This window comes from Pogona vitticeps, chromosome 2 (genome assembly GCF_051106095.1).
Source record: "Pogona vitticeps strain Pit_001003342236 chromosome 2, PviZW2.1, whole genome shotgun sequence".
Lineage (NCBI taxonomy): Eukaryota > Metazoa > Chordata > Lepidosauria > Squamata > Agamidae > Pogona > Pogona vitticeps.
In genome coordinates this window covers 104136663-104197610 of record NC_135784.1, presented here as the reverse complement: position 1 = coordinate 104197610, position 60948 = coordinate 104136663, and the positions used below count along the sequence as shown (strand labels likewise).

General features: G+C 41.9%; 2 protein-coding genes and 2 long non-coding RNA genes across 6 annotated transcripts in view; 1 reads left to right on the top strand and 3 right to left on the bottom strand.

Annotated features, from left to right (window-relative positions):
- Window positions 1-928: 928 nt before the first annotated feature.
- Window positions 929-26363, bottom strand: LOC144586834 (uncharacterized). The gene is made up of 5 exons (XM_078385752.1): window positions 8232-26363; window positions 8097-8126; window positions 7588-7614; window positions 3842-4003; window positions 929-2101 (listed from the first exon to the last, which is right to left on the bottom strand). The coding sequence occupies exons 1-5, from the start codon at window positions 8379-8381 to the stop codon at window positions 1988-1990; spliced, it is 483 nt and encodes a 160-aa protein (XP_078241878.1). The 5' UTR covers window positions 8382-26363; the 3' UTR covers window positions 929-1987.
- Window positions 26364-52266: 25903 nt separating this feature from the next.
- LOC144586833 (uncharacterized) lies at window positions 52267-54565 on the bottom strand. The gene is made up of 2 exons (XR_013541887.1): window positions 54395-54565; window positions 52267-53160 (listed from the first exon to the last, which is right to left on the bottom strand). It is a non-coding gene; the product is annotated as an uncharacterized LOC144586833 (long non-coding RNA).
- Window positions 54566-55396: 831 nt separating this feature from the next.
- Window positions 55397-58993, bottom strand: LOC140704491 (uncharacterized). Its single transcript, XR_012083705.2, has 2 exons — window positions 58908-58993; window positions 55397-56421 (listed from the first exon to the last, which is right to left on the bottom strand). It is a non-coding gene; the product is annotated as an uncharacterized LOC140704491 (long non-coding RNA).
- ACSL6 (acyl-CoA synthetase long chain family member 6) overlaps window positions 58699-60948 on the top strand; it is a 110160-nt gene continuing 107910 nt past the window's right edge. For 2 of the 3 annotated variants that reach the window (XM_072990179.2, XM_072990180.2), the window contains exon 1: window positions 58801-58948. In XM_072990179.2, coding sequence (XP_072846280.2) covers window positions 58876-58948 — 73 coding nt within the window. In that variant the 5' untranslated portion in view covers window positions 58801-58875. Of the gene's footprint in view, window positions 58949-60948 lie in introns of all 3 variants that reach the window. The other variant, XM_072990177.2, reaches the window with a different exon arrangement.

Below are 60948 nucleotides of genomic sequence, written 5' to 3'. Positions count from 1 at the left end.
CTGACAGCCAAAGAATTGATGCTTTTGAACTGTGGTGCTGGGGGAGGCTCTTGAGAGTCCCCTGGACTGCACAGAGAACAAACCTATCCATTCTGAAGGACATCAACCCTGAGTGTTCACTGGAAGGACAGATCCTGAAGCTGAGGCTCCAATACTTTGGCCATCTCATGAGAAGATAAATCTCCCTGGCAAAGACTCTGATGTTAGGAAAGTGTGAAGGCAAGAGGAGAAGGGGACGACAGAGGATGAAATGGTTGGACAGTGTCATTGAAGCAACCGACATGAATTTGACCCCACTCCGGGAAACAGTGGAAGACAGGAGGGCCTGGTGTGCTGTGGTCCATGGGGTCAGAAAGAGTTGGACACGACTTAATGACTAAACAACAACAAACCTCCAAATGTCAGATGCAGGGGAGTGGGATCAGGAGACAGGTATCTAGTTGTCTAGTGTACTCCCAGAGGCATCTGATGGGGCCACTGTGAGATACAGGAACCTGGACTAGATGGTCCCTTGGCCTGATCCAGCAGGGCTCTTATGTTCTTACTTTATGCATGGACCTCGCCAAGTAATTGTGACCTTCTTTGCAGGTGTGGCAGCTATGCGTTCATCAAATTCCAGCAATACTGAATGGAGGTCCTTTTCTCTTTGGTTTAGAAATGTTGTTGGTAATAAATAAATAATCTTAGAAGCAGGAAAGGGTCTCAAAGGTGACCTGATCCAATATGCTGCCGAAGGTCATATAAGGTGAAAACATTTTTTTCCCACATGCCAGCACAATTTACATACAAATATGTTTGGCGGTTGTGCGGATCTTGAAGGAGGTACAGAGGGAGAAAGTAAACTACGATGCTGAAGTACATTCAAAGAAGGCATATTCTTAAAAATCATCCTAAAGATCCATCTCACAATAAGTATAAAACTCCAGAATTGTACAAAATAATTTATTCAATTAAAAATGTATGCAATTGGCTCTTGTGAAATATTTATAAATACATTCTTTGTTGGCTTTGCAAATATCAAATACTACTTTATAAATAAAATTAATATTATTAATCATATAAATATTACATTATACTGTATATATAACTTATTTTCATTCTCATCTCAATTTTTCAAGGATTCATCTGTTCAGGAGGGTATGGTTGAAATACAAATAAGTAGAGAGCTAAAGTAGAGAGCTAAGAGTTCATCATTTAAAAATCTGAATGGTGAGACTGAGAGTACCGTGTTACTCCCCATAACACGCTCCCCACAAGCTATTTATTTTTGTAAGTCATGTTGAAATCTTAATTCATGAATGGCCCAAGAAAATCCTGCAGTTTGGGCCACATGAGTGCTTTCCACCAGCCTCCCGCCCACAGCCTCCCTCATGCTGTCCTGTCTAGAGAAGAAGGGGGGGAAAAAAACCAATATATATATATTTCACCAGCCTCTAGGTGAGAGAGAACTGCACATGAACCCAGACTCTGAACCCATTCTCTTCTGAAAGAGGTGACAGTTGTATACTGAGTGTTAATTTTCGAATGAGGTTGTGTGGCCGTCAATGGCAACAAAGGAGCAGGTTGAGAAGACTTGAATAGTAAATTGCCAGAATGGCCAAATTTACTAATGAACACCTCAGCCACCCCAGCAGAAATAAATAGTTACTACAACAACAACAAAATTATAGTTAAATATTCTGTTAAATAAATAAATAAATAATAAATAGTCCCATTGATACACACTGTTAAAAAACACATAGCTTGATCCTATGCATGTTTACTCAGACCCATGCCTTCCTTTACCGCATCCAAATAAACATGCATAGGATTACGAACTTAACTCACTTGAAGACCATAGTATTGTACTATTATAAGTTACAGAAATATATGTATGATATATATATAAATCCATGTTGAGAGCCCATAAACATTCAGGTTTCTTCAGAGAACTCATTCAAGCAAAATACGCAGATTCTCTTGTACAATGAAGCAAGAAGTCCTTGGTTCACTGTGTTTGTGTCTTTTCCAAAAGCAGATACAATTCCTTCAGGAAGCGTTCAAACTCTTTTAGGAGTTCTTTGATGTCTTCACTTGATGTCTCACAGTCTTGTTTTTCCTTCTAGAAAAGAAAAGAAATGCCTGCATTGGACACACCACCTCATTGCATTCCTTTGCATCCTCTCTGTCGTAACAAATAAACAGGCAAAGATGTTTCTCCTCAGGCATTTTTTCCCTTAGTGACAGGTTGTCTAAGAGAAGTTTCAGAATGAGATGGTTTGTGTTTTGTTGCTTCTGAATCTGTGTCAGTAACACTTTACCTCACATTCTTAACACAATGTTATTAATTCATTCAATATTTAAATAATTCACTGTTTTTAGCTTTAATATTGTATCTTAATTATGTAAATTGCCTTAGGTCCTTACTTAGGAGACAGAGTAACAATATTTTAAACAAACAAAATTGGTTTGATTAATCCTTTTATATAACAGATGTTGAGTGTGGGGCTGCTTTGGGATCTTTGCTTAGCTTAGGGCATCTGATATCGCCAACCGTTTCAAACTTATTACTTGCCTTTGTTTTGAACAGCATGACACATTCAGCCATGTAAAACAGATGGGGATTTGATGACCTGCTAGATGGTTGATGTTTCTTCAGTCAGGGCTTAAGATCACATGACTCTCCAGAAATTGTTGGATTGCAATTCTCCAAAGCTTTCACCACTAGCAATGATTACTGGTATTGCTGGGAGTTGCATTTCCACAACCTCTGAAGCACCACCATGTCCCCAAGCCCTTGCTTTAAAGGAAGATTTACAAGATATGTCATGATCTGTAATAAAATGTTTGTTCCTCTCCGGAGCACTCTGAACAGATATTCCTATGGCCTCCAAAATTTAACTACTACCAGTGGAATATAACTGGTGTTGATTCCAAAATGGCTTATTTTAAAAAATGGAAATGAAAATCTTGTCAAGTTTTAAGCATGTCATCAAAGCTAAATGTATCTTCCTCATTATTATCTCCTTGCATATAGGTAAGTATGTTGTGGCTTTATGGCTCACTAAGGGGAAAGTTCTGCTCCATAGAAAGATATGTGTAAGGGAACTATATATGCAGAGGTAACATGCATATACATCTGATGTGAATGTAGATCTGGATCTAGAACCCAGGATGCACATCTATACAGTATAGTTGTTGTGTGGGTCATCCAGACAAATTGAAAGGCACTGCTTCACTGACCCAGCTAGATCCCAGGATGGCACAAGTACGCAATTCATCCACAGCTTCATTGAAGATTAGATGTAACTTGCATGGAACCCGGCCATGAAAATGACTGCATCACCACTCCACATGCCTTCTCCTCTAGCCACTGTGTATTCTGCATGTTCAATTGAGGGATGGTGGTGGTGGGTATGTGCGTTTGTGCTTGAAGAGCACTGGATCTATAGCTTTCTCAGGAGTTCAAGATTGACTGGAATGATTACAGATCCCTTAAATTAGTGCAAATCTACACCTTAAATAAGTGCAAATCTACACCCAATTTCAAAAATTACAGTGGGATTTCAGAAATGCTGGGTAATAATAAGCCTGAAGTAGCCGGATGTAACAGATTTGCCTTGGACCAAAAGACATGGCCAATTTCCTACATTTGGAGTGAAAGGGCAATATGGGTGTAAGCACTTCACCTCTCTGGCAGGTCCCCCGGTGCATGACGGACCATGCAATTGGCTGCACAACAAATGTCATAAGCAGTGCAAGGCTGGGCATGCAATGGGGAGCCTGCTGGAGAGGAAGGAATTCATATGCTTTCATCACTCTTCCACAACCACAAAAGGCAATATGGCCTATGTATACTTACAGTCTGCGGAGGCAAGTATTCAGTAAGATCTTGGTTCATAGAAAACGCATTAAGACCTGCCACCATGTTGGCATATGCTTCAGTTGCTTTTTTTGGACCTTTGATGTCCAGTGAATTAAACAAATTTCTATATCTCTCCAAATTAATGACAAAACATTTTTTCTGAAATGAGAAAAAAATTTCAAGGTCACAGTTAGATTGAAACCACATTTACATTTACGGACTAGTAAACTGCTTCTAAGTATTTTGCATCTAGAAACCTGAGAAAGGTCACTGTAAGAATCAACTTGACAGTACACTATTAATTAATGTTACACAATACATCACAGGTATGGCATTCAAAAGCTCCTGCAGAGTAGCATGGCCTAGGTCACAGCTATTTAATAAAAAGGCACGATAAGGCTTCCACAGAAGAACTTACAGGGAAGTCATAAATACTGTTATCATGAGTCATGTCCCCTCCCCATGGTAACTAAATTTCTAAAAACCAGGTTGTGTATGTAGGTTTTTTTTCTTTCCAAGGGAGTATATAAGACAAATTTAAATCCTTGTTGGTTTTGGCAGATTGGACAGAATGTGTATAACCTAATGAAATGTCACTGATGAATTAATCACACCAATGGATCACGTGGAGGACAAAAGTTATTACTGTGTATACAGAAAGTAGACCATAGCATCACATGAAACTGTTGGACTAAAACTTTCAGATGTCTTCACCACGAGGTTGGGAACCACTGCTTGGGGTGGAGGGGGGGGACTATGCCAAGCTTTGAGGGGTCCAGACCACTGCTGGGGTTCTCACACCCTCCCATAGAAAAATTAAACACATCTGCCACTAAATGGTGCATGGAGACTTTTCATTTAAAAACCATGTTTTCTTAAAAGGAAAAAAGTTTGAAACAGGTGTTGACATTCAAGATTCAGGGATGCATGAGTGCAGTGGAGACTGCCAGTCTATGTCCTAAGCCCAGCCAGTACTTGCCAGCCATGGCAGGTAGAAGGATGGTGGTGGCTTTACTAAGCCTTTTTAAGCCTAGTGGATCATTCCTGGACTATATTCTCAGATTCCCATCTACAGGCCAGTGTAGCTGATCCAGGTAAAGCAGAGGGATCAAAAGGATTTCAGATTTGGGCAGCTGCATTCTACCCATGCTCTGCCCCTGGAAATCCCACTGACCTAGCACTACTAGGAGGATCACCGATGGTATGAGACATAGGCTCAAAGACCTTTCGCAGATGTTGACTGCAATCTCCACTGTTTTCCTTCCTCTTTTCTGTCTGCCATTTGATTTTGGCGTTAGGTTCATGCTGATAGTTCCCCTCCCCCACATATTTATACCACCAAAGGTAGGATCTGGCAACTCTGTTTAATTCCTGCCACTCTTAAATAAAACTTGACATAGAGAAAGATGGCCAATTTCTCCTTGTGGGGAAACCTTTTCAAGGCCACTCCTTTTTAAATTTGCAACAGATATATGCTAATCTGGATTAATTTAAAGCATCCTCTATCATCCACCACAAAGTTTACATAGTTTACTTGCTGGATGATGACTCTCAGAATCCTGCAGCCAACATGACCAAATTCAAACGCCAATTTAATTGTAATGTTACTGTGTCTTAAAGATGAGCAGTTTTAAGTGAGGTGAAGGTAAGAGTTTATTTATTTATTTATTTATTTATTTATTTATTTATTTATTTATTCATTCATTCATTCATTCATTCATTCATTCATTCATTCATTCAATTTTTTACCCCGCCCCTCTAGACAGTATCTACTCAGGGCGGCTTACAGAGGTTAAAACACATCAAAATAACATATATAAAAATACAATTCTTACAATTAATTCTAAACAACACATTTCCAAGATGGCAAGACTCAAGAAGGGGGGGGGGGAAATCACTTAATTGGCTGGAGGGAAGGCCTGTTTGAATTACCAAGATTTTAACTGGCTTTTGAGTGTGAAATACTGGGTGATCCATCATGGCACATTTGCCATGTGGGAGCTTTACAAATCCTTTTAAGACTGGTTGATCATTCTTTTTCTACCTCTACTGAAATCAGAGGAGGGAGAGTCTCCAATCTGAAGCAACTAAGGGGTCCAGAGGAACTCCCCTTGCTTTGGCAGAACTCCATCCTTCAACTGAAATAATACTTGGGCACCTTATGCTAAAATTTCTCTCTCATTATCTCTTTGTCTGTCTCTCTCTCTCTCTCTCTCTCTCTCTCTCTCTCTCTCTCTCACACACACACACACACACACACACACACACACACACAGAGAGAGAGAGAGAGAGAGAGAGAGACAAACAGACAGACACACACACACACACACACACTTTCATATGGAACATTGCAGATGGGGGCATCTTTACTAAGACACATAAAAGGTAAAGGTTCCCCTTGACATTTTTAGTCCAGTCGAGTCTTATTCTAGGGGGCAGTGCTCATCCTGTTTTTCAAGCCATAGAGTCAGTGCTTGTCCAAAATCAGTTTCCATTGTCACGTGACCTTCCCACCGTATCTATTTATCTACTCCTATTTACATGCTTTCGAACTGCTAGGTTGGCGAGTAGCTGGGACAAAGTGACAGGAGCTCACTCCGTCATGTGGATTTGATCTTACAACTGCTGGTCTTCTGACCCTGCAGCACAGGCTTCTGTGCTTTAGCCCGCAGCATCACTACATCCCTACTAAGACACACACCTTACCAAAAAAGGAGGGTATCTACCTTTAAAAAAAAGGACAAAGGAAGATGCTGATTTGCATAACTTATGCTAGTTTTTATCTACAGATTCCAAAATTAAAAGTGATTTTTTAATTATTTAAATAGAATGACCATGCACTGTGCTTGAATGGGCAACATTGGGGCCTGGTGACCAGTATGTCTGCTGGCTGGCTGTTGCAGATGGGCAACTTCCAGATCTTTAATCTATCTCTTTGTAGCTCTTTATCTTTAAGTCAGAATTTGGCTGGACCCTTACTGCAAATGGAGGACATCACTGAAAGGAAGGTTGTCCTTTCCTTTAAGAAAAAACTTCTTAACTGTTAGAGCAGTATGACAATGGAACCAATTGCCTTGGGAGGTGGTGAGCGCTCTGATGTCAGAAACATTCAAGAGAAAATTGGAGAACCATCTGTCAGATCTGCTTAGATTTGGATTCCTGCATGGAGCAAGGGGTTGAACTAGATTAATATACAATGGAGGACATATGTCTGCATTGGGCAGCTTTGGTGGGGGCCTTGAACTGAACTCAGAGGCCTGGCAGGCCAGACTAAGCTTATGAGGTGGAGGCTCCCCATTCAGACATTTTAGATAAATTTTTTGCATGAAACAGTATAGGAAGCACAAAAACTTCATCCAGATAATGCTTAATGTCTCAGCTAAACCCAGACAAAGATTTGTAAGCTCTTTTAAGATGACGAGATCAAGGAGACATTCCTTTGACTGATTTATATCTTTGATATATCTTTGATAACCTTTTGAAGGGTTAAAAGCTATTTTTTTAAAAAAAATCATTTTAAAGGAATACATTTCAAGAGAAAATTTCCTACTTCAGAGCAGCCTGCTTCTTTAAAAGATATTTCCACTCCTGCTAGTGGCATACCAGTGCTTTTCCTTCCCCATCTTCCAATTCCCCACCAAAGTTAAAAGCAATTCCCTAGCAGGTCAAACCCAGTGCTTGATATTATTAAATCTTTTCATTAAGAAAACATGGTGGTTTTTGTTTGTTTGTTTGTCTCTTACCTCCATCTCTGGAATCTCTGCATGTGTCTGCAAAGGAGGGGGGGGAGAGAAAATGTGGTTAGGTGGTGAACTTACAAAGTTTAGACCAAAGGATTGTTCTGTCATCTTGAAAGTTTACAAGAACACATTGGGTACAGGGGTCCCAGGTCATTCACCAGTTGCATGTTAACTGTAAGCATTCCTTATTGATAATTAAGCTGGAGACTTCTTTGCAAGTGTTTAGATACTAAGCTTTATTTTGCCCAGGTAATATTGTCCCCCCGCATTTTAGAATGGATGCCCTCTAGCCACTTTATTTCAGAACCTAGCAGCTAAAGTTACTCTCTTTTTTTTTGGTAGAAAATTTGGTTGAATTGTTGTAAATCAGGTATTCAGTAGGTTTATCTGAATGATTTTCACCATGCCTCAACATTACATTTGATTCAAGAGAGACCACCATTGAATATTAATGAAAAATAAGTTATGCGGAATTGTTAAGTGTTTGAAGGACTGTAGTTTGAGATTCTTACCATGCTTGTGTTTCGGGGTATCATTGTGGGCTGCAAATTATAAAAGAAAGAATGAAGTTAGTGGCAAACATTAAATTGTTGAAATAAGACAATTTGGACAAAAGAGTCAGCTTTTCATTTTTGATTATAACATACCTTTTGGTCCTTTACATTTCTAAAATGCTCAAAAATCTCATTAAAGCCATCGAGTAGTAATGCGGATGTTGAGCTGCTTGTGGCTTTGTGTGTTGGCATACAACTGCCATAGATTCCAATACAGAGGACAATCAAACTGTGGAATAGCATTGTGTGGCAATAGTCAGGCACTTCAACTGTCTTGTTCTGAACCTTGTTAAGACTTTGAGGCTCTTATATATACACATGATGCTAAAGGAAATGATTAATATCTCACCACAAAGTCAAGCAAACCCAACAGAGGTGGAGAGGTGGGGAAATTACCTTGAATAATGGAATCTCCTATTTGCTTATCTGATGTTGAGATGCATATTATCTGATATGAAGCCTTTAAAAACCAGAGTGGGTGGGTGGGAACAATATATGCATATATGGGCACAATCCAGGTAAAGATACATCTCTGAAATGATGTGGATTTAAACATTCTCCTGAAACTGAGACTTACATTCATATTGTTTTAGCTAATAAAGGGGAAAAACCAAAACAAAGTGGAAGGATTTGACCCTATAATACTGTTTCTGGACATATAAATGTTTGAACTGGGGCTCTGACACTTAGGTGTGGGCCTCTCATTCTGTGCTCTTATATATAGGTTTGGGTCCAGACATAGCCATGTTTAGTGTGAACCCAATGAAGCGGAGGGAAGCCCAATTGATTTCAACAGGTGTACTCCTTGTCTGAATCCCACCCATGCCTTTCACACATGGATTGGCCACTAAGATGCCATGTGGTGCTGTTGTCTCATTTATGTGTTTAAGAGTCTTGTGTTACTTTGATTATACAGTAGGTAAATGCAATATTAGCATTCAGGCCTCCTCACTGGGCCGGAATGGTTCACAAAATCCCAACAATTTTATTCAAGGAAGACCTCAGCTGACCTTCACTGCCTGTGTGCTTCCAATTGCGAGCAGAATGCAGCTCCTTTTTCAGGAGTACAGCATCACAGAAATAATTCCTCTGAGTACAAGACTTCGAAAAGTCACCTGTGAGAGAAGCCCTTGTCTTTAATGAAATGTCTGATGCCTGAAATAAAAGATGGTATAAAGTCTGAGGATAGGGGAAGAAGGAATCAATTAAAACAAATTTTAGCTAGATGTGATGCTCTTGAAGGCATACTGCTGGCAAGATCATATGCAGCTTGCCATTTTTAGTTGTGACACACAGCCCCAGATGCCAGTTCACAATCTCTCTTCTCTGTGCAGATGCCTAGGATCCCTGCAGATCTGTTCTATTCGTTAACTGGCGACACACAGGCCTCTTTGGTGGCTTCGGACAGACATACATGGTGCAAGAAACCAGTTATTTTGTCAACAAAAGAGGGAATCAAATTTAGATGTCACACTAGATTAAAAGCGTAATTAAAGGTGGTCAGTCATTTGGTGGTCAGGCTGGCATCCAGAGAAGATGGAATCCTCACTGAAGTGCAATCAAAGGAAATAGTTGAGATGCTTGCTTTCCGTGTCATTCGCCGAAGTCATGTTTTAGCATGGATCAACCTCTGATAAACTCTTCCACTTAATCGACGACTAAGAAGCTTGTCAGCAGGCAAATATCTCTATTCTATATGATTGTTTATTTATTTATTTTCAACCTGCCTGGTGGAATTAGCCTGACATCCTTCAAGCTTCATCCCAAACAGAATAGCACAGAGCAACATTTCCCAATCCATTTGTTTCCTTGCAGGAGTTTCCTTGTGGTTGTTCTTGTTATATGTTGTCAAGTCATCGCTGATCCATGGTGAACCTATGAATGAGCGGTCTCCAAAATGTCCTGTCCTCAATTACCCTGCTCATGTCTTGTAAATTCAAGCCTGTGGTTTCCTTTAGGGAGTCAAGCCATCTCCCATTTGTTCTTTTTTTCTGGCAGTCCAGCATATCTGTAGAGCCACCCTCCAGCACTGCATTTCACACAAATTAATTTTTTTCCCTGTCAGCTTTCTTGTCTGTCCAGCTTTCACAGCCACACATGATGATCGGGAATACAAAAGCATCAATACTCTTAGTTTTCAGTGACACATCCTTACATTTGATGGTCTTCTCTAATTCCTTCATGGCTGCCCTTTCTAAGCTCAGTCTTCTGATTTCTTTGCTAAGTCTCCATAGTTACGATTTTTGTCTTCTTAACATTCAATTGCCATTCTGCTTTGACACTTGCTTTTTTCACCTTCTCTAAAAGTAATTAAAAGTCATTGCTACTTTTTGCCAGTGAGAAGGTGTCACCTGTATATCTCAATATATTGATGTTTCGTCCACCAGTTTTCACTCCTCCTTCATCTGAATCTAGTCTGGCTTTCTGTATGATATGTTCTGTGTACAGACTGAACAGATAAGGGGATAAAATGCACCCTTGTCTGATACCTTTCCCTATAGGACACCAGTCCATCTCTCCATATTCTGTTCTAATGGTAGCTTCTTGTCCATGATACAAGTTATGCATCAGGGAGATCAAATGCTAAGGCACACCCATTTCCTTCAGAACAACCCAAAGGTTTTCTTTTGTTCTCCTGCTTCATTTCTGTTCCCAGGCCAAATTTTCCAACAACATTTGGTTCTACTTTGTTACCTCCTTTTGCATTCCCATTACCTATGATAAGCATGTGTTGTTTTGGTGTGTTATTAATTTCCTCTTGGACACTTGCGTAAAACTGTTGGAGTTTCCTTAGACTTCAATATCCAGCATATTGTAACCAGACAATATGTGCTTGGGGAATGGAGGGATGTTATCCTATTATATATGTACAGAATATCATAGCCTTCTTCCTCCACCCCTGCATATGTTATCTGGCACCATGTGAAGCCAGATAATATGCTGTGGTGAAAATTATTATCTCATACATATGTAATCAGATTTTTTTCCATGTATAGGACCAAACTAGACAATATCACTGTTAATCACTAGGACTGCCGATTCATCAGAATCCCATTTCCTGAGATTTCACAACCCAAAAAGGAGGTGAGAGGACCAGCCCTTGTAATGTCACAGAGGCTGGAAAAACAAGGGTTGGGAGAAGCTTAGTGCCCAACTTCCACCCCCACCCCAACCTCCTGCACAGCTACTGCTGCCCATGCTGGCGCAACAAGAAAGCTCATGAGTTGTGACATTGGTGCTCCTCTGTTCACCTTGCTGCAAATGGCATGATGGGTCTGACGTGAGCCTGGCAAAAAGCAAGGAGGGCTGGGAGGGACCTTCCCGGACTGAGCTAATTGTCAATCAATCAATCCAGCAATAATCAATTGTTCCCTTTCTGCCTCTGATTTTGAAGAGATGCCTCTTTACTTATGAGTCTTTTCCCATTGTTTTTTAGTTGGTAGTCAGTAGTCACTTAGTGTGTTAGAGTTACATGGAGGAGGCAGCACACATGAAGAAAACACAAGTCATGGGCCAGGGCATGGACTCACCTCCCTCTATTACCATCTCCACACAAGAATTGGAGGTTGTTCATTATTCTGTGTACCTTGGCTCAACGATCTCAGACACTCTCTCCCTAGATGTCGAGCTGGATAAATGCATTGGCAAAACAGCTACCATGTTCTATAGACTCACAAAGAGAGTATGGCTCAATAAGAAGCTGATGACATATACCAAGATCCAGGTCTATAGAGCCTGTGTCCGGAGAACACTCATGTACTGCAGTGAGTCCTCGACCCTTTGTGCAAGGCAAGAGAGGAAGCTGAACATGTTCCATATGCGTTGTCTCCAATGTATTTTTGGTATCACCTGGCAGGACAAAGTTCCAAATAGAGTAGTCCTGGAACAAGCTGGAATTGTTAGCATGTATACATTACTGAAACAATGATGGCTACGTTGGCTTGGGCATGCGATGAGAATGGCTGATGGTCAGATTCCAAAAGATCTTCTGTATGGAGAATTGGTGCAGGGAAAGTGTCCCAGAGCTACAATACAAGGACATCTGCAAGCGGGATCTGAAGGCCTTAGGAATGGACCTCAACAGAAGGGAAACCTTGACATCTGAGCGTTCAGCCTGGAGGCAGGCAGTGCATCATGGCCTCTCCCATTTTGAAGAGACACTTGTTCAGCAGGCCGAGGCAAAGAGGCAGTCCCGAAACCAGCCTAATCAGGGAGCTGGACAGGGGACAGACTGTATTTGTCTTCAGTGTGGAAGGGATTGTCACTCTCAGATTGGCCTTCTCAGCCACACTAGACACTGTTCCAAGACCTCTGTTCAGACCACATTACCATAGTCTCTCAAGACTGAAGGATGCCTACATGCATGTATGTATGGCTGCAGACTGAATGAAATATTATTTTAATATTCACTAATCTTAATTATATATATATTTGTGCAATACTTTAAATAAGAGCATCATTAATTAACAGATGAATACAGTAAAAATGTTATGAATAACTAGCATGAAACATATGGTCTGATGATGCACATACAGTCTGCCAGAGAGTAACTATCCTCTCTGCATTTCAAGACTCATGGATCTATATTATGCCATCCTTTCTCCCCATTGTCCAGTCAAGTTTAATCAAAGTGCACATGACATCTAGAAAGACTCCTTCTCATAGAATTTACCTGTCCCTTTAGGGAGCCCCCAGGAATTTAGAGGCCAACATCACTCTGCCAAGAATCTCATTTCCAGAGTCTGCTGAGAAAGATTTTATATACAGTGCAGCTTGCCCCAAAGACTGGCTTTTCCCCCTCTCAGAGCACACAGTGAAGAAGCGAGCTCCTGACTTCTGGTATGCCACTCATTGAGCTATCGAGCAGGGTGTTTCTAAGCGCAGCCAAATGGCAGCTCCTCACTTAGGGTTGTCAGGACAGTCCCATTCCCTGGAAATTTCAGGGCCAACGCCTGAGGCCTGGAAACTTTACATACCCATACCCACCCACGTATCGGACAAAGGTTAAAGGAAAGGAAAGGAAAAGAAACCCAGTAGCCAGCATATGCTTAAGTCAGCAGCTTCCCATGCTCTATGCTGAATTTCATGGCCAAAACCTGAGGCCTGAGGTGAGTACTTGTGATGGAGTGGGCTGTATTATAACCACTGAAAAGTAATATGTGTGCATAAGAGGGTGAGACACACACGTGAAGTTCCTGCACTACTTCCTAAGCAAACATTATGTCATCAACACACAATAACACCTTTGTGCGAGCCCATGAGCACTAGTGCCAGCAGGAAGGAGGGAAAAGATAGGCACCCAGGGTTGAAAGAAATCTATATCTTGCTAATGCAGAAAACAACTTGGGCATGTTTTTTAAAGCCTAAAAAGCCAAGGAAAGGGTTTTGAGTGGTTCTCTGTTATTTATCACCCATTCTTTTCATTCCACAAACACAAACCTCACAGAGAGTAAAACTGCCAAACTACAAACTGCAGGGTTCCACAGACTAGTGATGTGTCAGCCGAGGAGGTATAAAACTGCTGTATCTGTGTCATTAAAATATATTCTATTTGTCCTTCTGGCCTGTTGCCTGATCCTATTGACCACAAACGAATCTTGCCTCACCTGAGCAGTAGTTTCTCCCATGATAAGTGAAGTAAACACTTTGCCAGTGTTGCCAGCTCATCCCTCAAAAATACTGGAAGGGGAGGAGCCACTCCTTGTAGCCTACAAAAAAGGGGGATGAGGGGGGATGCTTCTTCATTGTCATCCTAAAAAGTCTTTTAGTGTGGAACTTGAGGAATTGTTACCGCTGGATAAGAGAATGGAAAGAACCATTCTTCCATTGAATGTCATTTTAGCTAGCATACATTTGAAATGTGAAAGACACAGGAGAAGTGAAAACAAGTCTTGGCATGTAATATCAAAGTAAGAAAAGGATTGTCAAATAAGAATAGGTTTAGAGATATATGGGGAGAATTTATTGATTTTGTACTAACAAAGGCTGTGCGTACCTTCACAAGAGTCAATATATTTTTGGAAGAGGAATCGGACTCTGTAAAAAGAAGGAAATAGAATATCTCTATTGCCCAGGTGCTGATGAGGGCACATTAAGTGTATGCATGATTTGTTTCATTTTGTTTTTTTTAATGTACAATAACAATTATAATTTAAAAATAAATAAATAAAAGAAGTGAAAACAATCTGTTTTGTATTATGAGGATTATGTCAAACGGAGAGTTGTAATTTGGACTTGGTTTCTCTTGGCTATATGTATCTTTTCAGCATTAAAGGAGAGTCTGTTCTACATGAACACAAGCACCCTTACTTCTCCACCTGTTCTGTTCATGAATCTGGCTCCTTTGATAATGTGTATATATTTCTGAGAGAAAGCAAGAAAAATCAGTAGGGTTCTGTGTACCATCAGGTTTATCAAACATAGTGTACTACAGGGGTCCAACATGTAACCTGTGAGAGAATCAGGGCCCTTGTTACAGGCAGGCAGGCAGGTGGCACTCTTGGCATCCCCATTTCCTGAAAATGTGTGTTTGTTTACTAAGAAATGTCTTCGTCCCCTGCAGAGGGTTTAGCAAGCAGTTTCACCATAATGGAAGGGGCCACCAGCATTCCTGCCCCCCTTTCAAAATTTCGATTCTCCCCCCCCTCCAAGAACTATATTTTTGGCTCCTAGAATTGGAAGTAGGTTAAGTTGAAAAAGCACACTTTTTGTTTTCAGTTAAAACCGTGTTTCAGCTAACAAAAACCTATGGTAGCAACCTTTATAGTGCATAAATGCTGCTTCAGTTTTTTAAAAACAGACAAATTAAATAATATGCAAATTAGTCCTTTTATTTCTACTCCCTAGGGAGTACAGGGGCTTGGCAGGAACTTTCAAAAATGTTCGTTGGCCATGCTGTGTCCAGCCACTGTGACATCCTGGAATTTCCTACAAGACTACACGTAGCTATTTAATTATTTCCAGTTCCTCCGAAAATGCAGAGGAAAAGGTTGGAGTTATTCATAGTATATCTATAAATGACTGACCATTATAAGCTAGAACTCTCAGGAAATACAGTATATTTTGCAGTTATTTATATTTTTTAGCAGGCTGAATAACTCAGTGGTTTAGATACCTGGCTGTGGAGTGAAAGCTTGGGAGTTTGATTCCTCACTATGCTTCCAGGAAGAAGAGCCACCCTGCCTGGCCTTGGGCAAGCCACACAGTCCCAGTATGCCCCCAAAGATCGGAATGGTAAACAACTTCTGAGAACTCTCTATGTAGAAAATTTTGAAAAGGGTTTATGTATGTCAGATTCTGACCCTAACCAGAATCTGAACCATCACACTGCCTTTTAAGTCTCTATAACATGAATATATTATGAGGGAAAGGGACTCAAATGTAAAGGACAGCCTAATTCTTCATACCAGTAAATGAAATCTTAATTCCAGGCAATAATGTTCAGACAAACTGGCTGAAATCCAAAAGCAAGTCAGAACTGGAGTTAGCCCATTGAATCAGTGGAGATTTGTTGAGTTCATAAGTTCTATTGATTCAATGGGCCTACTCAAATTGCAACGTTGACTTTAGTAACTGTTTAAAATGCCCAGAACAGTTAATTTTATTTCTGTTATTTATTTCCTTCATTTCTGCCCCACTTTTCTTCCCAAAAGAGACCCAAAGTAGCTTCAATTAGACTTGAGTCTTTATTATTTGGCTCAAATCCTGAACTGCTGGATAGTTCCATGGTTTAGGTCAGTGGTTCTTAACCTTTGTTACTCGGATGCTTTTGAACTGCAACTCCCAGAAACCCCAGTCAGGACAGCTGGTGGTGAAGGCTTCTGGGAGTTGCAGTCCAAAACTCCTGAGTAACCCAAGGTTAAGAACCAGTGGTTTAGGTACCTGGCTGTGGAACCAGACATTTCTCTAAGGGACTGAACAATGTTTGAGCCTTTGGCTATCCCATGACATAACTAGTAAGGGTTCCTTGCTAAGCAGGGCATTTCCTACTTAGCCCAAGAAGCCAAACAATGCTGGCTCCAAGTGCTTGGAATTAAATTAAGGCAAATAGGAGGAATCTGTTTCATGAATGTTGCAGGAATAGGAATCCCCTTGCCACTGCTGCAATCCCATCAAGGAAAAAAACATTGCATCAAGTTCCTGTATCAAAACCATTGATACATTCTATTGCCATATTGTCTTGAGATTTTTTTTAAAGCATGGTTTAAATTAAGTATGTATGGTTTAAATTAAATAATTGCCATGGAATGCAATAAAACCTAACCAGATTGGAGATGGTTGCTACAGTTCAGATGGCCAAAAAAAGAAGGAAAACATCACTTTAAAAAAGGGAGAAGAAATATTGGTGTAACATTTATATGTACATATAAATTTGTATAATGCAAATTAAATCATTCCTATTCTTTAGGTAGGAATACAGTATGTCTCCCCATAGTGGAGAAAACGAAATGAGATTGAAACTACACTCTCCAGAAAAAAAACATATCAAGCCCATAGCAACTCCTATACTGCCAAGTTGTACAGTGGTTCAAAATGATGCCCTATCCATACACTTCTGCTCCAGTGTGTTTATTTTATGCTGCAGTGTGTTTCAGGCGGTAGAGGGCTGACTCTTTTTCCTGCCAGTCATCTGCCTGCCCCTTCTCTGCTCCCCTGTTGGCCACCCATCCTAATCCTCCCTTGACCACCCCTCTCCGCCTGCCATGTCTTTGTTCTTCCTTTGAGCCTCTGTTCACACACAGAGATGTGCAATTCCTTTTTTTAAAAACCCTGCAATTAAAATCGCACATCAAATATCTGTGCCCATGGAAGAGGGTGGTTTTCTCGAGGAGGATTTCTCTTCAAGGCTGCATTGGGTTGTGCCCTCCTCTGAAAAAGGGGGGTGGGTCTCCTGGAAATCTGCTGGGGGTGGGGTGGAGGGAGGGCAGGGAGACTACAAGACTGGAAGAACTGCTGCAGTTCAATAACTTTTCCAGGCAATTTGTCCTTTGTGTCCTATATCTCTTGTGGGTCTACATGTGGGTTTCTGCTGGGGATGGAAAAGGGGTGCTGCTCCTCATCCTAAATTCACTGAATTCAGTAAAATTCATTTTAATGTACCCAGGCAGATTTATAGGCTTAGAGGCAAAGGGAAGTAAGTGGCCATTGAATACCTACACATGCAGATCCACATCTTTTTTTAAAGGGGAGTGGGCTACCATGCCCAGCCCTCAATGCACCCATGGAAAAAGTATGCACACCTTCCCACAGAGGATTAAAAAAGAGAGAGAGAAAGCTGCAACTTGCGTGTGTGCTACAAGTGGAGTCATAGCTATTTCCAGCTAAATCCCAGTTAACTGCACTTTCCCTGGTTTGTTGCAATGATGTAGTTTCATTCTGAGTGATCTCCATGCCTGCTCAGTCTGTGGTCGAGGCATTGTTAATCTGAAACCTCTCCTCCCCTACATTCTCCCCTCCTCCTCCTCCTCCTCCTCCTGTTCAACCAGATATGGACTGGGCAGCCCTTTAGATGTTGTCCTCTATGAAGCAGATCACACGATGGCGCTACTTGAGACGTGGCCACCATGTGCCTGCACACCATACAGGAAATCAGAAGGTGCACCAGAGTATCAGGGTCCTTCACTGATGAGGGTTAGTAATTTCAGCTCAGGATGACTTTGGTATCTTGGGTCCAGATGAGAAGCAAGGTGTCCCAATCAGGGGAGCAATCGTGTAAGATACAGAAAGCAGCTCCAGTGTTCTACGAGCTAAGGCACATTTTGCATATAATTTTGCAGAATTACATTTTTTTGAGATAGTAACATAAAGCTAAACAGTATATTAAAAACCAATGTGTGATCTTACCCTTCTATGTAGGTTTTGCTCTGCTCATTCTTTTTATAGATGAATTCGAGTGAGGATAAATGTTACAATCCTCAAATATCAGAGGCAAAAACAGGGAGGGATGTACGTTCATTCTAGGGATTGCGAAAGGGTTTGATTTTAAGATGGCTCATTCAAGAGATCATTTGCCCTCTAGTTTTCATTTAGCCACTCTGCATACCTTTAGTGGTGGAGGGAAGCAGAGGATAAATTAAATCATTCAATCTCTATATCTATCAATCTGGCAACCTACCTATGTACGGTATGTTGTTCGGAATATGTGTGAAACAAAATCATTGGCTCATTTTTAAATCAGCTGTGCAGTTTTCTGCAGACCTACATGCCTAGTGGAAGTAGCAGTAGCCGTGAGTGAACAACTAAGTGCATGCTATTCTATTTTATCTAAGTGTACACTTGCTTTGACCTTCACAACCACTTTCTCTTCTGTTTCGGTGCACATTTTGTGTTTCAAGAGCCAGGAGAAGGGAATGCAGAATGAACGTTGACTTGCAAGGGAAGTGGGATGAGGAAATTTCAGGTACAAAGTACTAGTTCCCCTCTATTCAGCGCTGGTTAGGCCTCGTCTTGAGTATTGTATCCAGTTCTGGACACTGCACTTCAAGAAGGATGCTGACAAACTAGAACAAGTTCAGAGGAGGGCAACAAGGGTGATCAGGGGGCTGGAGACAAAGCCTTATAAGGAAAGACTGAATTAACTGGGCTTGTTTTGCCTGGAGAAAAGAAGACTGAGGGGTGATATTATAGCACTTTTCAAATACTTGAAAGGCTGTCATGCAGAGGAGGGGCAAGATTGTTCTCAGTCATCCCAGAGTGCAGGAAATACAACAATGGGTTCAAGTTACAGATTTCAGTTGAATATCAAGAAAAACATTGTTAGAACAGTGAGACAGTGAAACCAATTATACCTGGAAAGGTTGTGAGTGCTCCAATACTGGAGGCATTCAAGAGAAACTTAGACAACCACCTGGCAGATATCATTTGATTTTTATTCCTGCATTGAGCAGGGGGTTGGACTCAATAGTTTTATAGGACCCTTCCAACTTCATTAGTCTATGATTCTAACCCTTTCAATACAATACAAATATAGACATCCTTTTAGATCATAAGCTGTTCCAGGATTTATAGGACTATGAAAAGAGAAATAAAAGAGAAACATAAACAGAACAATTTCCCAGCATCAGTATGTGTATGAATGAAGTAAATCTGTGCCCTGTTCTCAGTGAAATACAAGTTTCATACAAGAATTTGCAGCCATGCTTGTTAATTCCTTTGTGTGGTCACTTCACCTGTAAAACTCAGTTTTACTGCCCTAACAGTCACGGGTAGGAAGAAGAGGAGTGAGAACAAGAAACTCAGCATACACAGCAAAGTGGGGCACTTGAAACTAGTTGGGAAGCAGGTGGAGTGAACAATGGTGTCACAAAACTCATGTCAAATCAGATAAGCATTCCAGAGAGACTATATTTGGAGGGCTATGAGCTGGCAGAGATGAGCAAAGGGATTTCCCCCTGACATCACTGTGGGAGGTACACAACATTTCTCCCTGACATCACTGTGTGAAAATAGTGGAGGTTTTCCAGGTGTTCAGGGACTTAATGGGTCTATGGCCTAAGTGTGAAATTCAGAAAGTTATGCATTTGTAACCCATCGTAATGCCTTTCTCAGTTTGTGCTGCTAAAGTCTGACAAACATGATTTAATCAGATGCTACCCTAAATTGCTGTCTATATGACAGTGTCTGAAGCAAATATGTACTGCAGGTGTCTTGATCACTTTTGATGTGCTTTGCCTTGCAGATCTTGACAGAATCTTAGAGTTATAAGAAACACCACATGCAGTTTAGATCCATGCCCATCAATGCCAATTCAGCACAAATTAAAACCAATTAAGTCATTTTGCTTAATTGGTTTCTGGCTAAAAATACCTTCTTTGTAGACGTGCTGGTATTTCTTTATTCATACCAAAGCATTGCATTATTTAAAATTATGGACCTATATAAAAATAGGTAAAATTAAAAACAAATTTAAATGTTAATACAATTAGATTATTTTTGACCAGAAGTGGGCTATCTCAATAGCATTAACTCAGTCATTTGCTAAATCTTCTTTTGTACATGTAGTGCAGCATAAATTGCATGTGCATAAGTGCTGCATTGAATGAATTTCTGCACAAAGGCAGAAAATATGTCCTGTCTTCCAGCAACCCTGTTTCACTTGATTATTCCTTGATCTTCCTACTTCACTTCAAAATTGATTAAATGACTTTCAGATGATCTAGCTAGATTCTTTTCCTGGTGGGAAACACTCTCCAGCATTCATCCATTTAGCAAGGTGTTTTGTTTTTGCTCTCCATAGGTTTAGCCTCACCTCTTCTGGTTTACTATTTAAGGCTTGAGATGTGTGCAGAAAACTTGCTCAATTTTAGCCATTGTCAAGGGCAACCATTCTCAACAGGGGCCATGTGGCCCCTAGTGGGCCCTGGCACAACTGAAGGGGGCCACAAATTGGAAACAATTATTCACATAGCCAAGCAATAGACTCTTTCAATGGGAGTAAGTTTCAGGCAGCTAGAAACAATCCTGCATGATTCATTAAGAACTACTGTACATCCACTTCTTTGGCATGTGCAAATTTATATCATAATGCACAAAATGCTGCTGAATGTCACAGGACTCAGGTTTTGGCATGAATTCCAGAAGCTCCATAAGACCCTGAATGATTGCCCATTTTAAACTGAAACTGGAGTTGGAGAAGCCTTCCTTCAAAGTATGTGACCCCAGAAAAACTGGGCTTTGCTTGGCTGTGGGATCCTTTAACAAGCTACTTTGATAGGTTCAGAAGAACCTATAGTTTAGATAAAGAATTTTTGGCTACTCTTAATCAGTGTCCAAACCTCCACCTCTTGGGGGAAATGGCTGAGTTTGTGGTGACTTCAGGTGTCCTTGGGCATTATGTCCTGCCTTGATCCATTTTAAAGAAGCTAACGAAGAATGCAGTACTTGTAGTATTCATAGATACCTCAAAGCTAGTATAGATGAAGGACGGTGTACTTGGTATTCAAAAAGAACACCAGTACAGTGGGAATATCAGAAACTACTGTGACAGTAATAATCAGTATGGTATAATTGCTGGCTACAGAAAAAGAGAGTGGGTCAAATTATAAGTGGCACTGTTGTGTAAGAAAACAAAAACGGAACCCTACATACATTATATTAGAAACCTCTGGAGGAGCACACTGTCTGAAATCCAATAGTAAATTGCAACTAGATTTGGCTGAATGAACCAGTGGGGGTTTTGTGAGTCAATTTCTCTGTAAGTTCCATTGATTCAGTGAGTCTATCTAATTGTGACTTACTGCTGGATTTCAGCCATTAGCCAAAATCTTGTTACTTGGTGTAATGTGTCACTCCAGATTAGGCCAGTTGAGTCAATGGGATTTGGTAAATCAATTCCTCCATAGGTTCCAGTGATTCAAATGGGTCTACTTTAATTGTGACTTACTTTTGCATATTACATTTTCAAGTTCAATAGTGAAGACACAGGACATGGTGCACCAGGTGCCCTGACTTTTTATGAACAAGCAGTGCGCGGTCACACATTGTTTGATTGTTCCTTTTTGAACCGGAAGCAGCAAAACAAATTCTGGGCTTCTCCACAGTTGTCTGGTTGCAAGAATGGAAACTGTGTGGTCTAAAGGCTGTTTTTGCTCTCTGCCTAGACAAAAACCAACATGAGAAGCTCAATTTCCAATTATTGAAGCCACCAGGAATGGTATTTTGCATTAAAATAACACACAGGAGACCCCTGTGTCCTCTCCCCATCACCCTCCCCCCATTTTGGCATGGTAGGTCCTTGAGTTGAGCTAATCACTAGTTTATTATGCTGGCTGGCAGCAGATGATTTCTTTTTTTCCGGTTTGTTCCCTCTTGACAGAATAATGAAAGAATCCAGGGTTTATTCTTGGCTTCTTTCTTTAGTTTGTTGGTAGGAAATAAACCAGAGATGGGAAACTGCATGCTGCCAGATGACACAATAAACAAGCCATTGGCTGTGCAAGGTTGATGACATCATCAACCATAGCTTTTTATTTCTAACTAAAAGTTTCTGATTTCTCCTTTCCCCCTCACCCCCCACACATTGAGGTTCCCTGGAGATTGTTTTCATCCTGGTTAAGCCTTTTGCAGTCTTGGGATGAAGGGGAATTTTTAATGTCTGAAAACTGTTGCCTCTGGTTCTTGTCCTGGTAATTTTCAGACATTAAAGACTCCTCCTCATCCCTCAGGGATAGGCGTGAGGGGAACCTCGGGACATGGGAGGGAAGATCAGAAACTTAAATAGCGATAAAGGGCCATGGCTGATGACACCAACTACCTTGCAGGGCATAAATTCATACAACTGGACTTTGGCCACTGAATGAAGTTCCACACACTGGAACTTCATTTCTGTTTCCTGAGTTTCATTGCAATCAACATTCCATGGTATGTGTTGCCATTACTATTTCAAGCTAGAGTGAGCAATGTCTATTAATGCATGGGTTGTCCATGAAAAGCCAGCATGCTTGGCTTATTGTTTCACCTGAAGAAACCCTGGGTGTTTGTTTGAGTGACATGTCTTCTTAAGAATGCATTTTTTAAAAATGACATATTGTCCACAGTGTTGTTTGTATTTCGCCTATATTATTAATGAGTATTTTCAGGCAAAATTAATCAGCCAAATGGTTCTCTATTTTCATTTCCCTGTAAAATGCATTGTGTCCTCCTTTTCTCCCTGTTTCTTTCAGTGCCTTGGGCTGGCCTGCACTAAAATTACATTTGGCTGCAGCAGAGATGGAATAAACTCTCTGGCTGCTGTTGACTTAAACACGACAGGTACCAGCAAGAGGGCAGATAGATCAGCATCGGAGCTCTTTCTAAGTGGGATGTTTGAAAGTTCTATAATTGGGACTTCAAAGTTCATGAAATATTTTTATTTGAAAGAATACTATCCTCTAAACACTTTGCTGGGGTGGTTGATGATAGCTGAGTACAGGAATAGAGGTTTACACAAATCAGTCATTTGCAATTGCTCCCTTCCTTCAGGAAGGATGTTGTTGATTATTGCTTGGGTAGATAGGAACTCAATTGTTAAGGGTATGGGAAAATATTCTTTTGGAGCAGAATTAAAAATCCAGTAGTGATTCAATCCATGTTTTTAAGTAAGACAAGAGGGGGAAAACTCAACTGAAAATCTTGTATTTTTTTTTTTTAAAAAAAACCCTATTTCCCTCTGTACTTTAGTGTGTTAGCTGCGTCAATAGTTGCTTAAATCTATAATATGGGGACATTTCATAGAATAAAATGAAGAGTGAGAAAAGGACTGAATTATCATCATCAAACTACAGTGCAGACTATAAAGAATTAGAAACAAGGGCCCAACCAGAGTAGAACCACCCAATCAATAGGAACTTAGTAAGTCAACACTTCTATAAGTCCCACAATGAGACAGTTTCACACAGGTTTGCTTCATGACTAAAAACCAACTGCTATGCACAAAAAGGGTATAGATGTTTAACTTGTGTCTAGGCTGTCTGAAGGGCCATATTCTCTCCTATGAACTGGTTCCAGCTTTGAGATTTCCAGGAGAAGCCTTTATTTTGATCCTGCAATCCTCAGAGGCTTGTTTTGTACAAAGGAGACATAGGGCCTTCCTGGTTCTGCTCCCAGGTTGCAGAACACAAGAGTCTAGGCTGCTCTGCATCCTATTGTCCATCTGCTTGATAATTCACTAGCTCCCAACAGGAGAGTATATCTTTTTTAAACTGCTGTGGTTTAAAATTAAGTTTAAATTCAAGTTTACTATAGTGTAGTTGTCTTTTAATATTTTAATATTATCTGGAAGTTGAGTCACAGCAACTGGACTTCTTTCTTATTAGGCTGAAATGTTTTGCTACTTATCCATGTAGCTTCTTCAGTCTAAGGAGAGTTGGTAGGAGATCCCTGTTATATCCTCCACGTTGGTTTCACTTCCCCCTGGTCTGAATAGGTTCATTAGTTGGATAAAGGATGTGGGGGGGTAGATGAGTGAAAAATCCCACTTCTGCAGTCCTCCTCTACCCCCTGTCACGGGTTGTTATCAGTTTTTATTACATTTATATTTTAATATTATAACGTTGGGGGTTTTATTTGTACCCATGATTTAGTCTTGTTAGCCAGGTTTAGGGACCTACAGAGCAGAATTGGCTTCTGTCTCCACAAGGTAAAGCATCTCTTATTGCTTGTTCTCCCCAACTAGCACTTACTGTCTCAATAACTAACTCTGAGACACAAATAAGAGAAAGAATGAAAACTTTACTCACAGTTCTGAACATATCAAAAATAGCATTTTGTAGAAAAATAATGACTGGTTACATGAACAGAGCTTAATTGACTCATAGCTGCATACTGACTACCCTGTTTCCCTGAAAATAAGACAGGGTCTTATATTAATTTTTGCTCCAAAAAAACGCATTAGGGCCTTTTTTCAGGGGATGTTTTTTTTTCATGTACAACAATCTACATTTATTCAAATGCAGTCATGTCATCTTCTTCTGGTTGCTGCACAATGTTGTAGGGCGGGGTTCCACTTAACTAGGGCTTATTTTTGAGGTGGGGCTTATATTTCAAGCATCCTGGAAAATCCTACTAGGGCTTACATTCAGGTTAGGTCTTAGTTTGGGGGAAACAGGGTACATAACTATTGACTTGCTGACTGATTACATAGCTGGCTTTAACCAATCACTGACTGAAGCAGAGAAGGAAAAATATTCTTAAGTAGAGAGCCGTGGCTCTCTTCAAAATCTGAAGAAGAGAGGGAACAATTGGCCACTGCTGGACTGATTGACAACCAGCTCAGAAGGTCCCTCCCAGCTAAAAACTCTTAAAGGCAGTATACGAAGGTTGCTAAATTCCAAGATTATTTCATGAATTATAAAGCTGAATTGGGAGCCCATTTTGCTCTGCTAGCTCCTGGTGCCAAAGTAGCTAGTTAAAGCTCTGATAGCAACTCTTCAGGGTTCTTCCCATCACCTGTGAAGCCTGATCTGTTCGAAACAGAGGTGCCAGGGAAAGAACCTGTGCTCCATCTCGGAATTACAGTCCTTTCCAATGCACTGTCTAATCAAGTTAAATTGGGTCCGTTTTAGTACAGTACAGCCTGAGGATGTGGAGGAGGCACTTGTGTGCTGCAAAGCCACCATCTCCTCTCTAGATTCTTGCCTATCATGGCTCTTACAGTCAGGAAAGGAAATGACCGTAGACTGGGCTATTTACATCATTAATTCATCCCTATGGGAGGGTCACTTACCTTCCTGTCTAAAGAAAACCATTATAAGGCCCATTCCAAGCAAATCTAATTTAGCAACGGATGACCTTAACAACTATAAGTCCATTGCCAACATTCTATTCCTGGACAAGTTGATGGGGGGGGCGCTTGACCAGCTGCAGGTGTTCTCAGAGGAAATGGATAATCTAAATCCATTTCAATCAGGGTTCTGACTGCCCTGAGACTGTAACATCTTTAGTCACCAAAACAGTCTCCTGAGGGAGGCAGAAAGACAAGAGGAGTGCAACCCTGCTGCTCCTCCTGGATCTTTCTGTGGCCTTGTACATTGTGAACCATAGTATCCTTCTGGTATGGCTATCGAGTTTGTGACTGGGGGGGGGGCTCTATTTTTCAGTGGCTCCAGTCCTTCCTCAAGGGCTGATCCAGATGGATGTGTTGTCCATCCCTTGGGACCTCTTTTATGGGGTCCCACAGGGATTGGTTGTTTCCCCAATGCTTTTCAATATCTCTTTGAAGGAGATTGGAAGGACCATCAGACTGGTCAAAGGGTGCTAGTAATGCCTATATGGAATGGAAAGGATTAGTCAGATTCTGCATATGACGAATTCTGTCTTTTTCTTCATTTCTAGCCCATTAGTTCACCACATCTGTTGCAATTCTAGCAACAACAAAAAACAAAAAACAAAAAGAATAACAAAATGCTAATGCTACTGAAAACTTTAAAAATTGTTACAGGTATTTTCTAATGAAATGTTCTTTACCCTTATTTTCTCTGTCTGACAACATATGGTCTTTGTTGCTGAATGTCTAGGGGAAAGCCACATATTTCTCATTCAAGGTTTATGAAAACTCACTATGCCCTCTTCCCACACAACCTTGTTTAAGGATAATGTTCTGGACTATAACAGCTGAAGCACCAGTAGATGCAGAGAGCAGGACATATAATAATGGGCTCAAGCAACAAGAAGCAAGAATTCAAATGAATATTATATCTGAAGCCATCACCTTGCCTATTTCTTCTCTCTCTCTCTCTCTCTCTCTCTCTCTCTCTCTCTCCATCTTGGACTCTGTGATTAATTCAGATTTTACCTTTAGTTTATTTTTTATGCTTTATGTAAACTGCCCATCTAGACACATTCTAGATGGGCGGTATATAAGTTAGATAGATAGATAGATAGATAGATAGATAGATAGATAGATAGATAGATAGATAGATAGATAGATAGATAGATAGATAGATAGATAGATAGATAGATAGATAGACAGACAGACAGACAGACAGACAGACAGACAGACAGACAGACAGACAGACAGACAGACAGACAGACAGACAGACAGACAGACAGAGTCCTAACTGTTACAGCAGTATGACATTGGAATCAATTACCTCAGGAGGTGGTGACCATTCCAATGCTGAAGGCATTAAAAAAAAATTGGACAGCCATCTGACAGATGTAAAGTAAAGTAAAGGTAAAGGTTCCCCTTGATAATTTTTGTCCAGTCGTGTCCGACTCTAGGGGGCGGCACTCATCCCGCTCTTCAAGCCATAGAGCCAGCGTTTGTCCGAAGACAATCTTTCCGTGGTCACATGGCCAGTGTGATTTAGACACGGAACGCTGTTTACCTTCCCACCGAGATGGTACCTATTTATCTACTCGCATTTGCATTGGCGGGAGCTGGGACAAGCAACGGGCGCTCACTCCGTCGCGTGGATTCGATCTTACGACTGCTTGGTCTTCTGACCCTGCAGCACAGGCTTCTGCGGTTTAGCCCACAGCACCACCACGTCCCACCATTATCTTTATTTGCATTCCTGCATTGAGCAGGGAGTTGGACTCAATGGCCTTATTGGTCCCTTCTAACTCCATTTTTCTATGATTGTATGAAAAGAAAAATCCCACTTTCATATGAGTCACGGAGTGAACTGAAATTTAGCTGAATATGAACTGGTTTATCTGCTCTTCCTTGACTGTTTGTTTAATACTTTGTCCATCTGAAGGATTTTCTTTGAAGGCAAATATACCTTTATACAGTACTGCTTTACTTGAACCCAGAATATAGGTGAATATATTGTATGTGTTCCTTTTAAACTGTCTAACATACTGTACATTGCATCTTCTTTGACAGTGTTGTGGGTCCTTTACTGACACTGAGAATCAGAATTTCAAAGGTGAGTACTTCTCGTGGACTCATAGCAAACACAGGGCATGTATCACAGTGGCCAGATCAGATCTCTCAAGAAACAGGCATTGCTGGAGTGCTTGTTTTAATTGTGCAAGTGCACCCTTGGCTACCACTGAGACCTGGGCAGTACAGGGATGGTTCCAGGAGCACCCTCAAGCTGTGTACCTGTTTTTTCAATGGAAATGTAATTCCTTCCAAAAACTGGCTGCACCCCTATTCCTTGATCTGCCTTTCAACTGACCAGGAGCACCTCTGTTTTGTTTGGATTAAGTTTCAGTTTATTCACTCTCATACAGCCCATTACTGATACCAAACATTGATCTAGTGCTAAAATAGCTTCTATGGATTTAGGTGGCAAAGAGAGGTCGAGTTGGGTGTCATACACATATTGGTGACACCAAACATCAAAACTCCAGATAATTTCTCCCAGTGGTTTCATGTGAATTTTAAATAACCTGGGAGACAAAACAGGGCTATGAAGGACTCCACAGGTCAGTGGCCAGGGTTTTGAACAGGAGTCCCCCAACACCACCTTTTGAGTTCTTTCCTCCAGGAAAGACTGGAGCCACCATAAAACAGTGCCCCCCCCCAAGTCCTATTTCAGAGAGAAGGGTCTGGAGGATAATGTGGTTGATAGTATTGAATGGAATGTTGGCAATGTCCCTGTTGGTATTGCCCCAGCAAAACCAACAGGGACACAGATCCCCTATCCAGTTTCTGTCATAGGTCATCTGCCAATGCGACCAAAGCCATCTCTGTCCCATAACCAGGCCTGAAGCCAGACTGAAATGGGTTTAGATACTCTATCTCATCCAGGAACCTCTGAAGCTGAGAGGCCACAACCCGCTCTAGTATCTTCCCCAAGAATGGGATATTAGAGACTGGTCAGTAATTCTTCAGTTTTATGGTGTCCAAAGAGGGCTTTTTTTAACAATGGCCTCCTTTAACCATGATGGGATCCTACCCTGTTGCAAGGAGGCATTCACCACGCTTTCTGCCCAATCAACCACTCCCTTTCTGGCAGCTCTAATGAGCCAGGTAGAGCAAGGATCCAACAGGGACGTGGTAGCCCTGGCCTCCACCTCACCCCTGCATCAGCAGTGAGAGAAGCCAGGCTCTCTTCGGCATCCATATGGCCAATTTTGCTGCCTTTTTTTTGTCCCCTCCCCTTGGAATTTCCTCTTTGTGCCCCTGTCAAGTTCTTTCCTTTGCCCTTGCCTTGCCTTGCTCCCCACCCATGCCACTTCTTGCATGATCAACTTCTGGCTTGGATGAATAGGGTTTCCAGGTTACTGGCCTGTGTCCATGTCAAACTCAGGTTGACTTGAAAGGAGTGTTCTGCTGTGAGTGGCAGGAGGACACAGTGCCAGCATTATGAGATAGCAGCAGGAAATCATATCAGCAAAACAGCATTAAACCCCCTTCTGCCAAGGCACCAACAGAACAAAGCTTGCTACTAAAATCGGTGCTGGAGACACGCAAGCTACCCTTTGGGAAGTGTGTTCAAGGAAAGAGAAGAAAGGGAGTTCAGTTTTCCTGATGGTAGTGGGCAGTCAGGCAGAACAATCAACATCCATGGCAACACAGTGAAAACTTACCTCCCCCAAACTCTGTGATAACGAATGTGTGACTGAAAAAACAAATTCTCCACATCGGCAGAAGGAGGACACACTAATAATCCAGTGATGGAAAGGAAGAGAAAGGACATACTATTTGGCATAAGCTTTTGTGGAGTGTACCCCTGTTCTCCAGATGCATTAATTATTCTTGGGAACAAAGGACTTGACGAAAGTGTGTGTGTGTGCATGCGCTCGCACACACATGGAGGAAGCAGCAAAATGTCTCAGGCCTCCAAAATAAATTGTTCATGTCCAAACATGTGCAAGCAGATTGTCTCTGTCATCAATTCACACAAATACTACGAGAAACTTCCTGTCAGCAACATAATGTGGAAAGTACCTGTTAAAATGAGGGGAGACCAACAAACTTTATGAGATGAGATCACAACAGATGCAACATTTTTACAAGTATTTTTATGATTCAGAGCCAGTTTTGCCTACATCAAAGTCCCTGATTCCAAGAGGAGACTTACAGTTGGCAGGGTTGCCAGGTCTCAGCGTTCCAAGGCTGGAACATGAAGATGTTTTCATGTGTGTTATGCTTGCACAAAATGACACACCAAAATGACGAGAAAGAGTAGTGGTGATGGGAAAAAGTAAGGAGTGGAGCATCAACACTGCAACTCATGAACTGAATCCCCAGCAGCAGTATCAAGCTCAGATGAATGATCGATGTATTTTTGTGCTAGAGATAAAGCAGTGTAGAATAGGAGCCCTGGCAGGAAGGAAAGCCTCCAATATAGGTACTGGACACATTTTCCTTGCAGGCCTAAATGCTTACAATGAGTGGCATTTCCAGACTCTGATGTGCCATGCGATGCACTTCGATTCACCCGGGTTCTGGGCCTGTTTACCTGGAATCCTCTCATGCCTATTTCTACATTCAACAGTTTGATTCCTTCTTACCTTTAAGTCCTTGCCTGCCCCATCTCTATGAAATCACAAGAACCCACCCATGTGAGATAACACCTATGATTCAACACACAAAGGGCCATAAAATGAGTAATTGAAATTGGTATTCCTTTGAACTTCCTATCCCATGATGTTCCTTTGAAACTCCTTTCTCAGGATTTCTTCAAGATTCCTTCAGGAAGAAGCCTGAGTATTTTATTGTTTTATCGTACCTTTGCTAAATGTAGGGAAGGTACATGTTTCTACACTTATCAGACAATGGCTGTCTTCCCATGGCTCATTGGGGAACACTATATACAGGACTTTGCTATACATATGAAATTAATTGGCTGTCTTTATATATGTGCTGAATCCTAATACAATATCCTAATATATATATAGATCCTGTCACATACCATGTCTCCCTGGAAATAAGACAGGATCTTATATTAATTATTGCTCCAAAAACACATTAGGGCTTATTTTCAAGGGATGTTTTATTTTTTATTTTTCATATACAACAATCTACATTTATTCAAATACAGTCATGTCATCTTCTTCTGGCTGCTGCACAATGGTGGAGGGCGGGCTTTCACTTAACTGGGGCTTATTTTTGGGGTAGGCCTTATATTACAAGCATCCTGAAAAATCATACTAGGGCTTATCTTCAGGTTCGGTCTTATTTTCGGGGAAAGAGGATACATATATATGGTGTTTTATTTCAAAATTAGAATGTGGGAAAATTCTAGAAGATGACCTGAGATTCAAAGATATCCTGCCAGGATGCAAGAAAAACAAGATATAAAGGTGCAAAACAAATATGAGGACTAAGGTCATTGTTCTGCTTCTTACTGTATAGACATAGGACTGAAACCAGTGAAAGAGCTATTGGTAACTGAGCCATTGAAATGAACAAGATGTGTTAGTTGTAGCTGATATCAGTCCCATCAACCACTATGAGCATGGGTGGATGCAGATCCAGACAAGGGGAAGATGCAGCTGCAAGTATTGAAGAGTAAAATTCTAATTTTTGCTCCATAATGCATGGTTTGAGCAAATACTTTAAACAATTAAAATAAGCCCCTGTCTGAATAAACATGTAAAAGAATCTGGACTAGAGATGGGATATTAGAAATTCCTGAGGAATACGAATATCACCACCACAGGTGGCTGGCTCCATTTGACCTCCCCCCACCCCGAACCAAGCCATCCACTTACCGCAGCTTAGTGGGGAGACTTGTCATCCCGCCTCCTCCCTGGAGTGGTCAGCCATAGAGGGAGATGGGGAAGCCCCAGCCGGGCTACTTCTGTGACTGGCATCATTGGTGGTGTGTGAACAAGGACAGCACTGCCACAAGCAGTAAGCGGATGGTCTGGTCCAGTGAATACCCATCCAATAGAGACTTCTTTTTCCAGACCATTGGCTAGAGAAGCCTTTGGACTGCGAGAGATAGCAGAAAGTTCCATGTATGTGCAGGATGGACGTAGCTAAGACTAAGCTACTGTGTTGGAGCACTCATTCCACATGCCTTCCCTTTGTAATAACATTAACAAGAATGTTTAACCACAAATAAGCATCTATTTACTATAAGTTTACTATAAAGCTTCTGTTTTAAGACTGAGTTTCTCACAGCCTTTTGAAAGAACAAACAGTTTTGATTTCACATTAATTCACAGCCCTAGCCTACATTTCCCTCCCTTGGGTTATAACATTTTAATTAACAAACAAACTAACAAACAAAAACCCCTACCTTTTGAACTAATGTATTTTTGAGCTTGAAAACAACAGTAAAAACTACTCTGAACATTACTTGGGGTTACAAAAGTCAAAGTAGGGATGACCCTTCATTCATCTACCAATAAATCATTTTGGAGAGACCTGCACATAGGTTTCAATTGCTGCCTTGTCATGCCTGCTGCTTCAGCTACATGCAAATACAGAAGCTAGTTAATGTCTGTAGAGAAATAAGCAGAGAACAAGAGGGGCAACTGTTGGAATTATAGCAACCTGCATATTACGGCTTTAGGAGGTTTGGATGGGAGGAACTTTGGGTGAATGTCAATCACACAGTAGCAACCAGTTGTTCCCTCTCTACCTCAGGCCACGGTCACACCAGAAAATGTTTCCTAGTTCTTCCTCACTAATTTCATATTTGTGTGTGTGTGGGGGGGGGGGTGTCAGATGATGCACTGCCATTACTAAATCTTTTGGTTTTCCGCCATGCTATTTCCGCATAAAATCTTGTCCGCCGGGAGGCTCTACTTTTTTATTGCGGGATTTATTATGCAACAGTTTTACAGTGGCATCCTGTGTGCACAGCTGTACTGATATGTTTTCTGCCAAGCTGCCTTGTGTTGATTTTGCCAGAGATATTGTTTGTCTGTATCTCCCTTTATTTATTTATTTATTTTAATGAGTGGAGTGTCAATGTGTTAGAAAATGAATGCCATTGGTCTCTGCGCTTCACTTATTTATGGATCCTTCCACCAGGTGGTGCTCCTTCCCCTGAGCCCTTTCATGTTTTTCTCTTCGGGACCTCATGGTAGAGTTGTAATGAGAACAACGCCCGACTATGATGTTGCTGAAACATCGATGTAATGAAATTTATTTTTAAAAAAAGGGGGGGAAGGGGGACCTAGAGACATAAACAACCCAGAGTGAAGTATTCTGGTACTGAAATTTAGCCAGTCATATCGCATTGAATTTAGAGGAATGTTATGTACAAAAACACATTCAGAACACACACCTCAGGATATACTGTATCCCATGATTGCAGTGCCTGACTGCTCAGGGAGTAAAAGACATGAGAAAATGGGAAAACATTTTGCTGGTGTGACCATGGCCTCAGATTACTTTTCTCGCCTTTTTTAAAAAGTGTTCTGTGTCTGTTAGCAATGTTAGTGTTCTGTGTGTTCTGTCAGTCGTGAAGTCAACAGTGAAGTATTTATGTAACAGGTTAGTCAAAATAATGAAGTTAACCAGTTAGGATTTCATACTATATAAAGAGGGGATATGTTTTGTTTGTATCCTGAGATGAAAATTTTGTTAGTAAAAGAGAGATGTTTTTTAATCTTTCTCAACACCAGAGTCTCTGACTGAATTTATTGAGCTGATTGCCAGTTAAGGTAAATCTAATGAAGCTAACTGTACAATAAAGGGTAGTATATGTTGAAGCAGACTTGTAATTATAATAATCTGCTCTGTAGTCCCTGTCTAGATTTTTCTCCACTGTGTAGATGGAGACCAGCAATTTTTCACATACTCTGTTATTAAGAACATGATTTATCAATGGAGGCCACCGTGAAACTGCTCAAATTCAAACTCCAAACCAGCTATTTATTATATTCATCACTGTCACTGTTGTCCTGCATGAGGTATCATCATCATCGTCTTAGAACTGCAGAACTGAAAGGGACTCTGTGGATCATCATGTCTCTTGTCAAGGAGGCACAGTGGAGAATTGAACTCCAAGCATCTGATTCTACAACCAGATACCTAAACCACTGAACTATAAAGCATTAGCACTGAAGGTTTAAGTAGGACTGCCTCTACCACATGAAGAATGAAGCAACTGCTTCAGGTGGCTGACGCTGAGGAGGGAAGGAGGGGCAGTGCCCTAGCCACTCCTTGTGCCATGTGTTCCGTACTGCATCCTCTCTAAATTATCCTGCTGCCTCAGGAGCAGTGGAGGACATTGTTCTGTCACCAGTGCTGAAGTAACATTCATCTGCAAGTCTAGTTCACCTATGCAGGGAGGCAAGGGACAATCTTGTCTTTCATCTCAAGCAGCTAAATGCTTGAGTTCGCCCTGATTCGTAGGATTCATCTCTAAGTCCTTAGGATGTTATTGCCTCAAGGAAGGCTTTCATGGAAAAACCGTCACCACAACCTTTCAGCAATAATTGATTGCTCCCTGGGCTTGTGTCAGTACTGCTATTGAGGGCGTCATCAGCTGGAAGCCATCTCAACCAAGTATGATTCAATATGAACATGGGAAGCACTGCCTTCAGTCTTACTGGGTTTCATCACATTGACAACCAATCAGAATGGCCTGATTACTGTAGCATACTTGCCCACTTGTTGGGCTGCTGTCCCCTTCCCCCATTACCAAAACACCAGTCAATTTTACATCAGCAAAAAAGGGCAGTAAAGCAGGAAGGGGCCTTTTGGCTCAGCCTTGTCAAAACAGTTTATTTAACAATCTGTCAGTGTATTGGTATGTTTATTCCTGCATGAACATTCCCAGATTGCAAAATAAAACAGTTACTGTACAAGAAGATGATAAAAACTTGTGAAAATAAAATAAAAATTAACAATTTCTACAAAATGTGAAACACAAAGGTCTTCATGTGATGCAGATTAAAATAAACCTCTCTCTGTCTTGCCCCCCACCCACCATTAGGACCAACCCTGTCATTAGGGAAGGTGAGGCAGCTGCCTGAGGCAACAGCTGCTGAAGGAAAGGGCACAGAGAGGGTTCTCGAAGGCCGTGAAAGCCGTCATACAAAGGTTCTTCTCTCAGCCCAACTGTACTTTTAAGGTAAAGCAGCAAAACATTTTTGGCCATTTTCCCTTCTTCTCTGTCTTTCTATGTATGAGTGCCTTTGCACTCTCACTTTTTCTTGTTTTTTTCTCTGAAAAAACCACACACCCACAATCAATAGTCTCAGAATTAACCCCATGCAGCTATCAGGTATGGGTTTTGGAATAAAGCTTCCAGTAAAGATACCAGGAAATGATGAAAACCTCAACACTGGTCTCATCTTTCTTATTAGTACATTCTTCCCTGACCATAGAACCCTATATGGACAGGCCATTGAGGGGGGAAAGTGTTGATGGGCTGTATATAACCCACTGGCCTAAACTGTGTTTATGACATGTAGAGCAGTTCTGAGTGGATGCTTTGTGACTCATTTCCTTTGGGGGACTTCCGTGGTTTTTAATACATTGTGCCTGGCCAAAATAAAATGCCATTTGAGTTGCTGATTTATTTTATGGCATGTTTTTCATTTGTATTTATTATTTTCTATTTGCTGGAATTTGGGGGGTTTACTCTTATGACATGAAATAGGTATATTTGCTGGATAAACTCCTGGGATATGTAATAAAAATAGTCACCATTCAAAACAGAGAATATTGCTAGAAATTACTTTTGTGTAATCTAGTAAAAGACAGGTGAACAGATTGGGATCTGTGGAAATGGGCAAAGAATGGGTCGGAACTAAATTGATTCATGTTTATAGGAGACCCTCTGACATCCGTGGGATGCAATGGGTCATGATGGACTTTTCCACTTCATGTCAACACATCTATTCTGGTGACAGGTAACAGAGAAAAAGCGGAACTGCTTAATTCTTTTTTTGCATCTGTATTTATGCAAAAGGAAAAATTGCTCCACCCTGTCAAAAGCAGGACTGTGGGAGACAGGAGAGTAATGCAGGTCAAAATAGGTAAGGAAGTGGTAAAAGATCACCTAGTGGCTTTGAATGAGGTCAAGTCTCCTGGACTGCATGGTTTACATCCCAGGGTACTAAAAGAACTGGCAGATGTGATCTCGGAACCACTGAATGAAATCTTGGAGAGATCTTGGAGCACGGGCAAACTGCCAGAGGACTGGAAAAGATGTGGTTCCAATCTTCAAAGGGGGGGGGGGAGTGGATCCAGGAAACTACAGACCAATCAGCTTGACATCAATACCTGGGAAAATCCTGGAAAAAATAATCAAGCAGCAGATTTGTGAGCACCTAGAAAATAACAAGGTGATTACTAGAAGCCAGCATGGGTTTGTTAAGAACAGGTCATGCCAAACAAATCTCATTGCCTTGTTTGATAAAGTGACTAAATTAGTGGACCAAGGAAATGCAGTGGACATAGTATACTTAGATTTCAGTAAGGCATTTGATAAGGTAGACCACAACCTACTTCTGTGTAAAATAGAACAAAGTGGGATATGCAGCTGGCTGACCAACCACACTCATTGTGTGGTCCTCAATGGAACCACGCCTAGATGGAGAGAAGTGTGCAGTGGGGTCCCTCAAGGTTCTGTCTTGGACCCAGGGCTCTTTAAAATCTTCATAAATGACTTAGACAAAGGCACTGAAGGAGCACTCATCAAATTTGCTGATGACACAAAGCGGGGTGAATTGCTAATAGTCTGGAAGATGCCGGCCACAGAGACTGGCGAACCGTTAGGAAGAACAACCTTCAGATCACGGCCAAAGAGCCCGAAAAACCCACAACAACCGTTTGGAAGATAGACTCAACATTCAGAAGAATGGTCCTTTCCAATAAGATGCAGTTTAGTGGTGGGAAAAGTAAAGTCCTGCACTTAGGCAGGAGAAACGAGATGCACAGTACAGGATAGGTGGTACCTAGCCTGACAGTGGTATCTGTGATAGGGATTTAGGTGTCCTGGTGGACCACTGTCTAAGGATGAGTCAGCAGTGTGCTGCAGCTGCCAAAAAAGCCAACACAGTCCTAGGCTGCATCAACAGGGGGATAGCATTGAGATCAAGGGAAGTGATAGTACCACTCTATACCACACTGGTGAGGCCACACTTGGAGTGCTGTATCATGTTCCAGTCACTACAATATAAAAACTATGCTGAGGCCCTGGAAAGGGTACAGAGAATAGCAACAAAGATGATAAGGGGACTGGAGGTGAAATCCTATGAAAAATGACAGAACTATGTCTGTTTAGCTTAACAAAGAGAAGACTGAGGGGAGACATGATAACAGCCTTCTAACATCTGAAGGGTTGCCACAGGAAAGAGGGCATTGATTTATTCTCCATTGCGCCTGAGGGTAGGACAAGAACTAATGGGTGGAAACTCAACAGAGGGAGATCCAACCTGGAAATAAGAAGTAATTTCCTGACGGTGAGAACCATTAAGTAGTGGAACAGCTTGCCTCCCAATGTTGTGGGTGCCCCATCACTGGGGGTTTTCAAGAAAAGATTGGACAGACATCCATCTAGGATGGTATGAGGTCTGGGATGGTATGAGGTTTCCTACCTTGGGCAGGGGGGTTGGACTCGAAGACCTCATACAGCCAAATACAGCCTGCAAAAGATCAACAATCTCTACCCACCCACAAGGACTGGTGATCACTGCACACAAAAGACCAGCTAACAACTCTCATCAATCACAATGGCAGATCGTCTCTCCCCCTTATCACAACAATACACCTACAACAAAAAAAACACTAATCACCATAATCACCCAATCTCCTGAAAAGGACAAAAGCACAGCTATAAATACTCAACTATCCCGCAAACTGCACCAGAGCACAGACAGAATTCTGAAGATGCCAGCCACAGAGACTGGTGAAAGTTAGGGGGAAGAAAAACCCTTAAGAAAACATCCAAACAGCCCGAAAAACCTACTACAACAACCTGATCTGTGAGTGAGATGCTTGCAATTACAGGTGGTACTAATAACAGCCATCCAGCCCAACCACAGTCAGATATACATAATGCAATACACAACACATCACCTATAGGTAGCAGTGAGTCCTCTGGACCCCTCATCAATAATAAATTATTCTAGCCACAATTTTTGTCTTTATGCTTGTTAGTGTTCTCAGGCCATCTTAGGGTTCTAATGGCCAGCGGTATTATAAAAGAGGAAGGATGATGAAGAAGAACTCTTAATGGACACTACCAGCAAAGAGAAGGAGGCAAATGGAGGTGGGATGGTGCTGATGTATTTTCTCTCTTATGAGCTAGTGGTGCCCACATGTTCTCTTGCTCTTTTGCCCAGAAGAAACTGGACACTTTACCTGAAAAAGGAAAGTTTTGAAGACTTCCCTCCCCTACCTACATCACAGACATATACACGCTGCATTTTGTTGTGCTTCTCCACATGCCCATAGGAAGCATATCTTAGTCCACCCAATGTCATTTGCTTTCATAATGAAATATGGCACCAGCCATCTAGAAGAGAGTGGCATCAATGAGCTGAAGTCAATCCCAAGCTTCAAAAAAATGTAATTAATAAAAAAAACATTTGTAAATGCAAAGCACCCCCATGAAGATTGAGAAGCACAAAAATGTGGATGACTCAGAAGTACAAAACACACTGTAACATATTGTGATTTTTTTAAAAAAGTAAATAAATAGTATTATATGTTGAAACTACATATAAAGTTCCTAGATGTTTTAATTACTTGATGTTAAAATTTTAAATTAAATTTAATCCCACAAAACATCTTCTCCCAAGAGCACAACTGTATACATAAGGTTGCAACTACATAGCATGAAAAGTGTGAATGGATCCACTGGGAAGTTGTATCTCAGAAGGTGGGTTCCCCAAGTTAATTCACTTCAGCTGACCACAGAAAAATCAGCAGAGAGAGGGGAAGAAATTTACACTCGAAAATCTTGTTTGCAGCTTATTAAAGTAGCTCTGCTCTGGCCGTCCTGATTTGTAGGCAGCATGATTAGAGAAGAGTCACTTTAACAAGCTGGAAAACAAGACTGATTGATAACTCTTTCTCTTTGCTGATTCCTCAGTCTTTTTCCCCCATTGATCACAGAGATGCCCTAAAGATAGAGCAGCAACACTGTAAAAGGGAAAGGAAGGAAGGAAGGAAGGAAGGAAGGAAGGAAGGAAGGAAGGAAGGAAGGAAGGAAGGAAGGAAGGAAGGAAGGAACGAACGAACAGAACAGAACAGAACAGAACAGAACAGAACAGAACAGAACAGAACAGAACAAGAAGGGGAGAGGAGAACAGACCCAGGCACTAGATGTGGGAGGAGAGGATTGAAATGGCAGCCAGTTTCTCCACCACACTGCTGCTGTTTTTAGCTGGAATGGCTTCAAACAAAATGGCTGCAATTCCCTCCACATTGGCTCAAACAATCACGATGATTGAACTGATGCAGGTGTATTTGGTTTCATAAAAGTACAGTAGAAGCTCCAGTGGTGGAGCAAAAAGCTACAGATTAGTGGGACAAAGCTCCAGGCTGATTCACGTGACCTTAGGGAGTCGACAGGAAATACTGCAAATCTGACCATCCCAATCCTGGAACATTTGCCTTATTATTTAATGTAGACGTCCTTTTAATCACCTTCAACTTTCTGAAGATCTTCTGAACACATACATCAGCCAAAGAGTGCCCTCTAGGGGTAACTGCTTATATGCCAGGCTGTTCATTTTTTAAAGTCATTAAGGCAGAAGGAAGTTTTGCAGACATCCTGGATGGCCAGAAAGAAAAATAAGTGGGTCCCAGATCAAATAAAGCCTGAACTACGTATCTCTGGAGACAAAAATGATGAAACTGTGATTGTCTTACCTTGAGCACATTTATAATAAGAGAAGATATTCTGGAAAAGACTATAATGATGGGGAAAGCGGAAGACAGCAGGAAAAAGAGGAATAACAGAGATGGATTTACTCCCATAGGATTGAGTTTACAAGAGCTGAGCAGGGTTGTTGAGGACAGAACATTTTGGAGATTGCTCATGCATAAGTTTACCATAAATCAGAGGCAACTTGATGGCATGTAGCAACAACCAGACATTAAGGAACTTTCTTTTTTCATAGAGGAAGATGGGTCAGCTTGTTAGAAACATTTCACAATTCTTTTCTCAACATGTCCATGATGAACAGTTATCAGTTTTGAGGTGTAGACATTCTTACAATCTTTATAGCCATGTCCTTGAGAAGAACCCCAAAATGCAGGTAACTATTTATTCATAGCTATATCATCGTCATTTAGTCGTTTAGTCGTGTCCGACTCTTTATGATCCCATGGACCAGAGCACGCCAGGCCCTCCTGTCTTCCACTGCCTCCCGGAGTTGTGTCAAATTCATGTTGGTTGCTTCGCAGACACTGTCCAGCCATCTCATCCTCGGTCGTCCCCTTCTCCTCTTGCCTTCACACTTTCCCAACATCAAGGTTTTTTTCCAAGGAGTCTTCTCTTCTCATGAGATGGCCAAAGTACTGGAGCCACAGCTTCAGGATCTGTCCTTCCAGTGAGCACTCAGGCTTGATTTCCTTTAGAATGGATAGGTTTGTTCTCCTTGCAGTCCAGGGGATTCTCAAGAGCCTCCTCCAGCCCCACAATTCAAAGGCATCAATTCTTCGGCGGTCTGCTTTCTTTATGGTCCAGCTCTCACTTCCATACATCATGACAGGAAAAACCATAGCTTTGACTATTCGGACTTTTGTTGGCAAGGTGATGTCTCTGCTTTTTAAGATGCTGTCAAGATTTGTCATTGCTTTCCTCCCAAGCAGCAGGCGTCTTTTAATTTCGTGGCTGCTGTCTCCATCTGCAGTAATCATGGAACCCAAGAAGGTAAAATCTGTCACTGCCTCCATATCTTTCCCTTCTATTTCCCAGGAGGTGATGGGACCAGTGGCCATGATCTTAGTTTTTTTGATGTTGAGTTTCAGACTGTTTTTTGCACTCTCCTCTTTCACCCTCATTACAAGGTTCTTTAATTCCTCCTATATAGCTATATCTATATCTATAACTATATCTATATGTGTATTTGGGTGTGGTTTTATATTGCACTTGCATGTTTTGTGGTCTAACATCCAGTTTCCTATGATCCACTGAGAAGCACAGAACAATAAATTGGGAAAGGATGGTGTAGTAGTTCATACATTGGTCTTCAGCAGTAAGGATCTGTTCCACTCTTGTTTGCTGGTAGAACTTGGGCACTTAAATGTCGGAGACTGGTCTTCCTCATAGGGTTTCTATGATGTTATAATTTCATCGAACATGATAAAGTGGGTGTTTTTCCTTTTCTCAGCAACACAGAGAAGTACACGTCAGCAAGCCAACTTTGGGCAGTTTTTAGCTCTACCAGGAACAGAACTTCTGTGTATGTAATGGACCTTGATTGCTGATTCCAGGACACGTCACTCCATATACCTTGCATTATGACAAAGATTAATCAGAACAAAATATCAAAATGCTGGGAAAATCTATCTCCACCCAAATCCCTTTTACTTTGAGGACTACATCTAGGTTCAGAGGCAAGCTTGATATGAATGGCAGATTCGGTCATCACCCTTGCCAATCTAAAAGTCCTAATACAGTACTTTGACCTGGCAAACACTGCCTCTCCTACTACACTGGCAAAGACTATGCTTCACCTACCTCCGGTGTTTTCAGCCTTTCTTGGAAGCACAGGACATATTTATCATGGCTGCACTGAGAAATGCAATGGTGTTCATCTCTGGGTCTTCAAAACACTCACTCATATAGTCCCTGTGTCTGTGTGTTTCACCCACAGTTATATGCCTTAAGCTGCTAACTCTGTATGTGTGTGTACAAAAGGTGGGTTGGGATACTGATAAGTCAAATATAACTGACTATGTCAAAACCCTCAGCTGAGGGCAAAAGAAAGGTGAGAACTTATTTTATATTGTGCAAGCACTTGACATCTGCCCTACATCAACAGCCCTCTGTGTGGACCAAAAAGTGACTCCAGATGGCTCCCGTTCTAAGCCTCCTGGAGAAAGTTTTGACTATGTTTAGGAGATTTCAGGGCAGAGGGAGAAATTGCTGCCCTCCCATTTCTACTGATAGAAGCAATGGAAACAATATTAGACCCTGGCCTCAATCTACTAAAAAGACGGAGGGGGACACCACCAGCCTGTACGTATTTGTTAGGAACACTGACCAAAATCCTCTTGCATGGGTCTGTAGAAAGATCAGGACCACACACATCAGAAAGACCACTGTTAACGACTGTTAACGATCCATGACAACAGGTGGAGAAGGACTGCAGAAGTGGAATTATACCTCAGCCCCAGTCCCTATCCCTCACCCCCAGTCCTGGAGAAGTATTTGTCCATCTTACCAGCCTATTCAGACCAGGGGAAGTGAAACCAATATGGAGGATATAACAGGGCTCTCCTACCAACTCTCCTCAGGCTGAAGAAGCTCCTTGGACGAGTAGAGAAATGTTTCAACCAAATAAGAAAGAAGTCCAGACATCCATGAGATAACCTCACCTGGATGACTGAGAATCTTCACAGATACACTCCTAGTTTCCTTAAACAAAGGCCCCTTTGAGCCTAAAACAGGCCAGTGGTATGAAAAACAACTTTTAAAATGGCAAAATCCAGCCCCACAGACTTTTGAGAGCACAACTTGCCATTACTTTCTCTTGTTTTCCTGGATGGGTGCTTCAAGGAGCCAAGGGGAGTCTTGGGGCACTGCTTTTGGCCTATGAACTGAAGCTTGCCCACATCTGCCTCTACTTTATTCCCTAGTGAAAGAATACTGGCAGACAAGATTTTTTTCATTGTGCAAACACCCTGCCTGAGATAATTTTACAAAGGTTCCAGATAAAAGCATGTTCCTTTTGTAACTCCATATTTTCCTATAATGTTTTTTCGTTAAGGAGTTAAAAGGGGAAGAGCTGCAGAAAGCCTTAGGACTAGTTAGTAGCACTGGGAGCTATCCAACTTGAAGCTCCCAAAGACTCCGATACAGTTTAGGGTGAGCTACACTATGAAGATTGAGCACTAGGTGTCACTTTCCTCACATATGTAAAAAGGACAAAGAAGGAAAGAAGTTCAGCTGATGAAATGTAAATAAAATTAAGTTGTTGAGATCCATTTCAGCTGGTTGGTGTTTCATCCTTTGCAACTTTGATGGTATAAATGGCCTGTATCCACAGGGATTTGATTAACCAGGGCTCATTTATAAGTGGTTTATGTCACACACTGCAGGTTATGTACAAAATCAGGAAAGGCCTAAATGCAGTGATACACTCTGATTTTGGAAACTAAGCTTGTTTGGACCTGCTTGGCACTTGGGAGGGAGGTAGACAAGGAATACCAGGGATCTCAGCAAGGGCTAGGAAAGAATTCTGTCTAAAACCCTGGAAAGTTATTGTTCCTAGTCAGTATTGATGATACTGAGCTAGGTGGACCAGTACAAGGCTCTCTATGTTCCTAATAAAGCCACTGTTCTGTATGGTTATAGAAAAGGGGCAAAGTAGAGTACTAAATACAGAACCTTTTTTTAATTTAGATTCTTGGCATTCTTTTAACAAATATAGAGAGAGCATTTTATCCATTAGATACTCTCAGGCAGCTGAATAAGATTCCCAGTAGTTGAAGTGATCAAGATTAGTCTGTCCATATCCCACTGAAGCCTAGCAAACTAAACTAAACTAAACTAAACTAAACTAAAACAAAATCAAAGAAATGTGGTCAATTTATATAGGTCACCTTCCTGGAGAAGTATTTGGATTGCCTGCTATTTTACCTTTGGAGGGGTAAGCATGGGAAGGATTTTATATTGGCAAGATGATCGGTAGCAGCCATTCCACCACAAATAAAATAGAATGACAGTATATCTAGGATTTCTAGACAACTTACCCTGAAACAAAACAAAACAAGATAGGCTTTAAGTATAGCCAAAATCCAACTGCTAGGCTCAGCTTAACCCATCTGTTCAATCTCATCCATCTTAAAAGTTTTAAATATTTTTAATGCTTTGAAAGTTTTCAAATGTTTTATTTTGATGTATTTTTATATTTTGAGTTTATTGTTTATTTGTATTTTATTCTTTCTTTCTTTCTTTTGTAATATTAAATGGTACTTAGTGGTATTTATATGCTGTAAACTGACCAGAGTAACCTTGGCCAGATGGGCAGTACAGTAAGTAAGTAAGTAAGTAAGTAAGTAAGTAAGTAAGTAAGTAAGTAAGTAAGTAAGTAAGTAAGTAAGTAAGTAAGTAAGTAAGCAAGTAAGTAATAAGGGATCAATGCAGTAATCTTAAACTGAGTTACAACTTTGGAATTTGTGTAAAATGAAAGACCTAAGAAAATCTTGGAGGATGTTTTGGGCAAGCACGGTGTGAGGAAATAGAGCAGAAAGGTGGAGTTTGTGAAAATCATTCTCCCATCACCTTTTTGTTCTTGGAATATTCCTCCCAAGAAAGGGGTTTCCTGTGAGCAGAAGGTCATAAGTGAATACAACCTACATGCAAAGAAAATAAGAAGATAAATACAGAAGCCCATGAAGACATTTCAAGTCACGTAGCAGAAGTTTTTAAAAGCCCTTAACAGTCAATATTGAACTCTTTAAAAAAGAATAAACCATAGAAATTATTCCTATCCACTTTTTATTATAATTTGAGGATGTGATTAATCAGACCCAACCTTAACATAAGGCCAGGACAATGACTGTAACTTAAGAACTGGATTTTCCGCTTGAATCTCTGTCCTTGGTGCTGGAAAAAGCCTTGGAAATTCCATTGAAGCATTCGTGGGTTTTTCCTACTAGCAAAGAATATGATGCCGCCTCAGACATATGTTTTGGCCTTAGGAGCATTTAAAGCTTAAAGCGCCTTATTGTAATTGCTAATAACACTCTCCTACCTAGCCAATCCTAGCCAAAACAAGGGAAAAGGTGATATTGAGTAAAAATATTGTAACTAACTATATAAATAAATATTTTAATGAATGCAGTTTAATTTGGTCAGAAAAAAACTGTCTTTGTTACGTAGCCCCTAATTTAGGGTTTCATTTTTCCTAACTTTGAGATACCACTGCCGTACACAAAAAGGTCCAAACTGAGTTTTCTTAGAACAAAATAATATATAGATTGATGGCAATGATAGAGTTTCTACTGTTACCAATACTATGGCCATCTCATGAGAAGAGAAGCCTCCCTGGAAAAGACCCTGATGTTGGGAAAGTGTGAAGGCAAGAGGAGAAGGGACATCAGAGGACGAGATGGTTGGACAGTGTCATCGAAGCTACCAGCATGAATTTGACCAAACTCCGAGAGGCAGTGGAAGGCAGGAGGGCCTGGCGTGCTCTGGTCCATGGGGTCACGAAGAGTTGGACATGACTTAACGACTAAACAACAACAATAAGCTATCTAAAAAAAGAAAAAAGAAAAAACTCACTTTACCAAAGAGCCCTGAAAAGGGTCACCATAAGTCAGAATTGACTCAACAGCGTATGATTATTTTTATTAATCTCTCAGTTAACTAGGGTAGATCAGATTAAAGCCCAACATTGGGAGGCCATTGGGAGGTAGGGTCACTGTCATTTTTCTCTTTTTTTCTCCCCACTTATTCCAACTTCCTCCTCTCTCTCCCCCCTAACCCTTCCCTTTCCCCTTCTCTCTCTCCTTGTTCCTTTCGCTGATTGCCTTCCCTTCCTTCCCTACTGACCCCCTCCTTCCCCACACAACGAATATTATTAGGAAAAAGAACTTCCATTAGCACAAATAGAAAGCTTTCATATAGCATGACATTTTCCATGGCATTGCGACAGAGGCAGCCGGAGAGGTTGAACTTTTTTCAGCCATCTATTCAAGAACATTGAAAGCGTCAGAGCCCTCCACCAGAGCTCATCTGTCACTGCTTAGAATAAAGCTGAAACCACTGGATTGTTTGCCTTCCCCCCCCCCCCCGCCTTTTTGTGCAATTGCCCTAGTGGCTCTGAAGGATAAAATAACAATGAAGGCAGGTCTCATGTTATCCTAGCTCTGTTTAACTAACCAGGAAGGAACTGGGGGGGGGGGCAATTCAATGTTCCCTATTCTTCCTTTTCACTGAAATTAAATGAGGATTAAAATAAGTACCCCTCTAATGGAATTCTGTCTAGATATTGTAGCAGGACAAAACAGCTACACGGTCATTTAAGGCAAAGGAAAGATTGTATAATCTTTTGAGACTTTGAGACATCAAAAATATTTTTACTCCAAATGAATGCCTGGCAAGCTTTTGGGTTTGGTGTGGATTTTTTTCTGTCATTGTTATGTGCCATCAAGTCACCTCTTTACATTGACCCTCTGAGTGAGAGATCTACAAAATGTCCTGTCCAACAGACCTGCTCATCTCCTCAAGGAAGTGGGTTCCTTTAGGGACCCAATCCATCTCATATTTGGTCTTCCTCTTTTCCTGCACTCTTGCCATCTCTTTTCTTGGAATGCTTTCCCACCCTCACCAGAGGCAAGGATGTCTGTAAAGAAATACTCCATTAAGATTGCCCATATACCATCATTAGAACAAATGGTGTCTCAACCAGCAGGAGGTGATTTGAGGATTTGCAACAGCCGGAGGCAGGCCATGAATCTATCTTGCTCAGTATTTCTATGTTGGCAGCAGGAGTCAGAATCTCAAGGAAAAGCCATTTGCTGCTAAAATTCTTTTAACTAAAGACGCAATTGATAATTCATACATCACCGCATGTTGATAAAGGTGCGTGGGTTAAGGCACTGGTTCTTAACCTTGGGTTACTCAGGAGTTTTGGACTGCAACTCCCAGAAGCCTTCACCACCAGCTGTCCTGACTGGGGTTTCTGGGAGTTGCAGGTCAAAAGCATCCGAGTAACAAAGGTTAAGAACCACTGGGTTAAGGAACCAAAATGCAGAAGGGAAACCTGAGGATAGCTGGAATTCATAGAACAGGTTGCAGGATTTTAGCACAAAATAGCAGTAGGGAAAGAATGTATTCGCGAAGGTTTTCACGGCCGGGATCTGATGGTTGTTGTGGGTTTTTCGAGCTATTTTGACCACGTTTTGAAGGTTAGTCTTCCTACTGTTTCACCAGTCTCTGTGGCCGGCATCTTCAGAGGACAGGAGTCAGAACTCACAGAGTTCTGGAGAAAGAGTTCACAGAGTTTCGACTCCAGTCCTCTGAAGATGCCAGCCACAGAGACTGGCGAAACAGTAGGAAGAGCAACCTTCAGAACACAGCCAGAGAGCCCGAAAAACCCACAACAGCCAGTAGGGTAAGACTTTGTTTTCACATAATTCAACTTGTCATTGAGGAGGATAGCAAACCACAAGCTTTTAAATAAGTCCCTTTCTATCCTACAAAGCAGCCATTCAACCAACGTCCAAACGGTGAAACTCACACTTCTGACTCCCTGACTCATCCCTTCCCCTCTGCTAGATCAATGTTCTTCATCCCTAATTTAAACAGATGGGGTGTCTAGGAACCGGTAACTACTAGCCATTCAAAGCCATACATTTACTCAAACAATAATTATCTAGCAAGGATGAGCAAGCATTTTGCCCTTCTCCAGATACCCAGCACAGTGTGCACCAATTCCCAAAATCCTGCTTTTAACACATTGTCCTCTATCCTCTAGGAGAGTTGCCCCAACCTTTTCTAAACTGCAGACCAGTTGGGGGGCCGTCTGTGCATGGGGGCACTCCCCGCACGTGGGAGGGTAGGGCATGCTCTCGGGTGGGCGGGGTGTGCTAGTGTGCATGCACGGATGGGCAGGGGTTCGTGCGGATGGGGGCACCTGTGCACGGGTGGGGCACCTGTGCATGCAGGTAGGCAGGCTGTGCATGCATGTGGGAGTGCAGGGGGAGAGTGCATGCAGGGGGGTAGGAGATCTGTCTCTGCAGCCCGGTCCTGCCAAGGCCACAGCCCGGTACTGGGCCACGGACTGAGGGTTGGGGACCCCTGCTCTAGGGGAGCCCTTTCTCCATGGTGGAAATGACATCACAGGCAGTACTAGATTGCAGCTAACATTTTATTTTGGGATATATATGACTCACCTGCAATGAGATAAAGTTGTGCACATCCCAAATCACAATGAAACTCTTTAATTCACAATGAAACTCTTTAATTCACAGCAAGCTGTCCCAGCTGATGCCCAGATGACATCGGCCATTTGATCAAAACTGGAATTAACTGTCAGTTCAGTTTCAATGCTGTTAAAATACCAACAAAGTCCCCTGCCTTCCATGGTTTTGTAGAAAAGAATCGCTGCCTCTGAAGTCTTCTAGGAGTGGTATCTTTTTTGGCCTAACTCCACCCACGCTTCATATACAGAAAGGAAGCTCCCTGCTAGTACAGAGTCTGCTTCTTTTCTGAACAGGAAGCTTGGGCAGAGCTAGGCCTAGGTGGGCTTCAAGCGTAGGACTTTCTCCCAGGTGAGCCACATTTAGGTGACTGCAGGTGTCTCTCTGTCAGGTGGAACTCCCAGAATGGGAAATTGGGAATGGGATTTGTAATCCAAAAATTCCAAGTGGCACTTCTGTACCCTGCTGTAAGTACTGCAAGCCACATAACTGCAAGTTTTCAGAAATGTGACATTGCCCCGCAGTAAAGGAGGAGTACCAAAGCAATTTATTACCTTTATTAAGTCTGCTTAGATTTCTGTTTAATATACTTTTTTCTTGTTTGTTCAGTATTATGCCTGACATAGTAGAAAGACAGGTATTATCTGTATATTATCTGTATATTTTGAGACTGATACCTGTCGTACAGAATTAACGTTCCCTTGGGCAACACTATGAATGAGCACTATTGTAAATTGAAATGCTGTGTGCCAGCTTGAGATAAAACCTTCCTTATCACAAACGCCGGCAAGGAATTGGATGATTGGGGAACGTTCTCTTTTCAGGGATATTTTTAGCGCTATTATGACAAGATGGATTCTTAGCTATTCCTGCTGAAACAGCAGTGGTCCAGTAAGAGACACAATTTGTGAAGCTCAGAAAAAAACTGAAACAATTTATGACAATTTTCTAGTTTTAGGAATTACCCAATGAGAAAGGCCAAAAATACATAAAGACAACTGTTCTTTATAAATGTTCAGTGAGTTAGGAACACATCAGAATATATGAACTGCATGTTTAGGTTACCAAACGGCCAGTCGTTCAGGCTGGAGGAAAGATTTGACTTGGAAAAGTATGTTTCTGAAATTCAACTCCTATGATTCCCTCAGCCAACACTGGTTATATATTAAAGAAGTTGGAACACTCAACCACACGTGAATGTATTTGCAAGCATCATATGATTTTCTTAGAATCACAAAATCAAAGAATAATAGAGTTGGAAGGGACTAATAAGGCCATCAAGTCCCTCCCCCTGCTCCATGCAGGAATTCAAATCAAAGTATATCTGAAGGATACATGTCTACTGAGCATGCTATCACACAGTTCTCCACTAGATACCCTTAGGGTGCGATTCCACTGGCAATGAGAACTGCAGTTACAGTATATTGATTTAAGTGTTATTTAAATCGATTTATAAATTCACAGGTACAATTTATTTGGTTTGCAAAGTGAGTTTTTAAAAACTGTCTAGCAGGGGCTTTTTAAAATACCTAGGAGCCTCGTGGTGCAGTGGTTAAACCGCTGTAGTGCAGCTAAAACTGTGCTCACGACCTGGGGTTCAAATCCCAGGTAGCCGGCTCAAGGTTGACTCAGCCTTCTATCCTTCTGAGGTCGGTAAAATGAGTACCCAACTCGCTGGGGGGGCAATGTGTAGCCTGCATAATTAAATTGTAAACCGCCCAGAGAGTGCTTGAAGCGCTATGGGGAGGTATATAAGCAGCACACTTTTAACTTGTAAATCAATTTATTTCAATTTGGGTTGGTGATTGTGAATTTTCTTGTTGATTTACTTTGTGCCTTGCTGATTTTGAGTGTCATTGGCACCGCAGTTTTGCCACTCCATTTTTTGAAAAATTCCTTTTACAAATGTTTAATGATGCATCACTTAGTGAATTGTGACTACAAACTTTTTTTTTGTCAAAAGCATTACTTTATCAATACATTCTATATTACAGTCATCCTCCTGATTTACTCCTTTCTGGTGATAAAACAATTATTTTAACTTGTGTTTTCCTCTATGGTGCTTCCCCACTTTTGTTTCTCAGACTATGTGACATTAGGTGATGACATGTTGGCAATTAGAATAATTCCTCTGATGACTGCACCAATTGTAAAAAAAGTGATACATCAATTTAGTGATGTATCACTTTTTAACAAAATTGCCAAAAGCGAATGAACAGTGTGCTCCTAAAAAAGAAAGGAAGGAAGTCAGTTTCATCTGTGTAGTAGCCAAAACTGCTTTTAATTACCCAAAATAAATCAAATTAATTTAAGTCAGTGACTGTGGCTACTGATTTATATACCACATGACTTAATACTGCTATTTAAAAAGTCAGAACAGGAATCAATTCAAATGAGCAGTGGGACTGCATCCTTAATAGGAAGGAAGCCCCAATGGACAAAATTAGAGTTACTTCTAAGTAAACAGAAGTATGATTGCATTGCTGAAAATATTAGCATGCAGTTTGGGGAATGAATCTCACTCTCTTCCTTACTTGAATTGTTTGCCAAAATCTGCTCTAGTGTAAGGCTGCTTGTGTAAAGCTGCTAGTGTCGGGCTGCTGTTAAGTAGAGGACTGTGCATCATTATCCTTCAAATGTTACAAGAACCAGAGGTAGCCTACTTGTTGCACTGGGCTCAGCAGGGGAGGGGAGCAGGGAGACAGCATAGCTTTTCAGTATTCAAAATCCCAAATTCCACACTGATGTTCTGATATTTCAGGTAGAGCCAAACTACTGAATACAGAAGTAATACCAAATAATATCCAGGTAGATAGTAGCAAGAGTCCCCAGACTTACCTGAGGGCCTTGCTTGTGACCAGTGATGAAATGGTGGGCAGGAGGCACACAGCCAGAAGCAGCCACAGAACAACGGCTGCCATCCCTGAAAACCCCATGAGGCATAGGAAACCACACATGTGAAACCAACTAGTTGATTGACTGGAAGTGCTTGGAGGGGTGAGGGTTATGATCGCAGACCTCAGAGTTGCATGCTTCCATCAGGTTTGAGCCTGGATTATGAATTAGGTCCTGGTTCAAGCCAGTCTCCACTTTGATCAGGAGCTTCAGCCTATCAACCAGTCCAGCTATTGTTAGAACCATGCAGGATTACAGGGAACGTAGGGAAGACAGGCAAAGGGTGTTTGGGTACTGTCCTCAGAACTCTGTTGGGAGCTTAGAGCTGGCATTTTTATGGGCATTGAAAAAGTTCCAGCCAATTGGCTTATAACCCCACCTTCGGAAATCCATAGAAGGAAGTTTGAGTCAAAGGAAGCAAGGCCCTGCCTTGCTTGAATCTGTTATCATCTCATTGTGTCTGCTAGGAGGCTCATCAGTGGATAGGCAGGTCTGCCAGTGATGGGAATCATGTCCTCATGCTGGGCCAAACTCATTTTGCTGTAACCAATAGATGTCATGCTATTTAATTTCCATCTGAACTGTTATCTGATGCATCAAATGTCCTGCCAGGCTCACTTCCCTCTGGGTCAGCAATCTACTGTATGAATGCACTCCAAGTAGCCTTTAATTTCCCCCATGCTTTGTCTCCCCTCCACAACACCACCATTTATAATACTCTTCCTTCTGAAATTTAATTGGTTCTGTATTCATCCGGACAGGGTCCTGTATTCAAGCACAGTTTCATTAGCTCCTCAGGAAATAGGAAAATTTTTTCTAAAAAAAGATGACAACATCTTGAAGAAATCCTAAGTCTATCATTATTCCTTCTGCCTATGCTGGCTGGGCTATTCTGGGAGTTACAGCCCCCCAAAGTAACTTTACTTGTAGGCAAATTGATGTTGAGTTGTGTTTGCCTCCCCATATTTATAGTTTTGTCAAATGTTTACATTTCCTTTCATCTGTAAACAACTTAATTTTGCTGGTGCTGTCAATTATAGAGACTAGATTCACAATAAGAACATTTATAATGGAAATTTTATTGCTTTTACAACTCCTGTAAAATAGAGTTCCTGTAAATCAGAATCTAACAAGCTGCCACCATGATGATAAGCATTATTATTTTGACTAACATTTGCTAAGCCATTAAGACTAGAGATAGGGGAATTCATATCTGAACATGAATATCCCGGCACAGATAGAGTTAACAAGGGTCCGCCCCCCCCCCCGGGCTAGATTGTCCACCTACGCTTCCAATGGCAGCGGCAGTTTCGCTCATCCTTCCAATCGTTTCAGGAGCACCACTCTTTTCCTGCTTGGCTAGCCACTCCAGGCAAGGTGAGGAAAAGTCTCCCTGCACGGATGCTAAGTGGCCAGATGAGCAAGAAGAAAGCGGAGCTCCAGGAGTGATTAGAAGGATGAGGGAGGCCACTGCTGCCATCAGAACCATGAGTGGACAGTCCGGCCCCAGGGGGCGGACCCTCGTTAACTCCACCTGTGCGGGGATATTCATATACAAATATCCCCACCTCTAATCAGGTTACACTAGATCTAAATTACAGGATCTAGTAAAATAAGATAGAGCAAGTTACTGGATCTGCAGATTCAACTTATCAGTCATATTAACACATTGCAAAAATTGACATAATGTTGTAATTATTTCAATACTCTTTCAATTCTCTTATTCATCTGGGCTTTTTTTTTTCATTTGCAAATATGTTCAGTCATCAGGTATGAAAGAGATTCTTTTGCAAGGCAATATTATTATACAGTGAATTTGCTTCCAGGCTCATCTGGAGAGCTGGCTGGTTGTTTTGCAGTAGTTTTTAGTAAGCTGCTGTTTAAACCTCATTTTAAAAATACAGTGTACATGTTTAGGACTGCTTTTTCTGCACCCCCTTCATTATTTCAGCACTATATATTCGAAATTTTATATCTCAACAAGGTTAGGAAAATTGTATTGACAGTACAGTTTGGCCTTTACAATTTATTTTTAATTTGATATGTCTTGAAACATGAGAATGGAGAATGACATTGAAATGTCATCCAGTGCTAGAAGAAATGAACCTCCCAACACTCAAAGGGGGAAAAGGGAATGAAAGAAAAGAAAATCAAACCACATAGTCACCCTGTAACCAGAATTCTTGCACAATAATGGAAAAGAGACACAAATTCCATTTCCTGGTGTTCTGGCTAAAGGAAAACTTTCAGAATAAGGCTTATTTTGGACCATCTAATATGATAATGAGTTTGTAATAGTATGCTGCAGGGTACTATTACCAATATTAATTGGAATGGTAGTAAGTATCTCTCTTCCTACTCTCTTAGTTGGTAGAGATACCCAGTCCTCCTGTTATCAGGATCAGGCAACTAGCAAACAGTTTTGCTGATGACTCTATGCAATAGCTATTTCAAGGCTACAGTATGTGCATTATTTGATTTGACGATTATGTTTCTTTAATTTGGAGAAGCAGTTTGTGTTTGTGTTCTGTCATGATTCTTTTCAGAAAACAAATCCCACATGAATATAAAAAGCTAAACAATTGAAAAGTGGATTCAAAAATCTATAGGGATATGTTCAAAGGGACAAAGCCATCAGTTGCATCCATTACCATACGTTTTAGTAGGAGGCTTCAGCTTTGTGGTACAAGTCACACAAAGCCCTCTGCGAAGCTGTAATAGAACAACCTGCAAATCCAAACAAAGATCAATTTTCCTTCCAGTCAATTTGAAACTGTTAAGTTTAAAGACTTCCTTCCATAACAGTTTATTCATTTATTATTTATTCTTGTATTGTTTGTATTCCTTTCTCCCAATGGGGAGATCCAGGATGGCTCACAACATTAAAACAAGTAAAACTAAAAACAAAATCAATTGTGAATTTAAAAAGAATGAAACTATAATATGTATTTAAAATATTTTACCCCACCTTTCTCTTTTAAAAAGGACCCAAGGTGGCTTACATGATTAAAAACAGTAACTATACAAATATTTAAAAAGAAAGAAACAAAGAATATATTTAAAATGGTAAATAAAATTATTATTAAAAACATATTTAAAAACAACAAAGCACAATAATCCATTTAAAAAAAAACCTCACAAAGAGAAAGAGTGTCTGAAGAGAAAAGTCTTTGTCTGCTTGTGGAAGGACAATAAAGATGGGGCAAGTCTGGCCTCCAGTGGGAGGGAGTTCCAGAGTCTATGGGCAGCAAGAGAGAAGATCCTCTCCTGTGTCTCCTCCAAATGCACCTGTGAAGGTGGTGGGACCAAGAGAAAGACCTCCCCTGATGATCTTAACACCTGTGCAGGCTCATAGAGGGAGACATGGTCTTTTAAATGGTTTGGGCCCAAGCTGTTTAGGGCTTAATAGGTTAAAGCCAGCACTTTGAATTGTGTCCAGTGACAGATTGGAAGCCAATGGAGCTGCTGTAAATGGGACAGCAGTGGTGGTGTTTATGTGATCCCTTTAATCAGCCTCAGTTAACAATCTAGCTGCAGCGTTTTGGAACTGGTAAAGTGTCCAAACATGTTTCAAAGGCAGTCGCCATGTAGAATATGTTACAGTTATTAAATTATTTAAAATACATTAAGTATTTTAAAACATTTAATACTTCAAAAGCAAACTACTCAGCTAAAAAAAAAAAACAACCACAAGCATCCAGGGATTCAGTCATGCTTATTAAAAAGCCTGCCTGAAGAAGAGAATTTTCAACTGTTGGTGGAGGGGGGCTCACCTAAGCTCCTGAGCTGTTGTAACTGGGGCAGCCACAGCTATCCTGTGGCCAATAAATTTGGCTTCTTGCTTATCCAGTTCCATTATGATTTGCCTCAAAGATCATTGTAAACATTGCAAATGCAACAATATACAAACAGATAAAAACACAGTGTTTCAAAGAAACATTACAGAAACTGGCACATTCACCTAAATATCCTGGTCAGTAGTTTGCTGAGCTTGCACTGAGTGGAAAGTGCAGCAATGCAAGATTGCACTGCTTGCAGAAGCGTTGCTTAAGTGAGGGACGTGTTCTTTCATGAAGATCACCACTTGCACATTGTCAATGTCTGCACCAGTGGCACTGGGGGGACTTCCCACCTGGTGGGGGGGAAGAGAAAGAGAGAGAGAGGTGGGCAACTCATGCCAAAGTCCAAGGACAACTGAACAACCATATTTTTTCTGTCCTCCTGTATGCTGATAAGGCTTAGAGAGCAAGAACGGGATACCCATGATACTGTAACTGGGAATCACAGAAGAGTTTGTTTAGATGGCATTTTGAAATATATAGTGGTGCCATTTCCCCAAATCTGTATCACTTAAGAAATCAAATGTACCGCACTGTTAAGTAACTACAATATCAACAGATACATGTACCAGAAAATCCATTTACTTCCAAATTAGCCTATGTTCTGGCATACTCAATTCTTCAGTACAGGATGTGGTCATTTACTTGAGAGAACACTCAAACATGCTACTCCTCATGCGTGTTCAAACCAGTAAGCCAAATAACATAACTTGGCTCTTACCTATGGAATGGGGGAATTTCTGGTCTTCCAGATATTGTTGGACTCCAGTTCTCCTAAGCACCAAGCAACACAGTCAGTGGTGAAGAATGCAGGGAGTTGTGGTCTAACAGAACCTCAGGAAGGATACACATTCTGCCTTAACTTCACATCTGTGAGAAACCTTCATAATGCAGATGTGACAGTCTGGTATGAAGTAATAACTTTGCTCCCCACCCCCAGAGTGTTAGGTTGTTTTTTTCCCCCCATTAATAACACTAACAACACATTTCAGCTTCTCTTGTACTATTTATGGACATGTGAGAATGTTTTTAACAGGGGATTAGAAAAAAGGAGAAAAACATTAAATGCCTGTGTTCGTCACTATAGTTTTTCCATAACAGATGAGGGGGGGGGACTTGTAGCATCATGTGTGCAATATTTATTTATTATATTGATATCCCATTTTGCCTCTAAGGAGACACAGTAGCATGCAAGATTCTTCTTCCTCTGCTTCCCTCTACCTTCCAGTGACCTTTCATTACACAATTGTAATTCATACATACAAGAATATTTAAAGCATATCTTCACAACAACCCTGTGAAATCAGTTAATCACATGGCTGGTGATTAGCTGAGGGTCACCCAATAAACTTGAAACTACATAAAAGATAGTCGTGAATGACAACAGCAACAAAGCAAAAGAATCAGGGTTGAACAAGTCCTTTACAGGACTACCACATCATCCACCCAAAAGGAAAGGTTCCAGGTTAAATGCAATCAATCAATCAATTCAGAATTCTTCATCAGGCTGGCCAGCAGTGGACCTGTGAAGATAAGGGGGCAGCAAAGCCCAACAAGCATCCTGGCCAGATGTTAAAGCCATAGGATCTGACATTAGATACAGAGTTGTAATTTCAGAGATGTCGACTGCTTGAAGGATCAACTTGAGATATGATGGTATCATGTTTAATCTGGAGAGAGGGGTTGCCTTTTCCCATCTGTTTATCGATAGAATGCAGTCAGTTATTGAGCCAACTATTCATTGCCATAAAAGTACCTGGTTCCTCAACCAGTTTGGACCAGAAGCACAGAACAACATGGCAATCCCTGTATCAGTGAAGGTGGAAATTAAACTAAGATGATTCCATGAATGAACTGATGTTGGAAACATAAAATGAGAAAAGGGATAATAAGAACTAAGGGCTCACATTTCAGGAGTAGCAGCAGAAGGTGCAGCAGGAGCACATTTCACATTCCAGTTGTCTTATTTAATTGCTACTGTAATCTTGCAATGACAGTCATCATCTTCTGTGTGTGCCAGGAGTCCTCTATTCCTAATATGTCTCATTCCATCCTTTCTGTGCTGCTTCTGTTGTCTTGAGAGATTAATTGTCTCAAGAGACTAAAAATTAATGATGAGTCACCCAAATAATCTTTCTCCAAATGCTGCCTAAAGATGAACATAAAGCTGAATCATTTTCTTCTCAACAATTTCAGCACATTAAATGGATCTACAGACTTAAATCTTCTCTATGTCGATGTTCCAGGAATTTAGCTGCCGTATGGGTGGGGTACCTCTTGACCCTCTGAATGTACTGATGTATTTCAGGGGCAGGCAATCTGTGGTCCTCAGTGTTTTTTCTGTAGCTTACAGCTCTCTTTTATTCGTTGAAAAAGAAAGGGTTGTAAGAGAACTTTCCTGGAACAATCACCGCTCAGAAGTAGGTCACTGCCTTCTACCCCATCAACACGCACCCTACACCCAAACCACTATATATATAGTTTCATCAAGAACAACAACCATTTTTGTGATCTGTGCAGCCTTCAGAGCATTCTATGGGCAGAAAATTGGCCTCTGAATTTACCAAAGGTTCCCATCCCTGTTGTAGCAGAATATCCTTCCAATTCCATTATTCTATGATACATGGCACCAGGGTCTCCAGGTAGCCTTCTGGGGGATGGGGGCACATTGGAATATATACTACTTCCTAGTGATCTATATTACTAGGAAGGACTCTTTGGGATTAGAACTCATCAGAAGATGATACTGAGGACAATTATTCTTGTAACAGTCTAAGGGGCAACCCCCTGCCATCTCAGGCAGGCTGTCCACCTCAGCTTGCGCACACACCTTCCAGAGGGCTACCTGGAGACCCTGGTGGTACAGCACCCCAAGGACACAGGTGGTGGGACAGGACACTAGGGTGGGATTGAGGAGGAGGAACAGCTAGCTGCAGAGAGGAAAGGATGTGGGTGGAGTTGGGTGGCAGGAAGGAGGGATAAGAAAGGGAGAGGGAGGGGTCGTCATCTGAGTTAGAGGCATGGGAGAAACAGCTCCTGGTCTTCTGTGCCCCCCTGGGGAGAATCAGCCACTTGGGTCAGCATTGCCCCAGGGAAAGTCTTGCAGCGGTGGAAAACCCGTCTTTTCCCCACTGTGGCTATCAAGACAGCATCTAGATCACCTCAAGGAATCAATCCTGGAGAAAACAATGATGACTCAGAAAAGATACTTGAGGGCCACATCGTCAACACCAGTGTCTTGTCCAGCTGGCCCAGGAAGGAGCAGAGCAGACCCATCAAGGAGACCCGCATTGGCCAGAAACTTCTGACCCTCACTGAGGGGCACACTGCTAGACCACACAAGGTAAAAGAGCAAATACTGTACTGCAAAAAAAACCCCACCCCACCCACCCACAGGCCCTGCCTGCTTAGCAGAGTATACTTCAGACTCCTGCTAAAAGATCAGGTCTACTTACAATCAACAGTGGACTGAATAAAGTTTGAAAGGAATAGTGAGGAGGAACATGGGACAAACACCAGGGGCAAGTCCCTGTCTAGCTGATGCCTTGGACAAGTTTGAACTCTGGCTGGCACACTCCTGGATCAACTCTTGAATTGGATAAACCTTAAATGGGTTTTGGCTTGGTATGCAACTTTTAACGCTCATGAGCCTTGTTAGAAAAAGATCACCTGTCCTAAGGGAGCTCTTGGATCGCACAAATGAAACACAGTGGAGGGTATTAGAGACAAGGAAAATGGAAATCCAGGGGTAACCCCCACCCCTGCATCCCATCCATGTTTTCTTCCCAAGTCGTCCAGCGTGGCTCTTGATTCCCCCTTTTTCATGTTCACGTCCTTTTTGCTTCATCTATACTGGGCTATTTGGAAGGAGCCGCCACTCCTTTTATGAAATGATCTTTTGTTACCACGCTTTATCAGTTTGAAAAAAAAGCTCGGGTTTCTGTCTCAGGGTGTAACCCTAAGCCTGGAAGACGTGAACGTGGCAAAAGATGGCAACGTTTTTTTTCCCCTTCTCTTTCTTCTTCTTTTTCAGGAGATGAGATTGGCGGACTCGGGTGCAGGAGCCCCTGCGTCTAACGTGCGAACCCCTCCCCTTCCCCACTGGGGGAAAAAAAAGCATTCGCTGTCTGCCTAGGCTTTGAACGTGGGCAAGGCTTAACTGAGACAGAATAATCTAAAACCGTGCGCTCTCGCTCTCTCTCTCACTCACTCACACACACACACACACAAGCAGCCTTCCTCGGCCGACTTATCCTCCGACTGCCCGTGCGTATGTGAGGGAGGAGGCCGTCCGCGTTCGGTCTCCCTGCCTACCTCCAGGCGCACATCAAGGGCGAGGACGCGCGTGCGCGCCGGGCACCCTCCTACCCCCCGGCCGGCCGGCAGGCAGGGGCGCCTCCGCTGAGGAGCCGGTGCAGAAAGGGCTGGGCGGCTAAAAATAACCTTCCCCCGCTGCGGGAGGAGGTTGGCGGAGCAGGGCAAACCAGCCAGTCCCTGCCGCCGCCGCCGCCGCCGCCGCCGTTGTTGCCGCTCCCTCAGTCACTGCAGTGAGTTTGCGGCAGTCCCCCCCCCCCTCAAGCGGCACGCTCGCCTCAGGCCGCCCATGCTGCAGCCGGCTCCAGCAGGCATGCTCACCTTGCTCCTCGTGTCTGGTGGCTCCCTCTGGCTCTTCCTGGGTAAGGCGCCTTCGCCCTTGCGCTCCTCTCTTTCCACCCCCAGCCCCCCAAGCTGCTGCTGCGGCTGCTTCCTCTCTCCCCCCCCAACCCCCCTCCCCTGGTCTGTCTTCCCTTCTCCTGAGCCTTGCCGTGCCTTTGTCAAGGTGCGGGTGAGGGGCGGCCACCATACGGGGCTTTGAGGAGCTAGCCAGGGCTGCGAGGGGCTCCTCTTGCGGCAACCCTCTCCCGCCCAACTTCCCATTTCGTCGCCTCCGTTGCGGGTGCTTCGACTTCGTGCCGCGCGGGGGGGGGATGGCCCCTTTCAGCGACAACCGGGACGGACAGAGCCGAGCAGCCCCGGCTGGGACGGTAGAGAGACACCACGGAGGGGAGGCGGGCATCTCCCTGCGACGCCGGCCCCCTTTTGCAAGGGAAGGTTGGAAAGCGTTGTCACCCCAGGGCAGGCGGTTGCTGGTGAAAAGGCACCGGGGGGGGGGGGGAGAGAGAGAGAACACCTCTAGAAGCGGAAAGATCGCCTGATTTCTCGCCAGGGATTTTGTGGAGTTCGTCATAGCTGGACTGACGCTTGATGTCTTTTGCTAATCTCCAAACGCAGCCCTTTCTGATGTGCCTAGGTTGTGTGTATGTGCGCGCACGGGCGCGGGTGCGCATGTCTGCGCGCGCGCCTGTGCTGGGAATCTTCAGCTTCTTATTTCCCATTGCCTGCAGGAATGATGGCCAACGATTTAAAGAGGATGGGATCAGACACACAGAGAAAGGATTACTGCGCCTGGGAATAGCTGCTATCCTCTTGACAGACTCCGGGGCTTTAAATGGTGTAATCTGCTGCAGTGCTTTGAAACAGGTCATTTTTGGAGGCAGAAAAGGGAAAAGGCAGGCACCTGAATCTGTAACTATGGTCATGTGGAGGGGACAGAGCTGGGTCAACTTTTGTGAGGTGAAGCTCTTGGAGACAAGGGTGCAAAATGTTTGCTGAGTTGATTGAGTTGGGTTGCTTTTGTGACTAGAAAAGCATCAGGCACATGGATTGGGCTTATTGCCTTGTGTTAATTTTTGCTTTGTTCTTATCTTGGTTCAAAATTTCTCTTGGTTGCATCTATGTCTGTATCTAGCAACTGTCACTAAACTCCTGCCTCCCCTTGCTGTTCTCCTTTACAACATAGGAGGAGGCAGCTCCCTTCTCCAGTGCGTGCGAAGCTTGATAAAGGCTGCTAGATGTGCCAATAGATTCCTTATTGGACGTCATACTGGGAGAGTGGAGGAAAGGATTTAATTGGCTACCCAATCCCCTTTCACACAGGAGATGTTCAGTGACGCTGTTACAAGAGAAAAGGACAGAGAGGCAAGACAGATTTTTGGAACCTTGTGTTACTTTGCAGAAAAAGAGAAACAGGCGTATGTGTTCCAGGGAGCCTTGCTCTTTGTCCTGAAAGCCTTGATCCTAATGGGTGGGGAGGGGGAAGAGTTTGTGATAGTCTTCATGCCTGAAACACTTTGCATATGCTCAGAGGTATATTTAATTTCTCCTTTCCAGGAGGACCCAGGATTACTTACGACAGCTGCTTCTAGTGTTGGTGGTGGTGATGGTATCTGGAGAAGGCTGGCTCTGTATCCTGGGGTTGAATGGTTAAAGTGGAGAAAACAGGAAGCTCAGTAGTTAGTTCATTAGCTACAGCTCCAGTTAAGACAAGCACCATTTGTGTAAGGGGTTCTTTTACTTGCCCTACCCATATTCCTCTGCCAGCGGGCTGAAGAAGCATATCCTAAAGCTAATGAGTTTGTGTAGAAGAAGAGGGGGGGGGGAAAGTATCTCAGAGCAGAAATAATTGTTTTATATACAGGGAATAAAACTTGTTATTCCATTGACTCTCATAATTCCATGTATCTCAGTGAGAAGCATTAAAGATGCAGGTTTGGGAACTTGACTCCTACTTCATGATTATGTGATGAGGCCACAGCTTGACAAAGAGGAAAAGTAGAGTCTCCATATCAAGTAATTA

Bases quoted from the DNA above. Each gene is read 5' to 3' on its own strand.
- LOC144586834 (XM_078385752.1), bottom strand. From the start codon at position 8,381: ATGCTATTCCACAGTTTGATTGTCCTCTGTATTGGAATCTATGGCAGT. The intron at 7,615-8,096 runs GTAAGAATCTCA...CCTCCTTTGCAG, and splicing joins TACCCCGAAACACAAGCATG to ACACATGCAGAGATTCCAGA. The intron at 4,004-7,587 runs GTAAGAGACAAA...TTCTCATTTCAG, and splicing joins CAGAGATTCCAGAGATGGAG to AAAAAATGTTTTGTCATTAA.